General features: G+C 44.9%; 2 protein-coding genes across 2 annotated transcripts; both read left to right on the forward strand.

Moving 5' to 3' along the window:
- Positions 1-10,388: 10,388 nt before the first annotated feature.
- LOC144953515 (interferon-induced very large GTPase 1-like) lies at positions 10,389-13,654 on the forward strand. The gene is made up of 3 exons (XM_078884058.1): positions 10,389-10,757; positions 10,848-12,929; positions 13,648-13,654. The coding sequence occupies exons 1-3, from the start codon at positions 10,435-10,437 to the stop codon at positions 13,652-13,654; spliced, it is 2,412 nt and encodes an 803-aa protein (XP_078740184.1). The 5' UTR covers positions 10,389-10,434.
- A 9,506-nt stretch (positions 13,655-23,160) lies between these two features.
- LOC144953527 (uncharacterized) lies at positions 23,161-45,218 on the forward strand. The gene is made up of 2 exons (XM_078884066.1): positions 23,161-23,266; positions 44,655-45,218. The coding sequence occupies exons 1-2, from the start codon at positions 23,179-23,181 to the stop codon at positions 45,026-45,028; spliced, it is 462 nt and encodes a 153-aa protein (XP_078740192.1). The 5' UTR covers positions 23,161-23,178; the 3' UTR covers positions 45,029-45,218.
- The last annotated feature ends 26,871 nt before the right edge of the window (positions 45,219-72,089 follow it).

Here is a 72,089-nt window from a genome sequence, read left to right on the forward strand (position 1 = left end):
ACCACAAAGCGAGGGAAACCTGTATGTGTTGCACTTCAGGCTGCGCCCTTTCCAATGAATGTGCAGTATTATACAGATAATTTCATCGCACGACAGTGGCATGAAAAGGGCTGTATAAGACGATCTCGCCACTAGGGTGCTCTCATTAACAATTTTTTTCTACCACGTAACTTATTGCAAACACTACAGGCGCAGTCCTAGGCTCTGCAAGCGGCCCAAAACCAAACGAAAAAACGTAAAATAATCATTCTCGTGACACGTCGTGTGCCTCAGCAGGAACTAAACTCTTTTGCCAGTCACGAGAGAAAGTCCTGGAGTCTGCCAGTGCAGAACTGACTAATATGATTGTGTGCTGTTTGTATGTAATTTCTAGCTCATGTGATTAATTACCTAGTATACATTACGGCCCAACATTCTCCTCCCACCTTTGCACACGTGGTGCATCCATCGCGTTAGCCTGAGATCATCCCTGGTTCTGGCTCCGCAGACATCCTGGTACTTGATGTCATAACCTCTATCAAACTCCTCCCTTTGGAGGTCATCCCACGATATGTGTGAGCACAGACACACTTAATTGCCCCTAGGTGTTGTGTGTGTCTGTAGCCATGTTGATTGTGAAATGGCTTTCCTACCTCGTTAGGTCGACTCCTCCACAAAATTAATTCCTGCTGCAGCATGCAATGACAGTTACTGGGAAGACAAAGGCGGTTGGCAGGCTCCGGTTATACCCCTGGAATAAATGCAATTTTTTGTCGTGGAGAATATACGTTATTCGTATTATGTATGTTTTCTGAATGATCCTTTGGTTCAAGACTTCAATACAAAACTTCCATACGTCATTATCAAGTTTATATGCTTAACCCAGATCTCATGGCACTTATGTATTGATAAGTGGATGTTAATAGAACATGTAACTAGTCGTATTAACAACTCCCTGACTATGTGCTGTATTGTCACTTAACAATATCTCCTATCACCAAAGGTAACTTTTAAATACCATGTTTAAGAATGTTCATATGCATGGTTGGCATTTGAACGTTTCAACTTTCCAGGCACCAGGGTTTGTTAATTCAGAAAGCGAAATGGCAAGGGGCATACTTGTCTCTCTGCCATGGATTTGCCCTTGGGTGAGCAGCGATTTTATGGTGTTTTGCCATGGGTCTACCCTTGCGTATATTCTCTCTCAGAAATTTCCCTGGGTCAATCCTTGCCCATGCAAGAGTTATTCCTCTATGGCCTGTCATGAACGTCTTCCTCCTTCACAACACGAGTTCGCTTAATTTCCGGGAAGCAAAATGTACTATGTCTTCCAGGCTCTCCTCAGCTCTGGTTGTTCTCATCATTCCCATTTGATCGATGTCTCATTAATTCTGTTTACCCACTTCTCATTCTAATACGGTTGTGGCTTTGCCATCTGGTTTTCCCGACTTCTGGCATGCAGTGAATGCATATGTGTCTGTCAGGAACTGCGACATTCAAAATAGACAAGACATTACAAAAATATATAATAGTCATACAGTCGATCTAGGGCTGAACGATTTGGGGAAAATATCCTATTGCGATTTTTCTGACATGTTGCGATTTGATTTGATTTGCGATTAAATTGTTTAAGTCAAGCTTCAGTTCAATATTCACTGTGTTAATAAATTTAAAACATGTGATGGAGCAATACCAAATGATACCATCAAAATATGAACTGCCCTATATAGTGTAATGCGAGCAAGGACAGGGTGGGTGCTGCCTCCGCGCCACTCACACGGGCCGGAGTATTGGGGAGACAGAGCCTGGTCGACAGAGCGAGTGGGAGGAGCCACTGCTCACCTCGGCTCCAATGGGAGTCGGGGTGAGTAGGGGCGGAGACGGGGGCAGTACGGGAAGGAGGAGTCAGGGTCACGTGAGAAGTAGGATATAGGGCAAGAGTTGGAAGAAAGTGGAATAGGGGAGAGCCACGCTGGGTGGTGGCGGAGGAGTGGCGCCATTTGCCACGTGGTCGGAGTCACGGCACCGTCGGCCGGCGGCGTACATGAGGTAGCAGTAGCTAGCGGAGTGTGGGGAGCTAGCGGGGTGTGAGGAGTTAGAGGTGTGCGTAGGGCACACAGAGCAGCGGTGTGGCTGCGGAGTGTGCGGGGCACACGGAGCAGCGGTGTGGCTGCGGAGTGTGCGGGGCACACGGAGCAGCGGTGTGGCTGCGGAGTGTGCGGGGCACACGACGCATGCGCGGGGTGCACGACAGAAGAGACGCGGGTCCGGCTGAGGACGCCGCGGGTGCGAGACAAGAACCCAATAAAGGACAAACGGAGACCTACATCGCCTGCAGAGTCCTGTATTACAATAGTATAATGCAAGGGTGAAAACTTAAAAGATATGAATTCATTCCAACATGTATTTATTAAAATGTTTTAATTCAAATAGAACAAGCAAACATAGAACAATTGCTAATTTTAATAAATCAAGTTATAATAATAAATAATAAAACACTTTCAATAAGAAAGTAGGATGACTTTTCAAATCACCAAAAATCGCAATGTTTGCGATTTGCTAATTGCATTGTTTCAAATTGCGATTTCGATTTGAAATCGATTTATCATTCAGCCATAAGTAGACCCTTTCACATCACAGGGGTTAGCCCCCCCCCCCCCCGTCATCTGGAAAAAACGCGTAAAATGTTTTGGTCCCCTTGGCGAGCGAAGCAAGCACCTCCAGCCGGGGGGTTCGAGGGAGGGGCTGTGAGATATCACGCGAGAGGCTGCCGTAAACAAGCTTGGCATCCTCCAAACCAACGCGCAAACTAACTTTTCACAAAATTTTACTTAAACAAAAATTGTGTATATTTATGGTATTAAACAATAAATACAATGATAGTATGCGTATATTTGATGCATTTGTGCGTTACTAAACTCTTTGTATGTCTTACACCATTGAACCTCATTGGCTAGTCAAAATATGATAATTGTTTTTTTACCCTTCTATCTGGCAACAAAACTGACACCTTTTTACAAGGAGTAATGTTTGCATAGACCACAATACCTGCAGTCATAATGCAAACAAAAACACAACTCTGATAATGTGCACTGTCCTTGAAGTTGATTGGTCCACACCCGAGACAGCTTTCCTTAGAGCCTAGTCTCACATGGGTTGGACCAGATGATGCCAAAAGGCGCACACTATGACTGCAGGTATTATGGTCTATGCAAACATGACTCCTTGTAAAAAGGTGTCAGTTTTGTTGCCAGATAGAAGGGTAAAAAAACAATTATCATATTTTGACTAGCCAATGAGGTTCAATGGTGTAAATGCTTACCCCGACACGCAGTGAACTATTGATCAGCATCTTCCATATCACGAGGATTGTTTTCAAGCAAGGAATGGTCCTTGTGAGCTTCCACATCAAGTCCTTAATCCAGGCTGTGCTATAGTCCGATGAGAAGTCCACACATCCTGATTGATCTATAGGGATCACTGACTCGACGTTCCAGGAGTTTGTAGGTCGTTCACATGAGTAATATTAGCCCATAGCTTCCCAGGTCATCGGTTGGTTTGTCGGGTTTGAGTATTGCAATGACCAACACCTCCCACCATGCTTTTGGGATTCATCCGGTTTTAATGGTTTTGCTCAGATTAACTTCTATTTAGATGCTGTATCAATGTGTATGTTGTTGTAATAACCTTTAAATGAAAGTCTATGTGCGTCAGTAAACTTATGAATAGTTCACAATTATCTGAAATTGTGGTTACTTTGTAGTGTACTTTAAAAATAATTAATCACGTGTTTGGTTTGTTTATATTTTCAAGCTGGACGCAATGCAACTCCACCGCACCCTCGCACTTGTCTGTCTATAAAGAGGGTCAGGAAGAGAGTTCCAGCCTCCTTTGTGCTCTGAGCAAGCGAGAGGTGAGTCCATGAGATGGTCAACTCTGGCACTTGCATTGTGAAGATTAAGGTTGCTGTTGGCATCACGACTGGAATGTCTCTGTCATGTAAATGGCATGTTTAATTATGCATTTTTAGTAAACAAATAATTGAAATCATATTCTTTGGGTCTTTCTGTAAAGTCACGTAGAATGGTCCAAAGACCATTACAAAGAATAACAAAAAATTACGACGTTTCGATCGCAACACAAGCGGTCGTCACCAGGAAAAGGGGGTTAGCTTTAAAGACAACTGTTTATAAAGGTTTGAAATGGGCATAGCCCAAATGTCAGCAGCCAATGTTAATGTAAGTGGTGGGCAGCGACTGTGGCGGTGGTGGTTTTTCCACCAATCATTGGTGCTGTCCATTATATATTCATGATTTGATATTTACAGTATTTTCGTTGTAAAGCATTTTATGCATATAATAATTGTTATTTACAGCTTCAAAGTTGATTACGCATTCGAAAAAAAACACTTAATACAGAATTAGGGAGACTGCAGTCAATATATATAATTATTCATATGATACTGTATTTATGATGAACTTAAAAGCAGACGTACACATTTTTTCATTCAAAGAAGCGTATACCATTCTGTGCCAGCACGCGGATAGCAAATTACAGAAACAATGGTGACACTTTTGGTGCTGCCATTAACCAACCTAAACATCACCTCACCACCTGCATGAGGCAGGGACTAAAGGCCCGTGCTCTCAAGTCCAATAACACAAGTGGTGGCACATGAATAATAACCGTCATGGTTGGTCATGTGATGGTAATCAATGTATACAAGTCCCCGAAAAAGCAATGGCCATCACCACTTCAGCAGCCACTACAATGAATAATGTACTGTACACTACATTATCACATAGGGATAATGTAATGTACAATATCACATTGGGATAATGTAATGTGATGTCCAACACATTATCCCTATGCGATCGATTGACCACAGTGTAATTGTAGCTTTGAGAAGTGCCTAAGACCACGAAAGTCACGAAAGTTCTAAAATTAAGATTGAACCACTTCTACGGGGAAGTTTTAAGCTTATCCTTTTTTCTTTCTGGCTATTTGTTCTCTCTGCCTGGGTCCTCTCTTTGGAATTTTACCCCTTTTTCTTTCTGGCTATTTGTTCTCTCTGCCTGTGTCCTCTCTTTGGAATTTTCACACTTAAAATTTTAACTTAGCAAATTTTGAAACACGTAATCAACCAGGCTATGCGTTAATTGTGTGTTAACCGACTCTCTGTGTTGTATTACATCACATTTCGATATTTTACTAGGTTATTTAATTTTCGTGTGCCTGTCTCCTAATTTTCCTTTTTTCTTTCTGGCTATTTGTTCTCTCTGCCTGTGTCCTCTCTTTGGAATTTTCACACTTAAAATTCTAACTTAGCAAATTTTGAAACACGTAATCAACCAGGCTATGCGTTAATTGTGTGTTAACCGACTCTCTGTGTTGTATTACATCACATTTCGATATATTACTAGGTTATTTAATTTTCGTGTGCCTGTCTCCTAATTTTCAAGTTTACGTGCTACAGTAGTACGTTGGAGTACACTCATTGATATGCTAATTCTCTCCGCCCTCTCCCTCTCTCCGTCCCCGCCCCCTCCTCTCTATATTTAAGGGACCGTCACAGAAACGACCCCTCTCTTTGTGCCGATTTGTGTCCTCTCTCTGTGTGCCGTTGTGATGTCTGTCTGCTTGTATGTCTGTCTATAGTTTTCTAGTTAGATATTTTGTTGCTATTTCTTTTATGCCTGATGATGATTGCTTGTGTTGCGATCGAAACGTCGTAATATGTTATTTTAATTTATTATTTTATTTTTAGACGTGACTTAACCGAAAAAAACCAAAGAATAATTCCTGCAGTCACGAAAGCTCCTAAATTAAGATTGAGAAGTGCCTAAGACCACCTTACTCTCGTGCAAGGCGACACAGTGTGTGCGTGTGTGGCCTTAGCTCACTCTGGCACAAAGAGCGTTGGCTTTCAGATCAAGATGTCATCACGGTCAAAGCTCTTGATACCACCACACCTTAGTACCACCACTTTTAACCTCTACCAGATCCAATAATTGCACAGTAGACACACGATCTCTAATACCAGACCTCATAGTATCCCCCCATCTGTCAACTCCAAGCGCCGCACCACTTTTTTCTATACATTACGTTGGCCCCATCTCAGTACACCCCTTACTACTACCTCTAGGGGCCGGTGTAACATTGGATAAAGACCGACTTTCATCAACATTTGGATTGGTTAATGACATTTAGTCAAAAACGTTTTCAATTAGAAAGTAGTTTTTTGAGGAAAATAGTTTTGGGCCAAGTGGCATGAGAACCACGTGTGGAGCTTGAGCACAGGAGCTGGGCAGGATTGATCTATTATCTATGGTGCCATGGTTTAAGTGATGCTTGTTATAGCACGGTAAGTTAAACACTTCCCATTAGTCTCTTTAAAAAATTGGGCCCGTTAATGGAATTAATTCCGTACTGTTATATTCCAAATTACAACAAGCAACGGCTTAATCAATTGCTTAAATTTAATTTGTATTATTAAAAACGTAGATAAGCATGGTAGGTATAAGGAAATACTTTATTTAATATTCAATTTCTTTACTTAACATTTCTCACAGATGTTTGACATTTAAATAGGTGATGAACTTTGGTTATTCGTCTGAATATGTGTTATGCTATGATTAAAACAACATGCAATATTCAACTGAATTATACATTGATTTGTATTATTGTTAAATGTTGTATTACTAATTAAGGACGATGTCTATGTGTGTATTCAAGGCTATGTCTGAAGAGGAGGAACACGACATAAAAGCTGAGGATGAGCTTGCCAAAGTACTTAGAGACTTAGGAATTAATTCAACTTATTGGATTCCAAAACTACGAAATATTTTGGATATCACCAATGTACAAGCATTGCAATATTTTGGCCCTGAGGAATTTGACATCATAGAACCACATTGCCGGCATTCATGGGAGAAAAAGGCATTGCGTAAGTTAGTGGAAATGTCGGGCAATGAAGTTGTTTTAAAACAATCACAACAATGTGAGCCAATTGGAAATAAACAGAAGCAAGATGCACCAACAAAGCAGCATCTGGAACAAATCCATCAGAAAAGATTAATTCACAGTGGTGAGGCCAACATAGAGACTGAGACAGAGCAGCAAATGGAATTGAAAGGAGCAAAAGAAACCCCATTGTGGGATGGCAGCCATTCCAATGATATGGCAAACACTTCTCTAAAGCAGTTAAATTTAGCAGACATTTCAACTTTACGTGGGATTATTTCACGTCTAAGTCTTTTACAAAATGCATCTAAAGGACTTGCTTTGGAGGGGGTGTATCGAACTGGTCAAATAAAGGATAGGCTAAAGAAAAGAGGCAAACTCTTAAACATCCCAATGTCGTTTGATCTTGCTGGGCCATTACATCAGCCGATGATAAAGAAACAAGAGTTTTCATCATCTGAAGAGGAAAACATATTTGAGACAGCAGTGGAAATAATGGGATTCAATACCATAACGACAGAAGAAGGTTTCCTACAGGCCTTGAATGAAGAAATCAACTCACGGCATAGCAAGGCATTACACAATGAAAAAAAGCAACAAGAAAATCTCACGGATACCTGCATTCATAGCGCCAAATACCTGTACCTACCACTTGCCTCAGGAAGTCTTGACTTTAATCAACTCAAGCTCTCTGATGAGGCGTTGGAGGAATTACAAAGCGTTGAAAACACTTTAAAAACCGCCAATGATTCTTTTAAAACGCATGTGCTAAGAAACAGGTTAAGCAGTTTTCTTGAAAACTTTGGTTCTCATGCCCATACGGGCCCTGTCCACTTTGGTGGGATATTTAAGTGGAAAGCATCAGCAGAGGGAATCAGCTCAGATGAGGAAAAGGAAGACAGAAATATGCTATCGGAAGCAGTGGAAATGTATTCCACTTCTGCCTACAACAGCAGTGGTAGTGCAGGTGGTGTGAGCATGATGGCATCCGAATTTACAACGGAATTTTCTGAAAAATACAATGCTACACTTCTTAGTAAGGTGACATTTTCTGTAAGTACAATAGGTGGATCACCTGGCCTTTGTTCTCTTCAACAATGGAAAACCGACATTGTATCCAACACCAAGACGTGGTCTGTCATTGATCTAGGCCCATCGTTGGTTCCAGTGTGGGACATTGTCAAGTTTAACCACAAGGATGATTTTCAAAATACCTTGATAGCTAGCAGGCTCAAGGAGGCATACACACTTTTGACAAACCAAAATCCAGATTTTTGTCTAAAAGATTTATTGGTCTCTGCTAACGCTAAAGCCATGTCAGTGATGCAAGATATTAAACATTGGCAAGAATCCGACATGGAAAATAATTTAAAAACGATACTTGATTTGAAACAAACGTTATATGATGAAACAAAAAGCAATTTAACTTGGATGAACACCTGTTTATCTCACCCAGCCCTCCAATCATTGTTGTCAAAGCTTGTTACAGCACCTGCCAAAACGGTGAAAATCACAAAGCTTATGCGGTCTATTATGGAGCCAAACAGCTGTGACGTTGACAGTTTCCCACAATTCGCCTCCATTATGCAGTGGCTGAATGAGTCTGAAGGAGTCCCTACTCAATTATCTGACTTTAAAGATCTCGTGAACATCTTATCAAAAGCAGAAGAACATTTGAAAGTTGACTTTTCACCAACTTATTCAGAAATACATGAAAAAAGAAACAAAGAAATCACACATGCATTTAATTCATTCTGTAAATCACTGAAAAGATCAAAACTCATCGAACAAGAGCTACTCGTCATTTCAGTTGCTTCTGCTGTTGGCTACTGTGTAAAGGAAAAACGATTTCAGCATCCCCTGGATTACGACAACATTGATCATCTTCAACGTGCACTAGAGTCAGCTTACGGAGAGTACTCAAGACTGATGCTACAAGACAAATCCAGAGCTCAGGCATACTTATTACGGACAGGTTTGTCTAATGCAAGGACTCTTGCCGAAAAGCGAAAACAGTTCGATTTCATGAGATCCCAGGTCGAAGAAACAATGTGTGCTGACGTTTCCCATGTGATTAAATGCAGTGAAATAGGGCCAACTGACTGGAATAAACTTGATATGATGCTGGAATCCATTATTGCTGGAACTTTCAAAGAACAAACATGTAGTTCAAAGAAAGAATGTAGGATGCAAAATGCAGGAATATTTTCCCAGGGGGGATGGAAAGAGGACACATATTCAAGGCAAGAAGAATTACAAAATAAACCATCTATTCAACCACGAATAAATGATGATGATGATGAAAAGTTCATGAATCTGCTTGAAAGACTCTCACTGATAAAATACTACCCCAAAGAATTACACACCAGTGATGTATGTGTTATCAACGGGTCTCCAATTCAAACTAACCCTGATAGATGTACAGAACAAGAACTTGCTCTTTCTTATCTGCAAAAACTGATGATGATTGACTATCGAGCAAGATGTGTTAGTTTTCAGTGTGAAAATCAAAACCAAGGCAAATTAAACAACATATCTCAGTCCACGAATACAAATAAAAGCCCTAATAGTGATAGCTTCTTTTCTGATGATAATGATGATGACGTAATAAATAACAGCGATGGGCCTAGGACAAACACTGAAACCTACATTCACCCTATGGACTTACAAATGGCAATTTTCCATTGTGGAGACAATTTTGTAAGGCAGTACATTTACACCAAACTTTCATTCATCCAGTTCGCACTTCCGCTTTTAGTTCCAAATCCTTGTCGTTCAGAAATAGAATTCCCTATATGGTCATTCAGACAGATTAAAAAGAGCTGGAAATACCGTGATGCATCTACCAAAAAATGGCAATCTAAAAACTGTGCAATCATTGATGCCAACACACCGCTTGTGTCCTTCGTAAGATTTGGTGAATCACCTGCATCGAAATCTCAAATAATGAACTCTCTGCTCGGCAATCAAACGCATCGAGTTTTTTTTAATAGGCACTGCCGAGGCAGCAGCAGGAATGGTCAACTAATGAAAGGAGTTGCAGAGATCGCCTGGTATCTTCCAGGTGCGAAGGACAATGATGTATTTAATGACTGCATAGCATTCACTAATCTCCATGGAGATGCAAGAGAACACAAAACACAGGCGAAATTTTTACATGAGATTTCGTCTATAAATGTAATTTTACTGTCAGATGGTGATCGCAATGAAGAAGGCAAACGTATCTTAGACGAATGTTTGAGATCTCCAAAGCCGCTAATTTGCCTCTGTGCTGACAAAAAGAGAGTTTCCAGCAGAGTATCTGGAACAAACGCGAAAATTGCTGTCGAGAATCGAAATGAGGCTGAGTTAATCGATGAAGTGACATCAATAATCAAATTTTTTTTAAACAATTCAAAAATAAAAATAAACATCGAAGCTTGCTCAGCTATTGCAAGACAGCATGGCTTCATTGTTGATGAAGATGATAAACAATGTGAAGAGGGAAAGGATATGGCGAAAGTTTTGCTGTGTCTTATAAGTGACAAGCCGCTGTGTTCCATAAAGGAGACATTTTTGCCTCTTCAAGGGAAATTGTGGCAGTCGTGGTGCAAGAAAGACAAAGAATTGAAACGCATGACGGTAAGGGGGGGGCAAAGTGTTGAGGAATACAAAAGTAATATTTTAGGAGAAAAAACACGCATTAGGAAAGCACAGCTTGAAAGAGCATTTCCTCTTAACGAATTTATGAGATCATTGATTGAAATTTTGAACCAAAATGCATGCACAGTAAAAACATACTTTCTGCATTGGCTACGCATATACTTAGATAATATGTTTGCAGATCGCTTATCACAACTTCATCTCACTTATCATCAGGCCTGGACGGAAATAAAAGCGTTGAAAAAACAAGGTTCTAACACGAGTACCATTGCTACAAAACAATCAGAGTTGGATAAAATATCAGAAGAACTTGAAGCCTCTTCCTTTGGAATCGATCACGTTTTTAGGGAAGTTGGTCAGATCTACGAAGCTTCACAGACAACGCCATCAGTTGACAAACTCCCAGCTACTTTGCCCAAGATTGCAGCAGAAATGATGATCTCTGGATTTCCTCTTGAACTCATGGATGGTGATGCTGCACATGTCCCACTCATTTGGATTAGCTCAATCTTAGACAGAATCATTGATGAAATTGGGGACGTGAAGCTGTTTGTTATCTCAATACTGGGAATACAGAGCAGTGGGAAGTCCACGCTACTCAATGCCATGTTTGGTCTCCAGTTTCCTGTTGGCAGTGGGAGATGCACCCGAGGGGCCTACATGCAGTTAGTGAAGGTGGAGGCAGAGTTCATTAAACAACTGGGATATGAGTTCGTGCTGATAGTCGACACAGAAGGACTGCGTTCTGTAGAGCTGTCAAATGCAACACATAGTCATGACAATCAGCTGGCAACGTTTGTGATTGGGCTGGGAAACATGACCGTGATCAACATTTTTGGAGAGAACCCTTCTGAAATGCAAGACATTCTACAAATTGCTGTGCAGGCGTTTCTGAGAATGAGGCAGGTGAAGTTATCACCGAGCTGTGTGTTTGTCCATCAAAACGTAGGAGAAGTGACTGCTCACGATAAGAACATGGAGGGAAGGAGACGCTTTCAGGAGAAACTCGATAAGATGACCCGCATGGCTGCAGACCAGGAGCAGTGTGCTGTTGCATCATTTGACGCGGTAATCAGGTTTGACATGAACTCTCAGATCCGTTACTTTGCTCATCTTTGGGAGGGAGACCCTCCGATGGCTCCGCCAAATCCAAGCTACTGCCAAAATATTAAAGACCTTAAAGAAATGTTACTTAGAAATGCCAAAAAGGAAAAAACAGTCAATGTCTTGAAGATATCAGAATTCAAATCACGCATTAAAAATCTATGGACGGCTTTGCTCGCAGAAAACTTCGTTTTTAGCTTTAAGAACACAATAGAGATCGCAGCTTATACCAAACTGGAAGAAATGTATGGAAAATGGACTTGGGAACTCAGGAGTCATGTTCTTCAGCAGGAAAACAAACTCTATAACAGCATTGATAACAATACAGATACAATGACACGATTACAGATTGAACGAAGAATTTTGTCAAACTATCAGGATATTAAAAAGAAAATGGAAGAACATTTCAATAGCGCAGATGATGCAGAATTGTTGGTTCAATGGAAAGTTAAATTCGAAAAAGGATTTGAAACAGTGAAAGAAGAGCTAGTATTTGATGCTTACAAAAACTACTCTGCCCTGATGGCTCAAAAACACAAAAAACGAAATCTTGATCTGCAGAGATCAAGTTATGAAGATCAACTTATTAGAAAGAGCAAGGATTTGGCTTCAATATTGAGAGGAAATACAGTAAATGACGAAGAATTGAAGAATGATTTTGATAAAATCTGGAAGGAGTGGATTAAAGTGATAAAAGACGGTATGACCAGCCCTGCAACGCTTGATGTAAAAAAAGAAATTAAAAACCTTCTTTACGACGTTTACGAGAATCAAACTCAACACCTAGAAACAGTGATATTGAACTATCACATAGGGACAGAACTTAACGTTAATCAAAACGAACACATTATGATGAACGCGACATGGCTTGGAGCTCGGAGTCACCATTTCAAAGATGAGGATACTGAGTTAATAAAAAAAAAAATTACTGACATAAAATACAAAGTCAGGAGCTGCATTACCACCCAGGAGAAACATAAAACGAATTTCAACCCATCCTACATACGTGAAATTTTAGAGGTAATGAATTCAGACATACAGGAATTTTCAAAAACCAATCGAAGATTTTGGCTCACAGATAAGTTCAAAATTGATTTATCTGTCCACATATTAGCAGAGGTTACGGGGCGATTTCAAGAAATGCATGAGAATTTCCAGAGGGAAAACGACCCATTAGTATACTTCAGCAGGAAGAAAGAAGAATACTTCAACAGCTTCAAAATCCGCTGCCAAGGCGCAACGTCCACAACTATTTTCGTGGATTTTTTGTGTAACAAACTGAAAGCATCCATTGAACAGGCAGTTTATGATAAAGTTTGCATTGACATTGCAGGCAGGATGAAGTCCACATTTCCGGCATTCAATGGAAATCGATCAAAATTAGAAAACTACATTCTCATAGATTTAGCGAAAAAGAAAGATTTTAAAGCATTTGATGAATATATTCACCATCCAAAAGAACACTTTCAAAAATACATTACGGAATGTGTAGAAAAATATTGCAAGGGAAAAGATAATGAAATAATTCACGAGATGTTAAAGTCAAGTCTTGGGGATACCACAGCTGCAATTACTCGTGCAATCAATAAGGGAACGGAAGTTGTACAAAAAAACGAGTATGATGCATCTTCATGGCTGGATACATTTTGCACACAGCTTGATGACGTCATCAAGTTCCCAAGACACACTTTGGACCAAGGCGACTGCAGCGACATAACGGATATTGTATTTCTTAAAGAAGAATTAACAAAAGGACTAAAAACCGTGGTTGAAGGATTAAAAGATACATTTTCTTCAGCATGCTTAAATGATTTACAAAACGTTCAGAACCAACCTCACGAAATACTATTTCGGCAGCTATGTGGGTGCTGGGTGCAGTGCCCGATGTGTAAAGCCATCTGCACAAACACGATGTCCAATCATGACGGAGACCACAGTGTTCCCATTCACCGCCCACAGGCAGTGAGTGGAGTAAAGTGGCATAAAACTGATCACTTTGTCACCGACATTTGCACGAGTTTAGTTGCCAGCAACTGCAGCTTAGTGCTTCCAGACAGAAATATACCATATAAGGATTATCGTACAGCCGGACCAGAATATGTTTGTTGGAGCATAACACCAGACTTAACCACACAGCCATATTGGAAATGGTTTGTCTGCAAGTTCAAGTCAGACTTAGAAAAGCGCTATAACCTAAAATTTGTGGCGCTGGGAAAAATCCCATCAGGTTGGGAATGTATTAAAGAGCATGATGTTATTGAGGATTTAGAGAAACTGTAGGTTACGTAGGTATAAAAAAATCATAGATCACGACGTTTTGATCGCAACGCAAGCAATCGTCATCAGGCGGAGGAAAGATCTATTATTTTTTCTACCTACGTGACTTTACCGAAAGAACCAAAGAGTATGGATTCCTGCAGTCACGAAAGCTTCAAATCAATAATAAACTGTAGGTTGATCAATAAAACTACAAATTAGCATCCCATGTTACAGATTAAATTATGAATACGTGGCTCTGTTTCAAAGTCTGCAGATTTTAGTTTTTTATGGTATTAATAATAACAACGAACACAATTTATCATGAAACAGCAACATCTCTAAAATGGCATGGCATTTAACGATCGTTACATGCATGCATATGTACATACATTTAACTTGAGACATTGTGGATGTTACAGTAAACTGATTATCTGCAATAGACGTGAATATTTTCACGCAAAATAAATATATGCATCTTTTTAAGTAATCCATAAAGAAATATCTACTGTACAATCATTTCCAATGTGTTTATTCCTCTATACCCTTGTTTTGTTTAAACGTGCATTTTGTTTGTGATGCACTTCAAATGTAAATACTAAATTAAGAATAGAAATGTCAATGAAAGTGGTAAATTACACATCAACTAACTACGTGCTTAATATTACATTGTGTTTCTACTCACCAGCCTTGCTCTTTCTTCATGTTGGTGTCGGACCCCTATTTCATGAGGCAGAGCCTTCTCTCCAGGGTACTCTCTTCGAGAGCTTTAATCAGCTGCCCATCCCCTCTAATGAATGCCCAAGACTGGTATTTTGCCTCTCACGATTGTTCCTTTCAGACTTTTATGTTCATCCAAAATTGCTTCAGCATGAGCATAATAATATATTTCCATGGGATAGCATATTTGAAGTCAAATGCAAAGCTGAAAGTTCCAATATTATCAATTATTCCGTTCTCAGCATGGATATCTGCCAAATATAACATTTAAGTAAATGTTGAAACATCTTTACCACTAACTTCATCTTTTTTGCTTATTTCCTTTTGCAGCAGCAATTCTATCTAGCTGAATTCCATTTTTCCATTAAAATAGTGATATCACCATAACGCACAATTCATTAGTTTTCTCTCCAAATATACGTTCAGACCCACCAATAACACATATCTGATTAAATACAACACAATTTCAGCAATCCTCAGGGTACTGTAAATCCATAATGTGAACAAATGCTTCCAATGACTGGAAAGGCACCACCTGGGACACAAAAATTAGCTGGGTTTACAAGGCTCATACAATTTACTAAATTGAACAACGTTGTACTGATCAACACCATTCACCCCCACAAACCATCAAGAAGATCAACGTTGCACTCATGTTGTGGTACATTTCACTACTGGACTGACGATATACGAATGTCAACCCATTTTCAGTCAACTAAGAAGAGTGGATATTTCTCTGGGCAGACATTGGAAGTGACGGTGGCTTAATAATGATGATGGTCAAAATCAAACTGAGAAAGAATTTCAGGGAAAAGAGCACGAAGGAGAAATATGACTTGGACAAATTCCAGAGCCGACAGATGAAGGCAGAATATTAAGCAATGATTTGAATAAGGTTTGCACCATGACTAATGTTAGCGCTACATTAAGTTACGGATGATCCCATGTAATATTTCAATAAAGGGCCAAAATATGTTATTAACAAGGTTCGGGAGTTAAAACAGGCCTGGGTGACTAAGGGGTCATGTGCCGAAGTGATTAGTCATGGAATTTGAAATCCAAGAGACCTGATGGAGAAGACGAAAGAATGATAAATCATACACTAAACAGCCCTGTCAAAACTGCCAATGTAAACAAATACAAAATAAGGTAAAAATCTGTGCAATTAATTCAACTATTTTTTTCTTGACAGAAATAGAAGAAAGCTCTTGAGACTGTTAGGAAACTCATCAAATAGAACCAGTCAAGTAAATCAGCAACATAATAAATATTTAGCAACTTTTTTGCAAAGAGTAACGCACATTTACGCGATCTAACCCAAAACAACTCTATTATGGAAGATATTGGTCGCAAAGGCATACGTGTTAAACTGAGTAACACAAACAGGCAGCCAATATGACTCCCTACAATATCAATGTTGCTGAAATGATGTGCTACCAAAATGTCGTGTCGCTGATGGGATGTGAAACAACATTTGTTGAATGTTCATGTTGAGGTTCAGATATTGGAGAGATGTTTATTGTGACCCTATTGATTTTAAAACTTTTATTCGATTAATGATGTTATGATACAAAGTAGACAATTGACAGTAAGGTTGGCAGCATGCTGTGAAATATCTGTCTAAGACCAGAGGAACTTATTAATCACATTTTCTAGGGCACAGTCGAAGTTAAGAGAGGTTGGCCAATGATCAACAACGTGCCTAAGACGTAAATATCAAATGCATACATGTAGATCACAAGAGACTGATGAAGGTTGAATCGGTTGATACTTCACTGGCACACCTACAACATCACAATTTAAATAAACAAAATTCACATTCTTAGCCTTCAACCCTTATGAACTCTATATCTCTGACCTCTGTTTGTGTTGTGAAAAAGTGCCGTTATCGCAAATAATCTTTTTATATAAAAATGTGTATTCATGGCAGTGCTATTGCTTTTTTAAGCTGAACATTCAGTAACTGATGATGACATTAACAACATTTTCATAAGTGGACATATAATCGCACAGGTTGGTAAATGTGAGGAAAAAAATAACAGTTTTGCATACAATCAATACAATTTCTTCGTTTGATGCATCTAAGTCAATATGCTGTATGACTTGAAGGGGGACTTGTTCATTAGAATGTTTTTAGGTGATATCCAGATAAACGTATTAGCAAATATTGTCCACGCTGCCTACTCATCTTCCTTTCCTCAAGATCCATTGTCAGTTATTGCAAAGTCTACATTATTTTTAACACCACAATTCGCATAGCAAGAAGATGGTTTAACTAATGAAAAAAACTGCATATTAAGTGGAACATATCATACAAATCAATGGACAAAAGCAAACAACTTTAAAATGTAAATGCTGAGTGGAAGCCGAATCAACAAAACGACAAATGCAGAGGTCCTATAAATACCAACGAATAGGCTGAGATCAATAAGTAGAACAACACATTCATTATCTGGGCATTGTTTGGAATACAGGTGGCAGGAATTCCTCACTTTGAAGGGATATGGAAGGCGATGAAGAAAACGACATGGATGGATTCATAAAAAGCAACGAATAAAAGTGGAATCATTGCTGACGAATGCTTCAGAAGGGTGGACGAGAGGAAAGATCAAGTTCTATAACTGCCAACCGCTTCCAAAGACAAAATAAATTATTGACTTTTCATATAATTATTTTACACGAAGCTTCATATTTTACATTAACAACTTCATGTTATTTGCATCCATTGCCAACTTGGTCATTGTAAATAAGGTGCGTGAGCAATTAGGAGTCGTTCTGGAATTTGAGTTGTTATTTTCAATCGCATGCAACTTCATATATACATAAAGATTATACTATCTGAATACAATACAGGAATATATTGCACATCTTTAAGTCATATTTGCGAAGTGGAGTGTTGGCATAGTGCTTTGCTATCTGCCATATGATATTTGTTATCTGTGTATCTTATATTTTTGGGGAATAAGAATCTGATTTCAATAATATGGTTGGTATTCCAACAACCAATGAACTAAGGATTGTTTGGATGTCGCATTTTTTTTTGTTAAGCTAATCAGGATTGTGTAATGTTTATAATGCTGAAGGGGTCACAGTTAATTCTATTAATTAATACTTGTTTGTATGTTCCGGAGTATGATATAGTGGCTGTGCAGCTAGATAGAAAACATATCAGTTTAAGATAATGTTTTCAAATTCATACATGTTTTATTGAGGTCATAACTCTTGGTGTTAATCAATAAAGTTATATGAATCAAAAGATTCACTTATTTTGTGCTTTAATGAAAGCAGCATTTCAAAGTGGTGAACAAGACAAACACGAAATACAATACACACCAAGGGAAAATGGGAAGAAAAAAATTATACGATCAAAATAGTGACCATACGGCAATGAATGTGAGGGACGTTGGGTTCTTTTTTGCAAAAAAGGTCCCAAAGAGAGTTGTATTCTCCTTGCATTGTTCTTCGAGTTCAATTGCCTTGCTTTTAAATAATCCACACGGTCAGGTTTAAGAATCCGCATTACGTGTAAGTCTAAATCAAGGATTGTGTATTTATTATAACAATTCTTCAAGGAGCAAAAAAAAATGCAGAGAGTAGATTTTACTTCTCCCTCCACCAGCCACTATGGCCCACTGGTGGTTGTTGTTAAGAAGCCCGATGGTTCACTGAGGTTTTGCGTAGTTCTCAGCCACTTAAATCAGGTGAGTCGGGATGATACTTATCCCTTACCGAGTATTAACGACTCATTGGAGGCATAAGCAGCATCAATTTGTATTCGTTCATTCATTTCTCTACACTTATATGCACAACAATACACTAGTAAACACTACTAGACTATACACTACACTATACACTACATTACTATACACTACTAGACACGTATTCTAGCTGGACATTCCCGCCAGCGTATCCGGGGATACCCCCGGGGTCTTCGCCATGTGGGACGTGCCCGGTGGAGTACCAGAGCGAGTCTATCGGAGGGCATCCTAACCAGGTGCCCGAACCACCTCAACTGGCTCCTCTCAATACAGAGGAGCAGCAACTTGACTCTGAAGCTCTCCCCGATTAGCAAGCTCCTCACCCGATCACGGAGAGTGAACCAGGCAACCCTGCGGAGAAACCTATTACCCAAGGATGATGTTCCAGATCCATCCCTGAGTCTGAGCCAGTTCCGCAACAGTCACAAAACAGTTTTGTTTCAGAGTCTCCTTCAACGTGTGAGCAATGCGCATTCCTGATGGACTGGACTAATAAGACTGCGCAATATCAAATGTTCTTACTTACTTCTTACTTACTTACTCATGACCATAGGTGAGGGTGTGAATGTAGACGACCTGTAAACCACGAGCTTTGTTCGAGAACTCAGCTCCCATTTCACTACCACAAAATGGTACAGTGCCCGCAACACTGCGGGCGCCGCACCAATCCGCCGGCCGCTATCACGCTCCCACTCGCCATCACTCGTGAAAGAGCCCCCGAGGTACTTAAACTTCTCCACTAAGGGCAGCTGTTCCCCCCTCACCTGGAGAGGCCAACGCACTGTCTCCCGGGAGTGAACCATGACCCAGATTTTGGAGGTACTGATCCTCATCCAGCTGCTTTACACTCGACATACAACCATTCAAGTGCATGCTAGAGATCACAGACTGACGGGGCAAAGAGGACAACGTCATCCGCAAAAAGAAGCGATGCCACCTCCATGCCCCTGTGATGGATACTCTCCCTTCTCTGCGCTTGCGAAACGTGGACCCCCCGAATGGAACATCATCACCGGTTGGAAACATTTAGGCTGGCCTGCCTACGATCCATCCTGGCTTTAACCAGGCTGGATTGTGTGAGGAGCTCACAAATCTTTGAAAGATGTGGGCAAAGTCCCATTGGTGAGCTCCTCCGGCAGGAAAGGCTGCGTTGGCTGGGCCATGTAGCCCGCATGCCCAGCCACCGCATGCCTAAACAGCTTTTGTTCGGCCGGATCGAGGGGGCTAAACGGGTGCGGCACGGGCTAGTGAAGAGATGGAGTGATGTGGTACAGGAGGATGTGGAGCCGAGTGGACTTGCCAATGACTGGTACCAGTGGTGTAAAGATCGGCCTCTGTGGAGGAGCCTCGTGAAAGACGCTGCTACTGGGCAGTTGGAGACAGTAGCCCTCCAACAACAACGGAGCGCGGATGAGCGATGCTCACAACAACGAGCGGAGCACCGGGTGACTAAAGCACAGCAAGTTGGCACAGTAGAGGGCACAGGTGGTACATCAGCCAGTCATCTCAGTCAGTCGACCCGTGGCACCTGGGTCTGCCCCGTGACCTCCTGCTGGTGGGCGTTCGACACTTCATGTGGCCTCAAGATGTACATGGCCTGGCACAAGCATCATGGTGATGTCACCGCCACTTAGTGGCGAATGGCGGTTGTTGTTGTTGTTGCACACGTGTGTATGTGTGTGTACGTATGTGCGTATGTGTGTGTGTATGTTTGGGGAGCGGTATTGCAACGGTTAGCGCGCTGCGTTACCAACCTGGCGACCCCATTTCGACTCTAAATCGATACATTTTTTAAACATTTATTTCATTTTATTCATGTTAATTAATATTATGTTGCATTTACTATACGTATTTATTACAGCATCACAAATAAATGTACATTATTTCTTCTTAATTATTAGATAACAATGTTCATTTTTTTTGTTAAATTACTAAAACATTTAATACCCCTGTCTGTACGTGTATTTAAATTGCATGTTGTGTTCCAGCTTATGAGCAGTTCGACTTACGAACGGGCCTCATGAATGGAACCCGTTAACAAGTCAAAGGCCTCCCGTACCTGTGTAAAATAGTGCGTAATTTCTAGCATCATAGTAAAAATGTAGGCTTTGTTCTTTCTTCAAAATTACATTGGTGAGCCGTAAATATAACTCTCAGATAACCGGCACATTTGATTACCCAGCACCCTCCATTCCCCATGGATGACGGATAACGTAACTTCTCTGGTATTTCTACAATTCTGAGTATTTATTTAAAAAAAAAAACTGTTCAGGGCCACGTTGTCAGCAGCAGGGGGCAGCGCAGCAGCATCCACAGACTTACGAACACCCTCACTCACGTACAAGCTAACGAACTATTCGATGTACGAAAGCATGAGGGACGAATCATGTTCGCAAGTCGAGGAGGGTGCGTGTATTGTTGCGCCGCGCTAATGCTGCCACGTTCCTGCTCCCCCCCCCCCCCCCGAGTGGTCAAGTATGGTCAAACAACCCCCACGACCCCCTCACGGCATGGGGAGGCCCTCATCCAGCAGTGACTTGAACGTTTAACACCTGGTAGGAGGCTTTCGCGAAGCAATATCATCCATAATGCAGGATTTTTTTGGGTTAGATTGTGTAAATAAATATATGTGTCATTAAACCCGCAATCATCCGACACAGCCAATTAGTAAGGTTTGTAACGTAAACAGAACGTGCCAATTCATTACTAGTGTAGAGGTGTAGTGGGTGACATCACGTCACGCGCGCCCTCGGAGAGAGTGGCGTCGCGGGACGTGACGTCAGGCGGACCGTGGAGGACGATGACGTCATGACCCCAGGGGGGTATTTAAAGGGCGACCCGGGATGGAACCTGGGTTCGTCGGGGGTAGAAGAAGGACTCGGGGAGTCGATCCTCACACGAGACTATGGGAGGCTACTCCGCCCGACCGGCCGAGGTTGGGGGTGGTCCCGGGCCGGGGCAGGGTGGAGATGCGAGTTAGCCGGGCTGTAGGGATCCCAGTACCCTGTCCCCTGGGGAGTTATTGGCTAGGTGGGTGCTGGTTCGGCGTAAGCCTATCCACCTGGCGTAAGCCCTGAACAACTTGGCGTAAGCCCTTAAATAAACGTGGCGTGAGCCCCTAACAGCAACCTGCCTCGGAGATATACATTGCACCTCAACAGTAGTACAGCACGCTGGTGTGTTGGAGACCAAACCCACAATGTTGTGGGGTTTTGAAATCCACAATGTTGTGTTTACATGACAAACCTTACTATCATGAGTGACATGAGGAGTCGACGTTTGACGACCGTCGGTTGGAGGAGGACGACGATTGATCAGGATCGGTGGAGATTCAAAGCGATTGGAGGAGAGATTCAAACATAGAAGGCGGGAAGCGAGGGTCGTCTGTAGGGGGCGGCGGTTGACGACTGTTGGTTGGAGGAAGACGTTGATTGGTCGAAGGGAGCGGGGCGAGCGAAGCTTCCAGAGGGAGAGGAGGGGGGGAGGGCGGCTTGGAAAATATGAAAGGAGACAGCACAAGGAGGGGAGGGGGACGGTTTGTAGAGAAGACGAAGTTGAAGCATCAAGAACCAAGCCCCGGGCTAGGACGCCGCATCGACGTCGCGGACGTCGTGGGCGGTGCTGGAGACTCGCTTGCCGTGGACGCCATTCTCCTTCCTGGCTACAGGCCCCTCTCAGCCCCCCCCCCCCCCCTTTGTCTTCCCAATGCAAATTTGAATGATCACCTCTCAGCCCCTCCAAGATTTATGTTGCACCCCCAACTACGACCAGGCCTATCCCAAACCCCACTTTAGCAATCGATGTTGCTTTGCTTCATAAAAACTACACCGTGGACAATAACTCAATAATTTATTTCAAATTATTGTTATGCTATGTACATTTTTATAATCGCTCTAAAGCACCTTGATAAAGGCGCTATTGAAATATCATTAAGATAAGATAGTGCTGTGTCCGCAGTGATGGCTCTGAATAAAGTACCAATGTGTGTCAGCGACACTGCCTAGGTATAGATTGTGTTCAAGTTAAGAAAATTGAGAAAGAATACTCACAATCATCCAATCAATGTGCGTGCTCAGTGAGAATAACACTTTCCTGCGCGGAAGACTCCACCCACCAAGTGGACAGCATCCAATCAACATCAATCAAACTGCACCACTCACTGTGTGTACAGATATTGCAACTACTGTACTGTAGGGGTGATTGCGTGGGTTTTGGATTTAACGGAACAGCATATTTGTTCCTGTTAAGCACCGTGCGTGACTTGTACAAACAATATTTCCAAGAATCCATAACAGAGGTTTTTGTGGGTTAGATTGCGCAAATATAAACGTGCCGTTAAACCCGCCCGCAACTGACACAGCCGATTAGTGAGGTTTGTCACGGAAACCGAACATGCCATGTTCGTTACTAGTTCAGCACACCGGTTGTGTGTTGGAGAGTCAACCCACAACATTTACAATTGCAGTAGCCATGACGTTTTTTCAGTAATTACAAGCATCGCCGCTCTCTTTGCCCCGCCCCTCTCAGCGGCTGGCTCCACCCCCTTTCATCACCGGCCACGCCCCTGGCAATCAATTGTCCCGCCCTCTTTCCCTCTAGCTCCGCCCTCCTCCTCCACTCCTCCTCCTCTCAATAACTCGCTCCGCCCTCTTTCCCTCTAGCTCCGCCCTCCTCTCCGCCACCTCCCCCTCTGTGTGTACCCTGTGGGGTGATGGGAGCTCAGTGAGTGAGTAGAGAGAGAGGAGAGTGAGAGGCGATGGGGGACCGAGCCCGGATCGCGACGGCTTCTGCCCGGCTGATGCTGCTGCTGGTCGCTCTACCGCCACTCGCACCGGCGGAACAAGGTAACAACAACACAAACAACCAATAAACAACAAACAAACAAACAACAGCCAACAACGACAACCACAGCGATGACAATTCCAAATCCACGACACGCATTCTCCACACTAGGATCCCCACGCCTACCAATAGTGCAGGACACGAACGTGGAGCTCCAGGGTCCAAGCGACTACAGAGAGAGAGAATTATTTGGGTCTTTTGGTAAAGTCACGTAGAGAGGTTCAAAACAAAACCTTTACGCAAAAAACTTCGACTTTTCTATTGCAATGCAAGTTGTCATCTCATTTTTTCTCCACCTGATGACGAGCGATCGAAACGTCATAGTTTTTGAGTAAATGTTTTTTTTACCTCTGCGTGACTTTACCGAAAGAACCAAGAATATGAATTCCTGCAGTCATGATAGTTTGAAGTCAAAATTCAACTAGTGAAAAAAAGAGAGAGTCGAGAATCTCAAAAGGAGAAGTTGACAAAGACAACGATCAACCACCCAACGCCGAACGCCCCTCGGTCGCAAGCGGCAGAGGCGTTCCACTCATCCCCTGCGTTGCCACCGCTCACGGCAGGGGATGGTGAGGGGGGGGGTGGTGGCCGCTGTCGTCTGGACAGATGCGGCCCAGAATCCCCTCCACGCCACCGCTGGGACCCCTTAGGGGTGTTGAGCGGTTGGGAGAGACCGGGAGGTGTCAAGAGGTCTTGGTGGGGATTGCGTCATGGCTGTCAATCGTTTAGGAATTCAGAGCCCATTGGTCACCCTACAAAGTCCTGTCACAAGGGAGAAACACACTACACTATACATTACATTATACACTACACTACTATAGACTACACTACTATTCACTACCATACACAACACTACTATACACTATTATACACTACTATACACTACACGACTATACACTACACGACTATACACTACACTACTGTACACTACACTACTATACACTACATTATACACTACCATACACTACACTACTATTCAATACACTGCACACTAAACTGCTATACACTACACAACTTTCCACTGCACTGTACAATGCGCTACTATACACTATACTATTCACTACACTATACACTACACTATTCACTACACTACTATACACAACTCTACTATACACTACACTCTACACAACACTCTACACTACACTACTATGCACTACACTACTATACACTACACTATATACTACACTGTACACTACACTACCCCATACCTGTCAACCCCTTATCGGTGCTGGCTACCTCATTAGAGAACAACTCAGACCCCATTGGGCACCGCATGCCCCTGATAAATCTCAACGTATGGACCTCAATTTCTCTGTACAAGAATATGGGTTAAACATTATGTGTTGACAGGTACAGTGTAGTGTATAGTGTAGTACATCGTGTAGTGTGTAGTGTAGTGCATATTAGTGTCGTGTGTAGTGTAGTGTGTAGTAGTGTAGTGTATGGTGTATTGTAGCGGAGTGTATAATGTAGTACATAGTGTAGTGTGTAGTAGTGTAGTGAATAGTGTTGTGTATTAGTGTAGTGTACAGTGTAGTAAATAGTGTAAAATGTAGTAGTGTAGTGAATAGTCTAGTGTATAGTAATGTAATGTATAGTGTAGTGTGTAGCAGTGTAGTATAAAGTAGTTTATAGTGTATAGTACTGTGGTGTATAGTAGTGCATAGTGTAGTGTTTAGCATAGTATATAGTGTATTGTGTAGTATACTCTTTAGTAGTGTATAGCAGTGCAGTGTATACGGTAGTATATAGAGTAGTATATAGTGCAGTGTATAGTATACTGTATAGTAGTATAGGGTAGTGCAGTGTATAGGGTAGTATATGGAGTAGTATATAGTGTAGTGTATTCTGTGGTGTATAGTGTAGTGTATTCTGTAGTGTATACGTATACCTGTCAACCACGTATCAGTCCGTACCTTATTACAGACACGAACAAATATTAACGCAGGGCTATCGGCCACTTTTAATGCCTTCTCGGGCCCAGTTTCTATTTTGTCAACTTTTGCTTTTAATCTTAACCGGGGTGTTAAGACCCCCCAAAAGCGTGCTGCTATGTTGAAGCTATTTTGTAATTTCAGAACGAACTTGCTGGCGATCACGCGTGCGTCGATGAAATCAGCTTCACTCACCCACCCAGTCACTTACTCACCATCCCACTCACCAACTCAGTCACCAACTCACACACCGACCCACTAACCCACTCAGTCATTAATTCAGCCACCGACTCACCTACTCACTCGCCCGCTAACCCACTCACTCGCCAACTTAACAACTAACCCACTAATCAAATCACCCACTCATTAACCCACTCACCCACTAATTCACTCACCCTCCCACCCATCCAAGCCCCCACTCAGTCACTCACTCATTTTCCCACTGACCCACAGACTAACTCACCCACTCAGTCACTTACTCACCCACTAACCCACTCACCCACACTGTCACCAATCCAGTTACCCACTCACTCGCTCACTAACCCACTCGGCCCCTCACTCACGAAACCACAAACCCACTCACCCAATCGGTCACCTACTCACTCACTAACCCAGCAAATATCCCACTCACCCACTCAGTTTCTCACTCACTCACCCACTAACCCACTTAGTCTCAAATCACTCACTCATTCACCCATCCACTAACCTACTCAGCCACTGAGTAACTTATTCACCAACCCACTAAAGCACTCAGTCACCCAGTGAGTCACCCACTCACTGACCCACTCACCCACTCAGTTACTCACTCACTCGTCCAATAACCCAATCACAACTCAGTTACTTATTCACTCTATGACAATCAACCATGCAGTCACCTACTCACTCACTTACCCACCACTAGCAGAAAAACCAACTCAGTTACTCCCTCAGTCACCCACTAACCCACTCAGTCACCCACAAATGGGTACATTCATACAGACACAGATATATACATACAGACACACAGACACCCATACATGCATACACACAGACACAAATAGACACACATACACATACACACACAGACATACAGACAAACACACAAACACAGATAAAAACAACACAAAGATCCTCCGTATAGCCTGTAACAGACGGTTGGGGCAAGTGCTGTTAGGGAGCACCTATGAAGGCCGGCACGGCACACGAGGGGGTGGGTGGCCATCACCACGCCCGAACGCCTTTGTCTCCCTAGTGGCGATGATTACACACCACACCAGGTACACATTTGAGGCTGAGTTGACCTAAGGGAGGCCCAGGATCGGTTCAGATAATCGTCACCGGTGTTGGCCGTGAGCAGGAATCGAACTCGGGTCGCCAAGTTCGTAGCGCACACATTTACTCACTCACGCACCCACCAACTCATTCACCCACTCACTCACCCATTCACTCACCGACTCACTCAAACACTCACTCACCCACCAACTCACTCACCCACGCACTCACTCACGCACCCACACACACAGACAAAGATCCCCCGTGTAGCTTCTAACAGACTTTTGGGGCCAGTGGCTGTCAGTAGTAGCGAGTAGCAGCAGCAGCGCCTATGAAGGCCGCCACTGTGACACACACAGAGGGGTGAGTGCCAGCACCACGCCCGGCCGCTTTTCTCTCCCTAGTGATGTTTACAAACCGCACCAGGTACTCATTGCAGTAAGTGAGTGGGTTAGGGGGTGGGTGGGTAAGTGGGATAGTGGGTGGGTGGGTGAGTGGATTAGTGGGTTGGTGGGTGAGGAAGTGAGTGGGTTAATGGGTGGGTGGGTGAGTAAGTGAGTGGGTTAATGGGTGGGTGGGTGAGTGCGTAGGTGAATGGGTGGGTGAGTGAGTTGGGGCGAGAGAGTGGGTGACTGGGTGGGTGGGTGAGTTGATGATTGAGTGAGAGACTAAGTGGGTGAGTGGGATGGTGAGCAAGTGACTGGGTGGGTGAGTCGGTGGGTGAGTGGGTAACTGAGTGGGTGAGTGGTTGGCTGAGTGACTAAATCAGTTAGTGAGTGGGTGGGTTACCGAGTAGGTGAATGGGTAAGTTGTGGGTGGGTGATTGAGTGGGTGAGTCAGTGGCTGACTGAGTGAGTGACCAGTGGCGTCACGACCACCTCTGTCTTCGCACGCCATTGGCTTCACATCGCTTGATATTTATAGAAATTCTTAAACCAACTCCGAAATCGCCCTCTCTTATCTCCAGCCACGCACACCACATCTTTCCATGTGTACGTGGCTGGAACCGCTGATTAAATGACCGATACATACACGGTCGCTTTTGTTCCCATAGTTAAATAATTTATTTGTTTTGTTATTCTTATAAAGTTTTACACTCCTCAGTTCGACAGGGGAGCTTGGTGTTTGTGGTGTGTGCGTAGTGTGTAGTGTTGTGTGGTGTGTAGTGTGTGTGTAGTGTGGTGTGTAGTATGGTGTGATGTGTGTGGTGCGTGTAGTGTGTGTGGTCTGTAGTGTGGTGTGTAGTGTGTGTGGTGTTTGTGGTGTGTAGTGTGTGTAGTGTGTGTGGAGTGGTGTGTGCTATAGTGTGGTGTGTGTGGTGTGTTTGGTGTAGTGTGGGGTGTCTGGTGTGTGTAGTGTGTGGTGTGTAGTGTGGTGTGTTGCGTGTGTGGTGTTTAGACTTTTGTGCAGCCTATGGGCTTCTAATAACCAACACGCTGTTCCGGCATCGGCTCATAAACCCGAGTTCGATTCCAGCTCACGGAAACCAACACCAGTGACAGCGATTATGTGAACCGGTACCTTGGTCTCCTTCCTCGATCGACTCAACCTCAAATGAGTTACCTGGTGTAGCGGTGTAGTTTTGTAAACATCGCCAGTGGAGGGAGACAAAGGCGGCCGGGCGTGGTGGTGCTGGCCTCCCACGCCCTCTGTGTGTGCCACAGTGACGGCCATTGTTGAGCTGCTATCGCCTGTGGTGGCTACGTCGCTTCTTAACAAAGAACTCCACAGCTCAGTTGGGCATTTGACCTGGTAAAATAAACGTACATTTAAATTGACTTAAAACTTTCGAGTCTGCGGGAATTCATATTCGTTGGTTCTTTCGGTAAATTCACGTAAATAGAAAAATAATAATAAAAATAAAAGTGAATAAAAATAATAAAAATACATTTAAAAGAATAACAAACATAAATGTAGAATGTAGCCTATATTCATGTTTTTTTAATTATTTCTATTTAATTTTTATTATTTTCATTTTGAGTCACTTTTTTATTATTATTTTTCTATCTACGTACCTTTACCGAAATAACCAAAGAATACAACTAATCGTAGTTTAGTTTTAGTGTGGGTCTCGATGCGTCTGAGTCGCTGTGGGGTTCGCAGCGGTTAGCATAGCGAAAACCACTGCACCATCACTTACCCCCCACACACGCACAGTGCGCTAACCGCTGCGCCACGGCTCCCCACACACACTCACACACCATACACACCCCACACTTACACACATACCACACACGCACAGTGCGCTAACCGCTGCGCCACCGCTCCCCTCAAACACACTCACACCCCACACTCACTCACACATCACACACACACTCACACAACACACACACATACAGTGCGCTAACCGCTGTGCCACCAGTCCCCGCAAACACAAACACACTCGCACCACACACCACCACTCACACACCATACACACATACCACACACACACCACCACACACACACGCACACACAGCCGTTACGTGCCACAAAGTGACTAAAAAAAATACAGACCCATAAAAGACCCACAGAGACTTATGGAGAACCATGAAGACCCACAGACACCCACAGATACCCAGATAAACCCACAGACACCCATAGAAACCCACAGACACACATGCTCCTAGAGTCCTACATAGACCCACTGAGACCCACAGAGAAACGGAGACCCAAATAGATCCACAGACACCAATAGACACATACTCATGGAGATATACATAGACCCATAGCGACCCACAGAGACCCATAGAGACCCACACAGACCCACAGATACCCACATAGACCCACAGACACCCATACTCACAGAGACTCATACCGACCCACGATAACCCATACTCATAGACCCACACTCATAGACCCATACTCGTAGACCCATACTCGTAGACACATACTCGTAGACACATACTCGTAGACACATACTCGTAGACCCATACTTATAGACCCATACTCATAGACACATACTCATAGACCCCATACTCATAGACACATACTCATAGACCCACACTCATCGACCCACACTCATGGACCCACACTCATAGCCCCACACTCATAGACCCATACTCATAGACCCACACTCATAGACCCACACTCATAGACCCATACTCATAGACACATACTCATAGACCCATACTCATAGACCCATACTCATAGACCCATACTCATAGACCCCATGCTCATAGACCCCATACTCATAGACACATACTCATAGACCCCATACTCATAGACCCCATACTCATAGACCCCATACTCATAGACCAATACTCATAGTCCCATACTCATAGACCCATACTCATAGACCCATACTCATAGACCCATACTCATAGACCCATACTAAAATTAAAACGTGTTGTTCTCACCAGGTAAGGCCCCACTGAGCCGCTCTTTTTGCAGAAGCCACCTGGAACATCACAACTTGATAGCAGCTCCACCACGTGGCTGATGTCATCATCACGTGGCTGATGTCATCATCACGTGGACACTCACAGCAGCAGCCAGACACTCTAAACGCGTGTTTCTGCAGACTCATAGCGACCCACAGAGACCCATTGAAACCCATAGAGACCCACAGAGGCCCACAGAGACGCATAGAGACTCATAGAGACACCGAGACCCATACTCATAGAGACCCATACTAAAACTAAGCTATGCTTATAAACGTGTGATGTTGATTCTAAATGTGGAAGGGAAACAAAAACGCGACTACGGAGAGAGGAAGCGGCATACAGACTCCAAATATGGAGCGGGCACCAGGGTCGGAGATCGAACCCATGAACTCCTGCATAATAGGCGAGGTAGTTAACATCTCCTAGCACATCTGGGCGATAGGGTCCAGGATCCAATCTAGAACCTCGTGCTCACCAGGCGAGGTCGTCAACATTTCCTAACACACCTGGGCGTTAGGGTCCGGGATCGATCCCACGTACCTCGTGCACAGCTGGCGAGGTAGTCAACATATCCTAGCCACTGTGGCGTTAGAATTGGGATCGACCAATCGACCTCCTGCACACCAAGTGAGGGAGTTAACATCTCCTAGCCACGGTGGTGTTAGAATTGGAATCGACCACTCCAACCTCCTGCATACCAGGCGAGGTAGTTAACATCTCCTAGCCACGGTGGCGTTAGGGTCAGGGATCGAATCCAAGACCTCCTACACATCAGGCGAGGTAGTTAACATCTCCCAGCGCACCTGGGCGACTCGAGGTTTTAGGCGGGGAAACTAATCTGACCAGACGATCTCCACATGGCGGTGTCGGATTTCTTATCGGCGTCTGACCCCCATTGCGTCGGCTGAAATTAGTTTTTTTCATTCCCAACGAAAACGAAGGAAGGAGGGAAGGAGTGAGAGGGTTTGGGGGCTGTCGAGCGTTCATATTCTATGGTTCTTTCGGTAAAGTCACGTAGATAGAAAAAAAAATAATAAAATAATACAAAATGAAGTGAATTAAAAATATCACGGCGCTTCGATCGCAACGATATAGCGTCGTGATGTTTTAATTCACATTACTTTATTATTTTATTGCAATTTTTTTCCATCCACATGATTTTACCGACAGAACCGTAGAACGTGAATTACCTCAGTCACGAAAGTTTTAAGTCAAAACTTGTTGAGGGATGTCGGGGAGGAGGCCGCTGCCCGTTCTGGGCCAAGTTCAAAAAGAGGCAAAAAAGCAGAACTGGGTGCTCACGAGTTGGGGTCAGAGTCTCGTGAGCGCCACGCGAATGGAGAGCCGTGGCGAAAACCCCCCCGTAGGAATCACACGGAAGATGTTGACTACCTCGCCTGGTACGCAGGGAGTTGTGATGTTGACTACCTCGCCTAGTATGCGGGAGGTCGTAATTTTGACTCCCTCGCCTGGTACGCGGGAGGTTGTTATGTTGACTCCATCACCTGGTACGCGGGAGGTCGTAATGTTGACTACCTCGCCTGGTACACAGGGAGTTGTGATGTTGACTACCTCGCCTGGTACGCGGGAGGCTCGTGCGCTTGATCCTGGACGCTAATGCCCACAGTGGCTAAGAGATGTTGACTACCTCGCTTGGTGTACTGGGCGTCGTGGGTTCAATCCCAGACCCAGACGATGCCTGCTGCTGCTGTCTATCTTGGAGTCTGCGTCTCTCTCCCCGTGGTGGTCACCACGTGGATTTGTCTCCGGCTCTTCCTCCGGTTTTTCCACCCCACATTTAGAATCAACACCGCCACGGCTTTATAAACATAGCTTCGTTTAAGTGTGGGTCTCTATTAGTATGGCTTGTTCAGTGGGTCAGTACGAGTCTCTGTGTCTCTATGAGTATCTGTGAGTGTCTGTGAGTCTCTATGGGTATCTATGAGTCTCTGTGATTCTCTATGGGTCTATATGGCTCACTATGAGTCTGTAGAACAACGCGTTTAGAGTGTATGGCTGCTGCTTTCAATGTCCACATGATGACGATGATGGTATCAGCCACATGGTTGAGCTGCTATCAAGTTGTGATAGGCCACGCCGCTTCTGAACAAAGAGCTACACAGTTTAGTGAGGTCACTAATTCTAGATTTGAAGCTTTCGTGACTGCAATGATTCATATTCTTAGGTTTTTTCGGTAAAGTCACGTAGGTAAAACATTAAAATTAATGAAAGTAAAACAAAATAAAAATCACGACGTTTCGGAGGCAACACAAGTCTCCGTCATCAGGTGGGACCGTCACAGCCGAATTAGCTGCATCAAGTGAAGCAATGATTCAAGATGTAATCCCTTATAAGCAAGTTGAAGGGAGGTGGAGAGGGGGGGTTGGAGAGCTTGTCAGACTGTGGTAGCCAATGAATGGAAACGTATCGGGAGGGAGGAGGAGCGGTGATCAAAGACTGCACGTAGTGCTCAACACAATGAATGGACACGTGTCGGGAGGGAGGAGGAGCGGTGATCAAAGACTGCACGTAGTGTTCAACACAATGAATGGAGACGTGTCGGGACGGAGGGTGAGCGGTGATCAAAGACTGCACGTAGTGCTCAACACAATGAATGGAGACGTGTCGGGACGGAGGGTGAGCGTGATGTCTTTGATCACCGCTCACCCTCCGTCCCGACACGTCTCCATTCATTGTGTTGAGCACTACGTGCAGTCTTTGATCACCGCTCACCCTCCGTCCCGACACGTCTCCATTCATTGTGTTGAACACTACGTGCAGTCTTTGATCACCGCTCCTCCTCCCTCCCGACATGTGTCCATTCATTGTGTTGAGCACTACGTGCAGTCTTTGATCACCGCTCCTCCTCCCTCCAGATACGTTTCCATTCATTGGCTACCACAGTCTGACAAGCTCTCCAAACCCCCCCCTCTCCACCTCCCTTCAACTTGCTTATAAGGGATTACATCTTGAATCATTGCTTCACTTGATGCAGCTAATTCGGCTGTGACGGTCCCACCTGATGACGGAGACTTGTGTTGCCTCCGAAACGTCGTGATTTTTATTTTTATTTTGTTTTATTTTACTTTCATTAATTTTAATGTTTTACCTATGTGACTTTACCGATAAAACCTAAGAATAGTGAGGTCACGTCTATCGGTTGACTGCTGTGTCAGGCTAGTTGAGTTTAGTAGAGGTCTCTATGAGTATGGATTTACGTGTGTCTATATGATTCTATATTAGCATGGGTCTCTATGGGTATCTATAGATATCTGTGGGTGTCTATGGGGTCTCTATGAGTATGGGTGTCTATTGGTCTCTATGGGTCTATAAGAGTATGGGTGTAAATTGTGTAAAATTTGTGTAATAGTGCATTCTACAAAGTAGTGTATAGAGTAGTGTATAGTGTATAGTAGTGCAGTGAATAGGGTAGTGTATAGTGTAATGTATAGTGGTGTAGTGACTAGTGTAGTGTATAGTGTGGTGTACAGTGTAGTGTATACTGAAGTGCAAAGAAGTGTAGGTGTATAATATTGTTGTGGTTTAACTCACATGAGGTGAGATTATCTGTAAGGGCTCTTGCCAGTTTATTAACTACTACACTCACGTAGAATATCACCGGATCACAGGCGAGGTAGACACTTCTACACTTGGTCCTTCCCATGGACCATCCCGGTACCCGCTTAACTCCTCGGCCTATCCTGACCTAAACTTCTCACGAATCCCACTCTTTCCCGAATGAGGGTCTCGGTGCCGAGCGGTGTGTCTTCCGTTTCAGCGTGTCTTTCGTTCCCTCGGCTCCTCACAACGACCCCGCCCCTCACCCCGAGGTCCCCCCTAAGTACCTTGCCCCTCTGGATACATGACGTCAAGCTATGACGTTATCCCACTCTTTCCTGCCGATTCCTCAATTCCTCCCACTACTCCTCTACATCACCCCTCCCCCCCCATAAAAAAACACAGCCGTCCTGGCTGATAACACAACTTTTAGGCCCGGCAGACAATCTGTAACGTCAGCACCCACGCAATTGGTAATTATGACGAAGAAGAGAAGGAGTATGGGGGTTCCAACTCGGAGGTGATGTCTGACACAGGGAACAACATGACAGAAAGGACAGCGGGTGGCGGGAAGGCCCCCTCCCCGAGTTGGCTGGCGGCACGATGTCCGCGATTGCTGGCTGCCGACCGGACAGCCCCCGGCGGTCAGGGAAACCGAGCGGCCATTGAGCACGTGTACACTGCAGGTCCGCTCCCACAGGCGTCCGGTATGGGGCCTGGCGAGGCATCCGCTGGTGCAGGTCCCATTGTCGCGGGCCCCATGAGCTGGACGGCGGGACCTAGTCGGAGAGGGCGTATAGATAGGTGGATTATTCCACATAGCGTCCAGGACCGGGTGGCCCGGTTCGTCGGATGCATCACAAACCGGCCGCTCCGTGAGTGGGGATGGGGATAGACTAAACGAACGAGGCAGCACATACTTCTTTAACCTATAGGGAAGGACTATCCAATGACGGCGACCGAATCAAATGCATACATACTGTGTCCGGTAGGCCTCGATGATGTCAACAGGCCCTTGCCAAGAGCGGTGAAACGTAGGTGATGTTCCAACGGGCTCTTGCGGGCAATGGAGCCACGCCCTGTCCCCTGTGACTCATGGGACCCCCGAAGCCTAATGTCTTGGTAGGCGTTCGTTAGCCACTTGGCGGCTGGCCGAATTGGTGATGGCCGCCTGGCGAGCATCGTGCAGTCTGTTGAGTGTGCCTTTTGTTAATGCCGGCACGGCAGATTTCTTAAGAGGCGGCTGCAGACCCAATTGCACCTGCATCGGGGGCTCCGGTTCCCTCCCGTACATCAGATAAAAGGGTGAGAACCTCGTTGAAGAATGAGGGGCCAGCCTATACGCGGCGAGGATGCCCGGAATCAGCAAGTCCAAGTCCGACTGAGTCTCGTTGACATGGTGGTACAGCATGGACGTGAGAGTGCGGGAGACGGTTTTGGGTTTGGACTCCTCGTCCAATGGCAATTGCCAAAAGCCCGAAAGGAAATAAATGGTAAAAAAAAAACGCACGCCTGAGAGGACATCAAGCGAATCATCCATCCGAGGCAGGGGATAAGCATCTGCAACCTAAATTTTGTTTAACTTACAGAAATCAACGTAGAAACGGTGACTCCCATCCCGTTTTTTTACCAGAACGATATTGGCTCCCCACGGGCTATTTGAAGGAAAGAAAATGTCTGCTGCCAACATGTCATCGATGGCTGAGCGGACATGTTCCTTCTCCCTGGGCTAAAGTGAAGGGAATTTAACCGAATGGAGGCTGCATTCCCGTCTCTATGTGATGTTCTAGCAGGGGCGTGCGGCCAATGTCGAATTTTCTGTGACTAAACACGTCAGAGAATTTGATGTGTGTGAAGCCAGCGCCGCTCGTCTGGGGACAAAATATCGTTTTCGTGACAGAGCGCATCCACCCAGGCCATGTCAGACTTTACCTCGGGCAGCACAACCACCGCCACTTCCCCCTCAGGCGTGGCCTTGACCGGTGGGAGGGCCGGGGACGCCTGTGCCACAACGGTGCCCGCCGGGACTGTTACCTGCGAGGGCCCCGCATTGAAAATTTGTTGGAATGGCTCTTGATTTGCTGCCACAACCATAAGGGCACCCACAAGGGAGCGTCTTAGAGACCAAGACAGGACCCTCCAATTGAATGTTCCCAACCGGAATGGATGCACAATATGGCCCACTATACCCAGACTGCCCCCATTTGCGGCAACGCACGCCCCCTGCACAGGTCTCAGTGGACCAACGCTGCGTGGTAGCAACTCAAAAATGCATTCTGATATAATGGTGGCCGACGCCCCCATGTCCACCAAAATGCGAACCTCCACCCTTTGCATGTAACGTGCGACTGTGGAGGAAGCCGCTGCGGCCGCCACAACACAATGAGCGAGTGCAGCCCATTGATGGACACGTGTGGGCCACCCGGATACCGATGGCGAGCGACTACAACGTGAGACAGAACTTTGAGAGGTGATCTGGTGAATATGAGCCTCATCCCCACTGCGTGCATTAGGTGGAGGGAGCAGCTGGTAGGGTGATGCGTCGCGACTTTCCTGCGGCCCCGAGGACAACGCTGATGTAGAGGCGGAGGACGACGAGGATCCGCTGAAGGCCCCCGGAGAGTTGTGGCAGCCCACAGCAATGTGACCCGCCTGACCGCAGCGGAAACAAATGGTGGCCGCCTTCCGCTGCAAAAGCGATGATCTCGGGCACCACTGCTGGTTCGGGCATCAGCCTTTGGCACCTCTCCCCCGTTGGTCGCGGGCAGTGAAGGCGACAAAGTGGTCGTGGTCCTCGTCTCGCGTCGTGACAGCCATCGCTGTACTCGGGGCCACTGCACACGCCACAACCCCGGGTGGCTGGCACAGGCTGAGGTGCGCCTGAATACCTTGTGCCACTTTGAGGGACGAGACTATCTGCCTCGTCTGCCACCGACAGGGCCACCCCGAGCGCACGTGCGAGGAATATCAGGCGTTCGAGGGCCAACAAATCTTTAGCCACCACATCCATGCTGATGTAAGCGGCCCGGGCCAGCGCCAGCAAGGCGCTGCAGAACGCGAGAGGCTTTTCGACGTCCTCCCGCTGCCGCGACAGTAATTTTTGGCGTGCGCTAGAAGGCGGCTCGAAGATGGCCGCCATCTGTGCGTACACCATAGGACGCGTTGCCCTGTCTGTCGGCATGATGGAATTAAATGCTGCAAAAGAGTTGTCATCCAGGGCCGTCGGGAGGGCTTTAAGTGCTTCCTCCATGGGCCACCCTACAGAGATGTAGGCCGCATCAAAGCGGTCACAAAAGGACGCCCAGTCACCCGCGGCAGCATTGAAAGGACGCACGGGCGGCACATGTTGAAAAAATGACGAGTTGGAAGCAAGAGCCGGCGATTGCGCTTCAGAATTAACGCATAGCGGCGTCGCTGGAGCCGGAGCGATGGTGCCAGGTTGCTCAGTCGTATGTACAATGTCGTCCGCTTCCCACGTCACATGCAAAATAGTGTCCGTTTGCGGTGGCGCACCGGAGGGCAAGATAGCGCCCGAGTCCCGCGTCGATGGAAGAATTGTCGCGAAACTGTGATGTGGCGGGAAGGAAAATGGCAGCGGGATGCGCGCTATCTCGCAGCAGAAGCGCAATGATTGCGCACGACTGGGCACCCACCTCCATCATCACAGTGGCGAGCTGAGCGGTCGTCTACAGCAGCTGTCCGAACTGGGATGTGAGTAAATTCCAGCTCTCCCACGATGGTGATGAAACGGCCGTGGTCGCGGCCGCCACCTCCACTCCGGTCGATGGGCCAACTTCCCCAGGGCGCATCTCCGGGCCCCGGGGACGTTGTGGGCGCCTCCTCGGAGCTCTTCTCGTCCTCCAATCTCTCTACTGGATGGTACTTGCGCTTTGCCACCGACTTGGACGTGATGTTGCAGGTTCATGATCACTTCTGGCTTCAGTTGTTGTGGTGTAACTCACATGGAGACGAGATTCTCTGTAAGGGGTATTGCCAGTTTATTAACTACTATACTCACGTACAGGATCACCGGATCACACCAGAGGTAGGTTCTTCTACACTTGGTCCTTCCCGTGGACCGTCCCGGTACCCGCTTAACTCCCCGGCCTATCCTGACCTAAACTCTACACTAATCCCACTCCGTCCCCGGACGAGGGTCTCGGTGTCGAGCGGCGTGTCTTCCGTTCCGGCGTGTTTTCCAATCCCTCGTGTCCTCCGTTCCCTCGGCTCCTCACAACGACCCCGCCCCTCACCCCGGGGTCCCCCCTAAGTACCTTGCCCCTATGGATACATGACGCCAAGCTATGACGTCATCCCACTCTTTCCTGCCGATTCCTCACTTCCTCCCACTACTCCTCTATACTATAGAATACAGTGGAGTATTTAGTGTAGTGTATAGTACAGTATATAGTAGTGTAGTGTATAGTGTAGTATATAGTAGTGCAGTGTATAGTGTAGTGTATTGTAGTGTAGTGTATTGTAGAATACATTGTAGTGTATAGTGTAGTGTATAGTGTAGTGTAAAGTAATGTAGTGTATAGTGTGATGTGTAGTGTGTAGTGTAGTGTATGGTAGCTTAGTGCATAGTAATGTTGTATTTAGTAGTGCACATATTAGTGTATAGTGGAAGGTATTGTATAGTATATGGTGTACTGTAGTGCCTCAATAGAGCCCAATGTGTCCGCTTACCGACAATTCCCCTGTAAACGATGGGCTGTTGAAGGTACGTGAAATTTGAATTAATGCATCGATTTACCACGTTTCATTTAAAGCAATGTGTACGTTATGTTTTTATTATCTTCACGTGTTAAAATCCATTGTATAAATGTTACAAAGTACGTTTGCTCTGGGTCAAAAATAGGGGTGACACTTTCAATGACATTGGAATGAATTAAGCCAAACCACTCAACGGCCAGTTTAGTGTGAACCAATCACAGTCGTTAAGAGGAGGGGGATCTACTTACACTCGACTCGATCATCCAATCAAATGTCGAACTACCATTCAAAGCAAATAATAATAGAGTTATAATATCGATTGCCCGCGTGTTAGCGATTTATTTAATTTGCGCATTAACTGCGGAGCGCCTCAGATTTTCACGTGAGTTCATGTCTTCTTGAGCCCGAATTAATAATATAATGAACCAGTTATGTTCATTGTTATTCTTGGAGATGATTTATGTACAAGTCAAATCAGAGTCCTTAAACTAAACAAATACTTTGCTCCAGTTAATCTGAAATATACATGCTTACAACCTCTACAGTACACTAGTTGCAATACCTTTACACAAGGTGGGGCAGAGTTTGATTGACGTTGATTGGCGATGGCTCTTGTATCATCCACTTAATGTGCTGAGTTCGATTGATTGATTGGCTGTGGCTCTGCTACAATCCATGTCGGGGTGGAATTTGATTGATATCTGATTGGTTGTGGCTCTGCTATCCACTAAGTGGGTGGAGTTTAATTGAGGTCTGTGTGTTGCCGAGTGAGATTATGTGTCACTGCGTCAGACTATGAGTTTCTGCGTGAGTTTTTGGGTATATGTATGAGTATATGTGTCTCTATGTGAGTCTATAGTTCGTTGCGTGAGTCTAGGGGCCTCTGTGTGAGCCGATAGGTCTCTGTGTGAGTCGATTATTCGCAATGTAAGTCTATGGATATCTGTGTGAGTAAATGGGTCTCAATGTTAGTCTATGTGTCTCTTTGTAAATATATGGATTTATAATGGTCTTTGTGTTAGTCTGTGGGTCTATTTGCGAGTCTAAGGGTCACTGTGTGAGTCTATGGCTCGTTTTGTGATTCTATCGGTCTATGTGTGAGTCTATGGCGCTCTCTGTGAGTCTATGGGTATCTGTATGTCTTTGGGTCTATGTGTGAGTCTATGGTTTTACTTATTATTCTATGCATATCTGCATGAGTCTATGGTTCTATTCGTTACCATAAGGGTTCTCTGATTGTTTCTAAGGTGCTGTGTGTGGTAAATCAATCAGTCTCTGTGTGAGTCTATGTGACTCTATGTGATTCTAGTGGTATGTGTATTCATGTATGGGTCTCAGTGTGAGTCTATGGGTCTCTTTGCGAGTATATGGTTCTTTGTGTGAGTTGATGGGTCTGTGTGAGTCTATGGGTTTCTTTGTTAGTGTATGTGACTATGTGAGTCTATGGGTCTCTGCATGAGTCTATGGGTCTCTACGTGAGTTTTTGGGTCTTGGTGTGCATCTACACGTCTCTGTGATAGTCTATTGATCCCTGCGTGAGTCGATGAGACTCTGTTCGAGTCTATTTGTCTGTGTGAGATTTGTGGGTATTTTGTGACTCTATGGGTGTCTGTGTGAGTCTATGGTTTATGTTTGATTCTATGGGTCTCTGCATGCGACTATGGGTCTCTTTGTTAGTCTATTGGACTCTGTGTGAGTCTGTTTCTATTTTTTGCATAAACGGTATCTGAGTGATTCTAAGTTTCTATTTGTTGTATTTTGATGGGCCTATGTGTGAGTCTATGTGACTCTATCTGAGTCTAGGTGTCTCTGTATTTATTTGCGGGTCTCTGTGTGAGTCTATAGTCCTCTGTGTGAGTCTATTTGTCTTTTGTGATTCTATGGGTCTATGTGTGAGTATATGGGTCTGTGTGTGCGTCTATGGATCTCGGTGTAAGTCTATGGATCCCTGCGTGAGTCGAAGGGTCTCTGTGTAAGCCTATGGGTCTCTGTGCGAGTCTATGGGTCTCTGTGCGAGTCTATGGGTCTATTTGTAAGTTTATGGGTGTCTGTATGATTCTTTTATTTGCTGTGTGAGGAATCTGTGTTAGTCTTTGGGTATCTGTGTGAGCCTATGGTTTTTTTCGTGATTCTATGGGTCTATGTGTGAATCTATGGGTCTCGTTGTGAGTCTATTTGTCTTTATGTGTGTCTATAGTTCTCTGTGCGAGTCTATGGATGCCTGCGTGAGTCGATGGGTCTCTGTGTGAGTTTATGGGTCTATGTGTGAGTCTACGGGTTTCTGTGTGAGTATATCGGTCTCTGTGTGAGTCTACGGGTCTCTGTGTGAGTTTATTGGTCTCTGTGTGAGTCAATGGCTCTCAATGTGAGTCTGGGTCTCTGTGTAAGTCTATTTACCTTCATGTGAATCTATAGGTCTCTGTTTGAGTCCACAGCTTTCTCTGGGAGTCTATGTGTGTTTGTGTGAGTTTTTGGGTCTCTGTGCGAGTCAATCGGTTTCTTTGTCAGTCTACGTGACTCTGTGTGAGTCTATGGTTCTATTTTTTTACCTAAGGGGTCTCTGATTGATTCTAAGGTTCTATGTGTGGAACATTGATGGAACTCTGTGTCAGTCTATGGATTTTTTTCTGATTCTATGGGCTTATGTGTAAGTCTATGCTTCTCTGTGTAAGTCTATTTGTCTATATGTGTGTCTATAGGCCCAGCCACCGCATGCCTAAACAGCTTTTGTTCGGCCGGATCGAGGGGGCTAAACGGGCGCGGCACGGGCTAGAGAAGAGATGGAGTGATGTGGTACAGGAGGACGTGGAGCTGAGTGGACTTGCCGATGACTGGTACCAGCGGTGTCAAGATCGGCCTCAGTGGAGGAGGCTCGTGAAGGACGCTACTGGGCAGTTGGAGGCAGTCGCCCTCCAACAACAACGGAGGGCGGAGGAGCGACGCTCACAACAACGAGCGGAGCGCCGGGTGGCTAAAGCACAGCAAGTTGGCACAGTAGGGGGCACAGGTGGTGCATCAGCCAGTCATCTCGGTCATCTCGGTCAGTCGACCCGTGGCACCTGGGTCTGCCCCGTGACCTCCTGCCAGCGGGCGTTCGACACTTCACGTGGCCTCAAGGTGCACATGGCCTGGCACAAGCGTCGTGGTGACGTCACCGCCACTTAGTGGCGAATGGCGGTTGTTGTTGTGTGAGTCTATGGCGCTCTCTTTGAGTCTATGGTATTCTGTTTCAGTCTTTGTGACTCTGTGTCTATGGGTTTCTTTGTGATTGTATGGGTCTCTACATGAGTCTGTGGGTCTTTTTGTTAGATTATGGGACTCTGTGTGAGTCTATGTGTATCTGTATGAGTCTATTATTCGCTGTTTAAAATAAATCTGTGGGGTTTTGTGAGTCTTTGGGTCTCTACGTGAGCTATTGTACGAGTCGATTGGTCTCTCTTCTTAAGTCGGCAGTGTGGAGAGCGGTCGTGTAACAGGTCAGGTAGCACTACACTGCACTGTGAACCCAGCGACACAGGTTTAATTCCTGCTCATGGCTAACACCAGTGACGATTATCTGAAACGGTTCTGGGGCTCCAATAGGTACGACTCAGCCTCAAATGAGTACCTGGTGCAGTGTGTAAAGATTGCCACTGGGGAGACAAAGGCGTCTGGGTGTGGTGTTGGCCACCCACTTCCTCGTGTGCAGTGCCGGCCTTTATAGGTGCTTGCTAACAGCATTTGCCCCAACAGTCTGTTAAGGCTATACAAAGGGTCTTTGTCTTTGCTTATGTCGATGGGTTTTTTTGTGCAAGGTTATGGGTCTCTGTGTACGTCTATTTGTTTATGTGTGAGTCTATGGTTCTCTATTTAAGTCTATGACTCACTCTGTGAGTCTATGGGTCTCTGTGTGAGTATATGGGGTTTTGTGTGCATTCATGGGACTCTGTGTGAGTCTAATTGTCTCTGTGTGGTGAGTCGATGGGTCTCTGTGTGAGTCTGCGTTTCTGTCTGAGTCCACGGGTCTTTGTGTGAGTTTACGGGTCTTTGTGTACGTCTTTGGGTATCTGTATGAGTCTATGGGTCTCTGGGTCTCTGTGCGAGTCTGTGGTTCTCTGTTTTAGCCTGAGTGTCTCCATGAGTCGAATGGTATCTGTGTATTCAGTCGATGGGTCTCTCTTTGGGTATACGTGTTTATTTGTGGGTCTACAGGTCTTGGTGTTCGCATATGGGTCTCTATGTCCGTCTATGTGTATATGTGTTAGTCTATCGGTCTCAGTTTGAGTTTTTACGTATCTGTGTGAATCTGTGGGTCTCTGTTTGAGTACACCGGTCTCTGTGTAAATCTATGGTTCGTTGTGGAAGTCTATCAGTCTCTGTGTGAGTCTATGGATTTCTGCGTGAGTCTATTAGTCATTGTGTGGGGAATCTATGGGTCTTTGTGTGAGTCTATAGGTCTCTATGTGAGTGTGTTTATGTGTGAGTCAGTTGGTTACTTCGTGAATCTATGGGCCTCTCTGTGAATCTGTGGGTCTCTCCGTGTGAGGCATCTATGGTTCTCTGTGCAATTCGATGGTTCTCTACGAACGGAATATCTGCCCATAGATGATGTGATGATGATAATGATGTGATGATGATAATTATTAAATTCACACAGTTTATTACCTGACAAATGTTATATTTATTTCTGTAAATCTCTACAACATTCAGAACTCAGTCTCAACAGTTCTTCATTTTGTAGTTGTTAATTATTTAAATTCCGCCAAATGTCAACGTTTTGATCAGCAACCCTTAAGTTTAATCAACATTTTGAGTTCGATTTATTTGGTTGTTAACGCTTTGCAAGGGCGCACTCGCACGCAAACCCGGACACTTCATCAACATGTTACAGCTAATTTACCCTTTTCAACGCATTTTAAACCACAAATTTCACTTCATTTTCTTCAGCAATGAAGAGCTTAAAGCACTCGTTAAAATGTAACGGCCAATGTTTACTGGTTTTTAATATCGTAAATTTACGTCATTACCTTCAACAATAAAGTGCTTTAACTCGTCAAAACTTAACAGCTAAATTATTATTGTTCTTACTTCAATTATTACACGATCACTTCTTTAAGTTCAAGAATCTACAGCTTTAACTCGATACAAAGTAAAAACTAAGTAGGTATCTTTGTATCACAAGTTAATTATTATTTTTCGATAAATAAGGGTTAATAAACTCGTTAAAATGTATCAGCTACACTTCTCTAATATATTTTGATCACGAATTAATTTATTCATTTTCAACAATGAAGATCTTGAACTCGCCAAACAAGAAAGCTAAACTTATTTTATTTAAAAATCACAAATTTACTTCATTTTCCTCAACAACGATGTGCTTCAACTCGTCAACACGTATCAGCTAAATGTTTATTTTATTTCCATTACAAATTCGTTACATTTTTAGCTACACTTAAGTGCGTAAACTCGTCAAAACCTAACAGGTCAATTATTATTCAACAAATTAGTGGTAATAAACTTCTTTAAAAACTTGGCAGCTGAATCGTTTTAATTTTATTTTAAATGACAAATTGAGTTCATATTTTTCATCAATGAAGAGCTTCAACTCATCAGAATATAGCAGCTAAATGTTTATTTAAATTACAAATTAATTTAACTTTCTTCAACAACAAAGTGGTAATAAACTTTGTCAAAAGTGACGGCTAAATCGTTTAAATTTTATTTTAAATCACAGATTAATGTCATCAACTTAAAAAATGAAAAGCTTTAACTCGTCCAAATGTAACAGCAAAATTACTATTCTTATTTTAATCACTAATTAATTTCCTTATATTGAACACTAAAGAGCTTAAACTTCGTAAAAAACCTACCTGCTAAATATTTTATCATATTTAATTGCAAATTGATTTCACGATCTTAATCAATGAAGTATTTCAACTCGTCAACATATAACAGCTAAGTATTTTTTCAATTTGCAAGTTAGTTTGCATTATCTCAACAATGAAGAGCGTAAAACCACTAAGCGTTTGTGGCTATTGAGATGTTAACTACTTCGCCTGGTGTACAGGAGGTTGTGGGTTGGACCCTGACCCCTGACATTTTCATCCCAATGCTGACACCATTCCTGATAACCACCACAAACCACAACACATACCCCAATATGTTTGTATGTTTAACTTATTTCGTACCAACCCTGCGAATATCACCACCACACAAACAGAATATGTACGCATTTGTAACATCTTCTGTACCAAACCCTGCTAATATCACCACGAAAATGTCACTGATACGAATGCATGTTGAACTTCTATAGTACTAACTGTGCTAACATAACCATCACCACCACACATACCCCTATATATGTGTTAAACTTCTTTCGTACCAACCCTGATTATAACTCAACCACCACCACACATGCCCAGTATGTGTTTATGTTGATATTCTTATCGTACCAACCCTGAGTATACCACCAGCACCACCGCCATCACACTGCTATGCCCACCACGACCACACTGCTATGACCACTACCAGCACCACACCTCGGCTCTACCTAACCAACCCCTCTGTACCCTCCGATGCCGTTGCAGAGTGCCGCTTGAGCGCCGATCCGGCCGTGGTCACGGCTGCCGTGGGCTCCTCTGCCCTCCTCTTCTTCCAAATCACCGCCCATGGTCCCCAGGGTCCCAGCCAGGACTCCGGGCATGGCGCCTGCGAGGTGGCGAGAGCCGCGTGGTTCAAGACGCGGGACAACGAGCGCTTGGCCTCCTACGACGCCTCCACCACTGTTTGGCTCCTCTCGGACTCCGCCAAAGTTCGATACGGGGCCAGGGTGGAGCTGAGCCCGGGATTCATCGTCGGGAGCGGTGGCGGGGTCTCGGTGTGGCTCCGACTGCTGGAGCTGAGGATGGAGGACGCTGGGATTTTAAGTGATTCGGGGTGGAACGGGAGGAGTTTGTCTTGAGAAAGAGAGAGAAACGTTGCGCCCAAAGATAACGATGGCAACGCCACACACTGACTGTGCTAAATCGTAAGCCCCACGGCATTCACCGTATCTCCAATGCACTCCGCACCACCACACCGACGCCAATTGATCGTTGAGCTGCTACTGATGATGGCGATGACAATGAGCTAAGGGTAACAAAGATAACACCCCCACTGTGCGATGATTGTACTGTACGCCTTACGGCATCTGCTATCTCAGACATGCTCACCGTGTCTCCAACGCGTTCCGTACCACGGCACTCATTCTGCTAACTCGACATTGATGATGCTCATCCCCCGTTGCTACTGACGATGTCGATGACAAAAGTTAAGGCCACCGAAGGTAATGCCACCACAACTGATTGTGTGAAGATCTAAAAACTTACTGCAATCCACTGTCAGATCTCAGACCCACCCACCGTATATCCAATGCACTCTGTACCACCATAGAAACTTAACACTGCTGATGCTCATCGGATGTCGCTACTGGTGATGCCGCTAACAATATGCTAAGGGTACCAAAAATAACAACGCCATCACCACACGTTGACTGTGGAAAGGTCGTAAGCCTCACGGCATCCACTACCGGGTATCTATGGGTGTCTGTATGGATTTTTATGAGTATGGGTCTCTGTGAGTCTGTATGGGTCTCTATGAGTATGGGTCTCTGTGGGTCTGCATGGGTCTCTATGAGTATGGGTCTCTGTGGGACGGTATGGGTATCTATGAATATGGGTCTCTATGAATCTGTATGGGTCTCTGTGAGTATGGGTCTGTGTGGGTCTCTATGAGTAATGGTCTCTGTGGGTCTGTATGGGTCTCTATAATTATGGGTCTCTGTGGATATCTGTGGTTCTCTGTGGATCTCTGTATGTCTCTGAGTATGGATCTCTGCGGGTCTGTATGGGTCTTTATGAGTAAGGGTCTCTGGGTCTCTATGTGTCTTTATGGGTATCTATGTGTCTCTGGGTCTCCATGAGTCTGTATGGGTCTCTGTGAGTATGGGTCTCTGTGGATCTGAATGTGTCTCTATGAGTATGGGTCTCTTTGGGTCTGTATGAGTCTCTATCAATGTAGGTCTCTGTGGGTCTGCATGAAAATGTATCTCTATGGGTTTGTGTAGAAACACGCGTATGGAGTATGTGTCTGCTGCTATGAGCGTCCACGTGATGATGATGATGAGATCAGCCACTTGATTGAGCTGCTATCATGCTGTGATGGCCAGGTCGCTTCTGTGGGATTCCATGGGTGTCTGTGGGTCTATGTGGATCTCTATTGGTCTCTGTGGGTCTTTGTGAGTCTATGGGTCTCTGTGATTGTCTCTGAGTCTCTATGGATCTCTATTGGTTCTATATGATTGTCTACGAATATGGGTCTGTTGTTCACTATGATTATGGGTCTCTGTTGATGTCTATGGGTCTCTGATTATATATCTCTGTGGGTCTCTGTGTGTCTTCATGATTTGGGGTCTCTATGGGTTTCTGTGCGTCTCTACGAGTATGGGTATCCATGTGTCTTTATGAGTATGGATCTCTGTGGGTCTCAGTCTATTAGTATGGGTTTCTCTGGGTCTCTATGAGTGTCTATGGGTCTGTATGAGAATGGGTCTTTCTGGATCTGCAGGGCTCTCTATGAGTGTTTCTTTGTTGGTCTGTATGGGTCCTTATGAGTATGGCTGACTATGGTACTCTATGGGGCTGCATGATTAAGTGTTTCTGTGGGTCTCTGTGTGTTCTTATTAGTATGAATTTCTGTGGGTCTCTATGAGTAAGGGTCTATGTGGGTCTCTGATGGTGTCTCTGAGTGGTTCTGTGGGGCTCTATGAGTCTCTATAAGTATGAGTCTGTATTGTTCTCTATGAGTCACTGAGGGAATGGATTTATGTGGGTCTATATGGGTTTTCATGATTATGGATATCTGTGGGTCTCAGTGATAGTCGATGAGTGTGGGTTTCTGTGGATCTCTATGAGTATGGGTCTGGACTCTGTTGGTCTGTATGGGTCTAAATGGATATTCATGGGTCTCTATGGATCTCTGTGGGTCCGTATAGGTCTCTATGAGTTTGGGTCTTTGAGTGTATGGGTCTTTATGAGTAAGGGTCTCTGGGTCTCTGAGTATGGATCTCTGTGGCTCTCTATGGGTCTCTGTGCGTCTCTATTAGTCTCAATGGGTCTCTGTGTGTATATATGGGTCTCTATGGGTATCTATGTGTCTCTATGGGTCTCCATGAGTATGGATTTGTGTGGGTCTCTGGGTTTCTGAGTATGGATCTCTATGGATCTCTATGGATCTCAATGGGTCTCTGTGGGTCTCAATGGGTCTCTGTGGGTATCTATGGTTATGGGTCTCTATGGGTCTGTATGAGTCTCTATGAGTATTAGTCTCTGTGGATCTCTGATAATGGGTCTGTGTGGGTCTGTGTGGGTCTGTATGGGTCTCTGTGCGTGTGGGCATCTATGGGGCTCTATGCATCTCAATTGGTGTATGTCTGTCTCTAAGTGTCTCTATGGATATTTATGAGTATGGAGTCTGTGAGTCAGCATAATTCTCTTTGAGTATGGGTCTCTATGGGGATATCTATGGGTCCCAATGGGTCTCTGTGTGTCTAAATGGTTATCAATGGTCTCTGTGTGTCTCTGTGGGTCTCTATGGGTTTCTAAGAGTATGGTTTCTGTGGTTCTATATTGGTCTTCATGAGTATTGGTCTCTTTGAGTCTATTTGGGTCTCTGTGGGTATCTGTGGGTCTCTGTCAGTATGCTATCTGTGTGTGCTGTGGGTCTCTGTGGGTTTCTATGAGTATTGGTCTCTGGGTCTCATTGAGTCTTTATGCATCTGTAAAGACACGAGTTTAGAGTGTGCCTGCTGCTATAGAGTTCAATGCCATTACGATGGTGATAGCATTGGTGATAGCCAGGTCTGCTCATTAGCTTAGTTAAGTTTAGGATGTCTCCTTAACACGTAGGTTATAACCTGGTTAGTGATTAACTAGTAACTAATTCAATAACTCGAATCGTGTGTAAATGTTATAGTGGTTTAACTCTCCAACGAAAACCTTGTTTAGTAATTAACTTGTAACGCAAATATGTAAATGTTGTAGTGGTTTAACTCTCCAAAACACACATGGTTAGTTCTTAACTAGTAACACATTTTTTACTCAAATATGTAGATGTTGTAGTGGGTTAACTCTCCAAAACACACCTAGTTAGTGTTTAACTAGTAACTAATTTTGAAACTCAAATATGTAAATGTTGTAGTGGGTTTAACCCTCCAAAACACACCACGTTAGTGCTTAACTAGTAACTAATTTTGAAACTCAAATATGAAAATGTTGTAGTGGTTTAACTCTCCAAAACACACCACGTTAGTGATTAACTAGTAACTAATTTTGTAACTCAAATATGTAAATGTTGTAGTGGGTTTAACCCTCCAAAACACACCACGTTAGTGATTAACTAGTAACAAATTTTGAAACTCAAATATGAAAATGTTGTAGTGGGTTTAACTCACCAACACATACCTGGTTAGTACTTAACTCGGAACTAATTTAACTCGTAACGTAGTTAGCTGTTAACGTGACACAAGCGCCGTACTGATATTAGTGTATAGTAGTGTATAGTAATTTAGTGTACAGTAGTGCATAGTGTAGTGTATATTAGAGTATAGTGTAGTGTATAGCAGTGTAGTATATAGTGCAGTATAGTGTAGTGTATATAATTGTATGTATAGTATGGTGTATAGTAGTGTGGTGTATAGTGTAGTTTTAGCGTAGTATATATAAATACTACGCAGTATTGGATAGTGTAGTGTATGGTATTGTAGAGTTAAGTGTAGTTGTAGTAGTGTAGTGTGTAGTAGTGCATTGTATGGTGTGGTATATAGTATAGTGTGTAACAGTCTTATGTATTGTGTAGTGTATAGTCGGTGATGGTATTGAGTGGATGATGGGAGGGAGTCGGTGATGGAGTGAGTGAGTGAGTGATGGGAGTGAGTTGGTGATGGGAGTGATTGAGTGATGGGAGTGAGTGGGTTATGGAGTGAGTGAGTGATGGGAGAGAGTGGGTTATGGAGTGAGTGAGTGATGGGAGAGAGTGGGTGATGGAGTGAGTGAGTGATGGAAGTGAGTGGGTGATGGGAGGGAGTGAGTGATGGGAGTGAGTGGGTGATGGGAGTGAGTGAGTGATGGGAGGGAGTGAGTGATGGGAGTGAGTGGGTGATGGGAGTGAGTGAGTGATGGGAGTGAGTGGGGGATTGGAGTGATTTATTGATGGGAGAGAGTGGGTGATGGGAGTGAGTGAGTGATGGGAGTGAGTGGGTGATTGGAGTGATTTAGTGATGGGAGAGAGTGAGTGATGGGAGTGAGTGGGTGATGGGAGTAAGTGTTTGATGAAAGTGAGTGGGTGATGGGAGTGAGTGGGTGATGTGAGTGAGTGGATGATGGGAGTGAGTGAGTGATGGGAGTGAATGGGTGATGGGAGTGAGTGGGTGATGGGAGTGAGTGATGGGAATGAATGGGTGATGGGAGTGAGTGGGTGATGGGAGTGAGTGGGTGATGAGAGTGAGTGGGTGATGGGAGAGAGTGAGTGATGGGAGTGAGTGGGTGATGGGAGTAAGTGTTTGATGAAAGTGAGTGGGTGATGGGAGTGAGTGGGTGATGTGAGTGAGTGGATGATGGAGTCAGTGGATGATGGGAGTGAGTGAGTGATGGGAGTGAATGGGTGATGGGAGTGAATGGGTGATGGGAGTGAGTGGGTGATGGGAGTGAGTGATGGGAATGAATGGGTGATGGGAGTGAGTGGGTGATGGGAGTGAGTGGGTGATGAGAGTGAGTGGGTGATGTGAGTGAGTGGGTGATGTGAGTGAGTGGGTGATGTGAGTGAGTGGGTGATGGGAGTGAGTGGGTGATGGGAGTGAGTGGGTGATGGGAGTGAGTGGGTGATGGGAGTGAGTGAGTGGGTGATGGGAGTGGATGGGTGATGGCAGTGAGTGATGGGAGTTAGAGATGGGAGTGAGTCGGTGATGGGAGTGAGTGGGTGATGGGAGTGAGTGGGTGATGGGAGTGAGTGAATGATGGGAGTGAGTGGGTGATTGGAGTGAATTGGTGATGGGAGTAAGTGGGTGATGGGAGTGAGTGGGTGATGGGAGTGAGTGGGTGATGTGAGTGGGTGACGTGAGTGAGTGAGTGAGTGAGTGATGGGAGTGAGTGGCCTTCACAGGTGCTGCTACTCGCTAACAGCACTTGCCCCAATGGTCTGTTGAGGCTGCACGAGGCGGGAGGGATCTTTGTCTTTGTGTGAGTGGAACGTGCAAAAGTGGTGAACAGTGATCGTCAAATGAACGTTTGGTGTTGTTTTACTGTAATAATAGTAACAATAAAGTACGGAACCCGAGTTTAAAGGTTGTCGACATTGTCAATGGCTTATCCATATTCTTGGTACTTTCGGTAAAGTCACGTAGATAGAAAAGAAAAATTATAAAAAAATTAATGAAATAAAATTACAATTAAATTAAAATAAATTTAAAATAATAAAAGCAAATAACGACGTTTCGATTGCAACACAAGCGGTCTTCATGAGGCGGAAAGAAAAGAGACTTAAAAAAAGAATTAAGTCAAAATTTAACGTCTTATCCGTGATGTCTGCAGTTCCGATCAACCTCTGTAGCTCTCCACCTCTCGAGGTGGGTAATTTAGATTGCCATCTGGATTATACATCAAACAAGATCAAACTTAAGAAAACAACAATCTTAGTGACTAGGTGGGCGTTTCAAAGGCGGTCGCGACTCAAGTGGATTTACTGTGAGGGGTGAACTCATTAATGGATTCGGATCTTTATTGACAGGATAAAAATATAATAATTGCTTTTCCCCTTTCTGGCAATGAAACATTTGATACCGGCAAGAGAGGACCCATGATGTCGCTGCTCAACCCGAGTTATAAATGCCCTGACAGTGGCTTTGTCCTTGTGCTGTTCGCCTTTTGGCGTCGTCCTCGGATCTAACGCTGTTTTGAGACGAGGCTCTAAAGAAAGCTGCCTCCGGTGTAGACAAATCAGCTTCAAAGAAAACGCAATATGAATCTGATTTAAAGCTTTCGTGACCGCAGGAATTCATAATGCTTGGGTCTTTCGGTAAAGTCACGTAGATAGATTTAAAAAATAATAAAATAAACAGAAAACAATGCCGTTTCAATCGTCATCAGCGAAACGTCGTAGTTTTTTTTTATTATGCATCATACCAGAGCATGTACTTTTTTATTGCATGTTCACCACACGTACCGCGTGTGGTTAGTGCAGTGACACGGTTCCTTGCAAAAGGTTTCTGTTTGGTGTTTAAACATCTTAACACCTCCTGTTGTATCGCCAGAAAATGGTTCAAACCAATTCTTATTTAATTATTGGATTATAAACACTGACAATGATCAGTGTTTACAACACCAACGTCAGGTGCAGCCCTGCTACGTGCCTCCGAATGCTGGAGTCCCGCGAAAGGAGATGCTCGGACAAGGTAGAGGGCCCCCTCCATGACGGATGCCTCAGAGAACGCAATTGCTCTCGCGGGGAGAGGAGGCACAGCAGCATGCGGACCAAGGACAGGAACAGATGAGAGGGAGCTCGTTGCTGCGTAGTGTTAATATTCACGATACAACTTTTGTTGGGGTTATATTGCATAACAAGTAAACCCGTAAAAACAAAGTTTTTCACTATAAATCCTTTATATGCGTGGCGGCTAGAGTCCTCTCGTCCTCTGGCTTCAGATGGCTGCCACCTATGGGTCAGATGATTGTCTGCCAGTATTAAGCAATTGGTAATTAAATATTTAATTTGTTTTCCCTAAACAGTGTAAAATTTTGGAAAAACTTTTTCACGAACATTAATTGTCATGCACAACGAGTATGTGTGGAAAATGTCAGCTCGATTGGATCACGGGAAGTGGGTTAAAAAACGAGCGAAAGATTTGCAGGGTCCTAAGCAAGCAAGCAAACTTAATATAAAGGATTTAAAAATATATTCGCCTGTGGAGGACGCGGGGATCGATCCCGCGACCTTTGGCATGGGAAGCGAGGGCGCTACCAACTGCGCTACTCCGCCACGGCCTGTGGAGGGGTTACGCTCTGGGCTCCTACACTGTGACGTTCAGCCAAAGCCATGAATGAGTTATATTTGAATAAATGTAAAATCATTTTTTTTTGCCTAAAAAGTGTAACATTTTTGAAGTTTTTTTTTTTTCACGAACATTAATTGTCTCGCACAACGAGTCTGTGTGGAAAATGTCAGCTCGATTGGATCACAGGAAGTGGGTTAAAAAACGACCGAAAGATTTGCACGGTCGTAAGCAAGCAAGCAAGCACGCAAGCAAGCACGCAAGCAAGCAAGCGAACTTAATATAAAGGATTTTAAAATGTCTAAACCCGCCACCAAACCGACACAGCCAATTTCTAATGGGTTTGTCACGTAATCAGAACGTGACCGATTCGTTACTAGCACAGGAATAGTGTATAGTGTCGTGTATAGTGTAGTGTATAGTAGTGTAGTCTATAGTAGTGTATAGTAGTGTAGTGTATGTAGTGTATCGTAGTAAAGTGTGTAGTTTTGTAATGTATATTGTAGTGTATAGTAGTGTAGTGTATAGTATTGTATAGTAGTGCAGTGTAGTGTATATAGTGTAGTGTATAGTAGTGTAGTCTATAGTAGTGTAGTCTATAGTAGTGTATAGTAGTGTAGTGTATGTAGTGTATCGTAGTAAAGTGTGTAGTTTTGTAATGTATATTGTAGTGTATAGTAGTGTAGTGTATAGTATTGTATAGTAGTGCAGTGTAGTGTATATAGTGTAGTGTATAGTAGTGTAGTCTATAGTAGTGTAGTCTATAGTAGTGTATAGTAGTGTAGTGTATGTAGTGTATCGTAGTAAAGTGTGTAGTTTTGTAATGTATATTGTAGTGTATAGTAGTTTATAGTAGTGTAGTGTATAGTAGTGTCGTGTATAGTAGTGTCGTGTATAGTAGTGTCGTGTATAGTAGTGTTGTATATAGTGTAGTGTACAGTAGTGTAGTGTATAGTGTAGTGTATATAGTAGTGTATAGTAGTGTAGTGTATCGTAGTAAAGTGTATAGTTTTGTAATGTATATTGTAGTGTATAATAGTGTAGTGTATAGTGTAGTATACGAGTACAGCACACTGTTGTGTTGGAGAGCAAAGCCACATTTACAATCTTGAGTACCTCAGATATGTAAATGTTTTAACGACACGTTTATATATTTACGCGATCTAATCCCCTCCCCAAAAAACCTGTTTCATGGATTATATCGCAAAATATACGTGTGTAGTGTTGGTATTTACATGATCCAATGGGGTATAAATAACCAAGGGATCCCAGGTTATCGTTAAAAGATGCTGGTCACTGTCGAAATGAAAGAGAGGGTGGGCCTTGAGAGTGAGGGAACGCCCAGCGGGGGGGGGGGGGTGACGTCACCGGAAGAGGAGGGGCGATCGGGGGAGGGGGCACTTTCTGGTGGAGATTTGGAGTGGAGTGGTGGCACGTGGTGACGTTGATGAGCTCGTGTCGCATTGTACCCCACGGGGTGGATTTGGGGGTGGGTGGTGGAGAGGAGTAATGAATTATCAGTTGATTGTGAATGGTGTATTAGAATGATGGACGCTCGATCGGAACGACGTGGATTTTAAGTGATTGTGTCCTCATTGATAATGATGTTGATTAAGTAGTGTTGATAATGCATGTTAATTTAGATGTATCTGGATTATATTGACTTAACATAATAATATCCTTGTGAATGATGAGTGAATTTACTTCTTACATACATTATAAGATCACTCTTTTAATACACTGCTGTTATAAGATGATTATCTCATTGATTATAATCAGTAGTGTGGTGCATTACAAGTCAGAGCATTATCCCTAAGTGTATTATCATATCGGGTAAATGATAAGTTAATGCATTTATTTCCTTAATGGATTATAATATCACTCTTTAGTACGCTGTATTATAAGATAACCATAATGTGGTGGATTTACAAAACAGACCATTATCACTAAGTGTATTATCATATCGGGTTAATGATAAGGGAAGCGTCACTTAAATGGATTAAAGTCGATTAAAGATTGAATATATTAAAGTAGTTTGCTAACAGAAATATTCTAAGATAGATGATGATGACTAATTAGACTTGATTGTGCAAGTGAAATCAGATATATGTACATTACAAGTCAATGCATTGTAACTAAGTGTAGTATCATATCGGGCAAATGATAAGTGAATGCAACTTTACACGAATTATGAGTCGATTAATCATTGGAGGCGTTGCAATACATTGTAAACATAAATATTCTTAGATGATGATTATGTAGATGAATTAGTGTTGATTATGCAAGTTAAATCAGAAGCATCTGCATAGGAACATCTCTTGAATGGACATCAATCATCGCTTTTTTTCTCACGTTTAATTTCTGGGAGACGTGAAGCGTCGCTGCAAAGTTTAAACTCTTTATTTTTCTTTAATGCAGGTTTCTTTGGGGTTAGATTGCGCAAATATATAAATGTGTCGTTAAACCCGCCACCACCCGACACAGCTAACTATATCATAGTGTATAGTGTAGTGTATAGTAGTGTAGTGTATAATGTTGGATATAGTAGTGTATAGTTTAGCGCAGGGGTCCTCAAACTACAGCCCGCGGGCCACATGCGGCCCACAGAGGGCATTTATCCGGCCCATGGTCACTAATTGGGCTGCGCTTGTGAGCACTAATTGGGCTGCGCTGGTGAGCACTAATTGGGCTGCGCTGGTGAGCACTCACTGGGCTGCGGTGGTGGGCACTGATTGGGCTGCGGTGGCGAGCACTGATTTGGCTGCGCTGGTGAGCACTGATTGAGCTGCGGCGGTGGGCAATGATTGAGCTGCGGCGGTGGGCACTCATTGGGCTGCGCTGGTGAATGGTTCAAAGGGCCAAATGACTGGACTTGCCCCCCAGGCCTAAGGCTGCCAGCCCTCCCCTGGCTGCGCTTGACTGGCTCTCCCTCCCTCAGCTCCCTCACTTGCCCCTCGGCTCCACTCCCAGTGATATTCCTGTGTGTTGAGTAAATGATAGAGGGGTAATAACAGAGTGATCTCTGATCTCTGGAGGGGCTGCCTGCTGTTTTCCCGTGTTGGTCAGTGACAGACAGCCAAGGAGTAGGAAACCCAATTTAAATGACAGTAAGTGCATTTATATTCTGATTGCTATTCAATTATATGAGGTTATATGTTGTATGTTGTGTAAGCCCCGGTTCATACTGTTGCCATCTCTGAGCAGTGCGAGTTCAGCCATATGTTTGTATGGCTGAACTTGCATTAGATTCGGAAGAAAAAAGGCACATGTGCCTTCTTTTTTCCTGCAGTGGAATCGGATCGCATGGGTCTTCTCCCCCATGCGATCCGATTCCTATGCGAGTTCGCAGATCGCACTGCGATCTGTGAACAAAACTGCAGGTGTAATTAACTTTTTAATGGCACCCGCACCAGTGTGAGCCTGGGGTAAAAGCGGAGTTCCCCCAATCAGACTGCATTGATGGGCAGTGCAGTCTGTATTATGTCTGTGTGGGAAAAGTTATTGCTGGTATATTGTTTTTGTAGCGCTGTATATATATTGGTATTTTACTAATAGCAATTTTGACTCCCTAGGAAACAATGATGTCAAGAAAGAGAAAAATTTACTCGGAGTGTAGGATATTCAAAAAACAGTGGACTTATGATTACTTTTTCATGCAGTACAAGGAAAGAGCTGTGTGTCTGATATGGCAGAATATAGTGTCTGTGTTCAAAGAATACAATTTACGTCGACACTATGAAACTCAACATAAAGATAAATATGATTGTTTGGTCGGAGAAGTGAGAAAAGATAAAATATTAAAACTGAAAAATACATTAACAACTCAGCAAAATACTTTTGTGAAGCAGAAGCAGCTAAATATTTCATCACTGCGAGCAAGTTTTCAAGTTGCCAAGCTAATAATGTGCACTGGCAGACCATTCGTTGAGGGAGAATTTGTTAAAGAATGCCTTCTTTCTGTTGCCAAAGAGATGTGTCCAGAGAAGGCCGATTTATTTAGTACAGTGAGTCTTTCAGGACCTACAATTACACGGAGGATTGAAGAAATGGGAGACAATTTCCATCAGCATTTGCAAAACTCCACAAAAAACTTTCCTATTTTTCCTTGGCACTCGACGAAAGCAATGATGTTCGTGATTCTGCACAACTTCTAATTTTTATTCGTGGGACGAATGACTATTTCGAAGTCACAGAAGAGCTTGCTGCACTGCAAAGCATCAAAGGAACAACTACAGGAGAGGATATCTATGAAAAGGTTTGCCAAACTGTGAATGGTTTGGAGCTGAACTGGGCTAAACTAGCCAGTGTGACAACTGATGGTGCTCCTAGCATGGTGGTGTCTAAGAAAGGAGTAATTGCTCGCATTAACCAAGAGATGGACAAACATAACCATTCTCATCCAATAGCCATACACTGCCTCATCCACCAACAAGCGCTGTGTAGTAAATCACTGAAGTGGGACTCTGTTAACTTCATTAGAGCTCATGCACTAAACCACAGACAATTTTAGGAATTTCTGTCTGAGCTAAATGTTGACTATGAAGATGTTCTGTACCACACAGAAGTCCGTTGGCTGAGTCGAGGGAGAGTTTTGAAACGTTTATATGACTTACTTCCACAGATGACAGCTTTTCTGTTTTCAAAAAACAAAGAAGTACCAGAGCTCAATGATGCAGAATGGAAATGGCACCTTGCCTTTCTGACAGATGTAACAAAGCTACTCAACGGTTTCAATGTGCAACTTCAAGGAAAGGGGAAGCTCATCTGTGATATGCAATCACATGTCAAAGCATTTGAAGTAAAATTAGGCCTCATCAAACAAGTGAAGGAGGAAAACTTCTGCCATCTCCCCACAACTCAAAATCTGTTAGCGGAAAAATCATTGGTTGCATTCCCAAACAAAACATGTGTGGATTCACTGGAAAAATTGCAAAAGGAGTTCCAATTTAGATTTAAAGAGCTTCATCTCCATGAACAGGACATACAGCTTTTCCGTAACCCATTTTCTATTGACATTGAAAATGTGGATACAATTTACCAAATGGAACTGGCTGAACTGCAGAATTGTGACTCTCTGAAAGACGCATTCAAGTCAAGCAGCCTTCATAATTTCTATGCATTTCTCCCCTCTGAGACATATCCTCATCTCAGGAACCATGCACTCAAAATGCCAACCATCTTTGGCAGCGCTTATGTCTGTGAACAAACTTTTTCCAGAATGAAACATTTGAAATCTCCAACCAGATCTAGACTAACGGATGCACACTTGCATCACTTGTTACGACTAGCAGTGACAAATATGGAACCGGTCATTGACCATCTCATTAGCCAAAAGCAGGCCCATAGTTCCCATTGAAATACTGGCAAGTTTGTTGATTTAACTTTACTTGTTCTTCATTTTAAATATTGTATTTGTTCCCGTTTTGTTTCTTCACTTCAAAATAAGATATATGCAGTGTGCATAGGAATTTGTTCATAGTTTTTTTAAACTATAGCCCGGCCCTCCAACGGTCTGAGGGACAGTGAACTGGCCCCCTGTTTAAAAAGTTTGAGGACCCCTGGTATAGTGTATAGTGTTGTATATAGTAGTGTATAGTGTTGTGTATAGTGTAGTACATCACACCGGTGTGTTGGAGAGCAAAGCCACAACATTTAAAATCTGAGCACGACATTGCACCAGTAATTACAATCAGCTTCATCAGTTGACAGACAGATTTGTGGAGACATCCTCCTGTTTCATTCCTTAAATAGAATGGCAAGTGTGATGACATCGATGTATGCTCTTCTTGCTCGAAATGGGGGGGGGGGGGGGGTGGGTTGTGGCTTTGCTGCAAAAAAAACCCGGTGTGCTCCACTACACTATACACTACACTACGATACATTACACTACTATACACTACATTATACACTGCACTATACACTACACTAAATACTCCACTATACACTACGCTATACACTAATATACACTACACTATACACTACGCTATTATACACTACACTATACACAACATTATATACTACACTACACTATACACTAGTGCTGTACTAGTGTAGTAACTTCGAGGAGACGAGGTCGGAGTTGAGGCACACTCTTTTTATTAACTCAGTGACAGGCACAATAGTTGAAGGCAGAGGTGGGACAAAGTCATTGTTATGCAAGTCCAAGTCGAGTCGCAAGTCATCAAATTCATGACTCGAGTCTGACTCGAGTCCAAGTCACATGACTCGAGTCCACATCTCATAGGTGGGACAAAGTCATTGTTATGCAAGTCCAAGTCGAGTCGCAAGTCATCAAATTCATGACTCGAGTCTGACTCGAGTCCAAGTCACATGACTCGAGTCCACACCTCTGGTTGAAGGGGTTACGGCCCCTTCACCCGTACTATGGGGAACCCACCCTAGTACTAAGCCCTCTGTCCTGTTCCCCAGTCCTCCTCTAATGGGCTACGGGAGGCTGACTGATCTGGCCCTGGTAAGCACAGATCTCGGCACCAGCTAAGCCGGCCTTGCCCTGACAAGGGCAGAGGTCCGGGAGCTCTTGGGCCGCGCCGCTGGCTTACCCAGCTCGGCCCTGACAAGGGCAGCGAGACAGGGGAGTCCCAGGGCCTAATCTCCGAGTCTTCGATCTTCACTGGTCAGCTTCGTGTCGAACTGGCCCCGAGCTCTCTGGCTCCCCGCCTTTTATAGAGATCCCCTCAGAGGGGCGGGGTCGTGGGGGATAACGGATGCGGACGTCGGTGTGACCACCCGTGTGTGTGAGTGCAGACACCCCTGTGTTTCTCGTCCGCCGTTTCTCCCGTAATAACCCCTACATCACCCCCCCCCTGTACAGCTCGCAGCCGTCCCGGCTGCAACAATCCCTCAACCCATAAAGAATAAAGATTAACCACAGTCAACACGCGTGTGCCTCGTAACCGTAACAACAACAAGAACAAGTGTAACAACAACAACCGACGGTCCCCTATAAGTACCCACTTCCCCAAAATGCAACATATATACAGAACGTGGTTCCCCATCCCCATGCACACAAAAGGAAAAAAACCAGGTGAGTGAGCCCACCAGCAGCGGAACACGCGCGGAAAGCAATTTACAATAACCGGCGCGTCTTGGCGCGTGTCCGTGCAGCGGGTCCGTCACAAAGGCCCGACCCGGTAGGGTCGGCGGCAGGTGGTGAATGTACAGGTGCGTGGCGCACCGGCATCCTGGACGAGCCAGCGTCGACCTCCTCGGAGGAGGCTGGCGGCAGAGAGGGCATCAGTCCTCGGGCCCCTGAAGATGGAACAGTTAGCAGCGGATCAGAGGCAGACGGCGACCCCGCCCTCCAGGAGTCAGTGGACCCCCCACATGTTCGGCCATAGTCATGAGAGGAAGCATGTGGAGCAAAGAACGGCTTCAACCGTGAAGGGTGAACAAACCACCGACGTTTCCCCCATTTAATGCAAACACATTGAGGCCGCATAACCTGCACAATTTCCACGGGGCCCCTCCACGGTCTCAACAACTTAGACGAGGTGGCCAATGGCACCTGGGGGCAGTGCAGCCACGCTCTGTCGCCCGGGTGCCATTCGTGCGTGTGTGACCGGCCCGATCGCAACTTTTCATTTTGCTTCTGGCGCGAGGCAGAGTTTTGCATGGCCGCCTCCCATGCCTCAGCCAACCGGAGGACGTTAAACTTAACATGGTCCGCCAACTTAGATTTAGCGTGCGGCGCGGTACACGTCAGCTGAGTCGCGACAGGCAGGTCAACTTCGCGGCCATACATAAAAAAAAAAACGGCGAGAATCCTGTCGCTGCGTGAGGAGCTATTCTGTATGCTGCTAGGACTCCCGGGATCTGAAGGTCCCAGTCGGTTTGGGACTCAGATACCTGGTGGGATAGCATGGACGTAAGAGTCCTATCTAGGCGTTCTACCATCCCATCCGTTTGTGGGTGGTAAGGCGAAGTACGAATTTTCTTTGTACCCAGAAGCTCACACACCTCGTGTAAAAGGGCACTAGTGAAATTCTTCCCCTGATCGGTTAACAACCGTTCCGGAGCGCCCTTGTCAAGGACATAGCCGTGAACAAAAGCCTCCGCAACGGCTGCTGCTGATTGGTTGGCGAGGGGCCAAGCCATAGGCCATCGCGTGAAATATTCCACGCCAACCAGCAGGTACTTATTACCCCTCGGCGTGGAGGGAAACGGCCCCAAAATATCGAGGGCGACAAGCTCATTAACCCGGGTGACCGAAATAGACTGGAGCGGTGGGCAGGCTCCCCTCGCCGGCGGCTTCCTTTGAGCACACTGGGTACAAGACTGCAAGAGATCGTCCACATCCCTTGCCATGCCCGGCCAAAAGAAATTAAGCTGGAGCATGGCAAGGGTCTTGAGGGTGCCCAGGTGCAGGAGCCGCTCGTGAGGGGCCCATACAGCCCTACCCCTCAACGCAGAAGGCACCACCAGCCTGTGGTGGCGGATCGTACCGTCCCAATGCATGAGGAGGCCCTGCCACAACCCCCATGAGTCAACGCCTGACTTTCCCTGAGCGGATCCTTCCGCGCGACGCCGTAGCGCCAGGAGGGAAGCATCCTCCATTTGGAGGCGCCCCCACTCCGCACATGACAAGCCCAATAGGGAATCCTTCCCTCCCACAGCAATAGGGTCAACGTCCGAAGGAGCCTCAACGGCGGCCGCTAGGACCGGATCGTGGCCGTCGTTTGCCGATTTGCAATGCCCCGAGCCCAAGAAACAGGTGCAATCAGAAGCGACCGGCAGGCGTGACAGGGCATCGGCATTGGTGTGGCGAATCCCCTTGCGATAAGTTGTTTCGAAATCGAAATCCTGAATGATCTCCAGCCATCGGGACAACTGCCCCGATGGCTGGTGAATACGCAGGGCATACTGCAACGCAGCATGATCTGTACGGACGGTGAAATGCCGGCCGTACAGATATACTGTTGGATAAAGAAAACAATAGCCAACAGTTCACGGCGGGTGATGCAGTATCGCTGCTCGGCCGGAGACAATATTCTACTACCAAAAGCCACAACGCGCTCCACGCCACCCACAATTTGTGACAGCATGCCTCCAATCCCGGTGTTGCTCGCATCCGTGTCGAGCACGAAGGGTAGAGAAAAATCGGGGTAGCTTAACGGCGGGGCCCCCACCAGGGCGTCCTGAAGAGAGTTAAAAGCGGCCTCCTCCTCCGGCCCCCAATGAAATTTGACCCCCTTGGCCGTTAAGGCATGTAATGGCTTAGCGATGGAAGCGAACTCCACGACAAACCGGCGGTAATATGAAGCAAATCCGATGAAGCTTCTAACCTCCCCCACCGAGGTGGGAGTTGGCCAGGAGCTGACACATCGCGTTTTGGCGGGATCGGTTGAGATGCCTGACCGGCCGACGATGTGACCCAAATATCTTACAGATTCGCGCAGCAAATGGCACTTTTGTGGCTTGAATTTCAAATTAGCTGTGCGCATTTTGAGAAAGACGGCCCGAAGCCTATCAAGATGTTCCTCGAACGTCCTACTGAATACGATAACGTCGTCGAGGTAAATCAAACACACCTCCCATTGCAAGCCAGCGAGAACCAATTCCAGCAGGCACTGGAACGTCGTGGGAGCGGAGTGGAGCCCCATGGGGAACCGATTGAATTGGAAGAGGCCGTGCAGCGTTCTGAATGCTGTTTTGGGCTTAGATTCGTCGTCCAAGGGAAGTTGCCAAAATCCTGAGAGCAAATCCAAAGTGGAGAAGAATCGCGATCCCGCGAGGGCATCCAGCGATTCGTCCATTCGAGGAAGCGGGTAAGCATCGGCCACCGAGATCTTATTTAACCGCCGGAAATCAACGCAGAACCTTAGGGACCCGTCGTGCTTTTTAACCAACACTATGGGTGCACCCCAAGGGCTGGTCGAGGGAGAAATGATGTCAGAAGTCAACATGTCATCTACAGCCGATTTGACATGATCCTTTTCGGCGGGACTTAACCGAAAAGGATTTTGTCGGATTGGAGCATTGTCACCGGTGTCAATATGGTGGCGCAGCAAATTGGTACATCCGATATCGTATTTGTGTTTACTAAAGACGTCGGAAAATTCTCGCAAAAGGGTGCGCAATTTAGCACATTGTGAGTCGGACAGGTCAGGTGACTCAGCACACAGCGCCTCCAGCCAACCCTCGTCAATGTCTGAGGGCAGCCGCGACTGAGAATTGGTGGCCACCTGGCCAATGATCAGCGTTTCCGCAGGTATCGGAACTGCATGTGCGAACACGGTAACCTGCGAAAGCACCGCCGTCCGTGTCCCGACATTGAGGACCGCGATAAACGGGTCCACATCCCCTTTAACAATAGTCTGGGCCGTCACCAAATCTGGCCCATTCACCCCGGCCCTAGACGGCCCCAGCATAATGCCCTGGTCTGAGACCCCTTTAGCGAATGGTCGACACAACCGCAGGGGCACCAGCATCTGTGCCCCCGGGGGTACGCGCACCATTCGCGCAACGAGCGCCTGTACCGTTGCACAGGCAGTATGCAAGGCAGGGGTGGAAGGCAGGAATGTTATACGTCGGCCCGATGGAAGCTCGATGCATCGCTGGTCAATCAAAATTTTGATGGGCAATTTGGCCAAAAAGTCTATCCCCACCAGGCACGGAATTGCCAGCGAGGAGGAGACGAACACCGGGCCAGATAGTTTAATGTCCCCGATAGAAATTTGCGCTCGAATTTGGCCGATAATACCTAACGAGCCTCCGTTCGCAGCGTAAAACGGTATGTCGACAGGGAGCAACGGGCGACTCTGAACGGGCAGGATATTATAAATCAAATCCGAAATGATAGTCGCCAAAGCTCCCGTATCGACCAGTACCCGTACCTCCACCCCGTCAATGTGCCCCGTGACAACGGACGACCCCGCCGATGCAGCTACAACCCGGTGAGCCAACTCGGACCATTGGCCCGGTTGGAGCGCCCTCCCCGACAAGCCGCGACCCGACGCACCAGCACCCAAACCCCGAGAATCGTGTGTCGGACCATGTGAGATGGAAGTGGGTGTGCGTGCAGGCCGAACATGTGGGGTGCCACGACTTGCCCGAGGATGTTGCGAAGGCTTGTGAAGAGGGCCGTCCGCAGCCCCAGGTCTCGCTCCGTGCTGTCGAGGAGCCCGGCATCCCGACGCCACGTGGCCCAGGAGGCCACAATTGTAGCACACGACGAGCGCTCCAGAAGACTTGGGCTGCTCTCGGTGGCTCGGTATGTCCCGAGCCGGTCGCTCGCCAGATCGCCATCCCGCAGAACGGTCCTCAGCGAAGGCCCCCTCAGATTCGGAGGTGGTCGCCGCCACGGTGTGTCCCGCAGCTGCCTTGTTAGCCTTCCTCCGCTGGGAAATCAGATTGGCATGAATGTGCCTTGCAGCCCGCAATGACAACATGTCCGCATCATCCTGTGCTAGGATGACGAAGTCCAAGTCGTCGGCCAGCATCAAAATTTTCTCGGCCACCATCGCATCGATCCCCTCTTCGTCCATACGAGGGAAGGCCTCCTTCGCCAATAACAGCAGGGCCGTGCGATACGCAAGTGGTGACTCCTTGTCGCCCCTCTGCCGCTCGTAGAAAAGCTGGCGACAATTGGAAGGCGGCCCATAAACCGTGGCCAGCAGCTGCAGCGCCGACTGAAGCGTGGAGCGTGCCGACTTGGGTGCAGCGGTGAGGGTGCCCAGGGCGTCGCCATCCAGCATCGCCTGGAGAGCACACAGCGCCTCATTGTCCGTCCACCCAGCCATTTCTTGGTGGGCGAGGAACCGGCGCTGGAACCCACCCCAATCGCCGCCGCTTGCTACGAACACCTGCAGGGCCAGCAGGCGTTGTTGAAATGTCGGCTCCGTCCCCGATCCTCTCGCAGCACTCGTACCGTGTCCATGGACAGTATGAGCAATGGCGGACCCTAATGGAGGTCGCGCCGTCAGTGACGCGCTGGTTCCAGCTTGGTCGGTGCTGGCGTCCGCTGGTGGTGACGTGGCAACCCCTGATAGGCAGCCACTGCGACCCACCCCCGCCGATGACGTGGCGCTCGCTGGTTGGGCCCCGCCACCCGCGTGACGAGCTGGGGCCCCTCCCTCGGCCCCTACTGTCCCCGTGGCGGGAATTTCAAGCCTCCTGCCCATCGCAAAGGCGGGAGTTTCTGACGGGCGTTGTCCATCTTCCCGCCGCGTCGCTCCTCCTGGCCCCAGGCGAGTTATCTGCTCCAGCATGGCGGCCGCTGCATATAGGAGCTCCGCCAGTCGCGAGTGGGCTAACGCCAACTCGTCAGCCGACGTCCCGAGCCTCTCCAACGTTCCCGCAGGTGTTGGAGCTGGCAGCGGTTGTGCAGGTACGTCGGCGGCGACGTCTTGCACCGCCTCTCCCTCGTCGTCATCCTCTCCTGGGTCTTGGGCACGAGTCGTCCGTCTCGTATCCATGGTTGGACCACTTCTGACGCCAGATGTAGTAACTTCGAGGAGATGAGGTCGGAGTTGAGGCACACTCTTTTTTTTAACTCAGTGACAGGCACAATAGTTGAAGGGGTAACGGCCCCTTCACCCGTACTATGGGGAACCCACCCTAGTACTAAGCCCTCTGTCCTGTTCCCCAGTCCTCCTCTAATGGGCTACGGGAGGCTGACTGATCTGGCCCTGGTAAGCACAGATCTCGGCACCAGCTAAGCCGGCCTTGCCCTGACAAGGGCAGAGGTCCGGGAGCTCTTGGGCCGCGCCGCTGGCTTACCCAGCTCGGCCCTGACAAGGGCAGCGAGACAGGGGAGTCCCAGGGCCTAATCTCCGAGTCTTCGATCTTCACTGGTCAGCTTCGTGTCGAACTGGCCCCGAGCTCTCTGGCTCCCCGCCTTTTATAGAGATCCCCTCAGAGGGGCGGGGTCGTGGGGGATAATGGATGCGGACGTCGGTGTGACCACCCGTGTGTGTGAGTGCAGACACCCCTGTGTTTCTCGTCCGCCGTTTCTCCCGTAATAACCCCTACACTAGTAACGAATTGGCCACGTTCTGTGACAAACCCGTGACTAATTGGCTGTGTCGCGTGGTGGCGACTTTAACGACACATTTATACATTTACGCGATCTAACCCCACCAAAAAAACCTGCATTATTGATATTGATCGCGAAGGCCTCCTACCAGGTGTTAAACTATTTATTTATTTTTATTTTCCATCTGTGTTAGGTCACCCCACTGAGCTGCTCTGTAGCTAATTTTGCAGAAGCTGCCTGACCACCACAAACGACAACCACTCAACCACGCGGCTGATACCATCACCACCACCACCGTCTGGAAAGTTACAGCAGCAGCCACGAATTCTAGACACGTGTTTATACAGACTCACAGAGACCCACAGTAGGAGACCCATACTCATAGAGACCCACATTGACATATGCTAATAGAGACCCATACAGACTCACAGAGACCCACAGTAGTAGACCCATACAGACCCACATTGACCCATGCTCATACAGACTCATAGAGACCCATACAGACGCACAGAGATCCATATTCATAGAGAACCACATTGACCCATATTCATAGAGACCCACATTGACCCATTCTCATAGAGACCCATACAGACCCATATAGACCCATATTGATATAAACCCACATTGACCCATATTCATAGAGACCCTTCGAGCCCCGTTCTCATCAAAGAGCCGCAGAAGCTCACCGCGCGATGCAGGGACCGTGTTCCGTTCAACGGGTGAGCCAAAAGCCGTGCTGCAGCATGTGTACGTGTATGTGCGTGTGTGTGTACGTGTGTGTACGTGTGTGTGTGTGTGCACTACACTATACACACTCAACTACACTACAGTATACACTACTATACACACTACAGGAAACGCACTAGACTAATATACACACTACACATTACTATACACACTAATATACACAATACACTACACATTCCTATACGCACTACACATTACTATACACTACAATACACACTACACCACACACTGCACTACACTATGCACTACACTATACATACTAAACTACAGTACAGGTAGTCCCCGATATACGATGGTCTGACTTACGATATTTCGATCTTACGATGGCGATCGCGATACGACAAAATTGCCATCAACAGCCTAACATCATTCAAGTATGCAGAAGACGGACAGAATCTTGGTGAGTACAGTACAATATGATACGTTACGATACGTTAAATGCATGTATGATAAGTAGCTTTGGCGATTTCATTTTAAGGTTACCACGATACGATACGTTCAATGCATGTTAAACGTTTTTACAGCAGATAGGATTGTTTCCTGAAAAAACTTTCCATGAAATTGCAGTTCATATAGGTAGGCTAAGAATTTACCTTATTTTTTTTACTTTACATTTTACTGCGCAATACAGTATTGTAATTAATAAATACATACAGTATATATTTTATACAGTACGGTACTGTAAATTGCTCTTTTGATAAATTATCACCATTCTTTAAGACTCCTGGGTAGGCTAGGCCATCTTCGACTTACGATATTTTCGACTTACGATGGGGTCGTCGTAACGCATCTCCATCGTAAGTAGAGGACTACCTGTATATACTACTATACACACTACAGGAAACACACTACACTACTATACACACTACACATTACTATACACACTGTACATTACTATACACAATACTATATACACTACACATTACTATACACACAACACATTACTATACACAATACACTACACACTACTATACACACTTTACTACACCGCACATTACACTACACTACAAACTACACTACATACTACACTACACTCACGCAGCCCGTGGCCCGGCAGCCCCGCGCAGTCCGTGGCCTCTCAGCCTCGCTCAGAGACGCAGAGAGGGGTGGGGGGGCGAGATTGGGAGGGAGGGGAGGTGGGGAGGTGAACCTCAGGGGGCCATACTTCCCCAATCTGACCACCAACCCACCACTACCCCACCCCACCCACTCTCTCTCTCTTTCTCATTTATACTTCATCATTCCTGCCTCATTCTTCACTCATTCCTCACTCATTGTTCACTAATTTCTCACTCATTCTACAATCGTTCCTCACTCATTCCTCACTCACTCCTCCATCGTTCCTCACTCATTCCTCACTCATTCCTATCTCGTTGCTCACAGAGCGAGCGATGCCAGGAGGCTGCATTGAGCCAGGAGAGAGAGAGACAGAATGCGTTGTTGACAGGTACTTTATTTAACCGTGCAAGGGTTTATTGAGATTTTCTCGTGTGAGTCACGTCCTTTATTTAACCATGTGTGAGAGTCTGTCGTGAACCATGAGCTAGTAAGGTTAACACCACCTTTATTTAACCATGTGAATGTAGTGGATAGTGTTGTGTATAGTGAATAGTAGTGTAATGAAGAGTGTAGTGTAGTGTATAGTGTAGTGTCTCGGAGTGTAGTATGTAGTAGTGTAGTCAGTTTAACACGTAGGCTTTCTCGACCAATGGTATTCATAATAAAGGTTTTTGGGTTAGATCTGGTTATTTATAAATGTGTCCTAACCCTCCACCACCCGACACAGCCAATCAGTAAAAAATGTGTCACGTTAACAAAAGACAAATTGTTCACTAATTTAGCCCACCGGTGTGTTGAAGAGTGAATCCACAACATTTACAATTTTTGAGTAATGTTTAGTTTTGTAGTGGTTAGTGTAGTATATACTAGTGTAGTATATAGTGTAGTGTATACGAGTGTACTGTATAGCAGTGTAGTTGATGGTGTAGTGTATCATAGTGTAGTTTATAGTGTATTGTAGTGAGTAGTGTAGAGTATAGTGTAGTGTATCGTGAAGTAAATAGTCTAAGAGGAAGGTGCTGATGATGATTATGATCCTGATTATAATGGTAATGTTGATGGTGCTAATGATGATGCTGATCATGATGTTTCTGATGATCATGAAACTAATGATGATCGTGATGATGACTATGATGATACTGATGGTGATGCTGATTATCAGTATTACACACTCTTCCGATTTAAATGGTTCTGAAGTGTTTGCGTGAGTGAGTCAGTGAGTGGTGTTTCTATGATCTCCCCATGTCTTACAGAGTGAGTGAGAGGATACTGAGTTGCCGCTGTGGTGATTGTTACATTGGGGAAACGAAACGTCATGTCTCTGATCGTGTCCGCGAGCACAAGTCAGATTTGAAACACGGCAAAATCGAGTCTTCCGCCGTTGCCGATCATTGTTACAACGCTGTGGGCTCTCATAATATTGTTTTTTCCGAGACCAAGGTGCTTTGCAAACCCTCTGGCTACCATCAAATGTTTGTACACGAAGCTATCCAGATATACAAACACAGACATAATTTCAACCGTGATGATGGGTACAAACTGAGTAATCATTGGAAAAATGTTATTAACCATGCAAAAAAGATTTAACTACACATTTTTGCACCATCTTATTTGACAGGTACTATTCTACTTTACCGAGTGTTGACAACCCCAGCGTTTAACAGTACTATCCTTTTTGTATTTGGATTGTCAACCAACACTGGGTAAAACAACATGTGCATTGTCTTTCTCTTCTAGCATTTGCACCTGTTGTTCTATTTTAGCATGTACACCTGTTGTTCTCTTTTAGCCCCGCCCCGCCCCCCCCCCCCCCCAATACGTTCCATTCATTGGCTACCACATTCAGATAAGCCCCTTCCCCCTTAACTTGTATTTAAGAACTTGTATCTTGGAATTTTTGCCTCACTTGATTCAGTAAATCTAGCTGTGACAGTACCACCTGATGACGGAGACTTGTGTTGCCTCCGAAACGTTGTGATTTATTATTTTATTTCTATTATTACTTTTATTCATTTGAATTAAATTTTTTTACCTACGTGACTTTACCGAAAAAACCTAAGAGTATCCTTGCAGTCACGAAAGCTTCGAATCTAGAATGAGTGAGAGGAGTTTGTATGATCTCCTCCTGTTCTACAAAGTGAGTGAGTGGAGTTTATATGATCTCCCCCATGTTCTACAGAGTGAGTGAGTGAAGTTGAGCAATCATTAACCAATCTAGATTTGAAGTTTTCATGAATGCAAGGATCCATATTCTTTGGTTTTTTCGGTAAAGTCACGTAGGTGAAAACTAAATAAAATAAAAATAAAACAACTAAATTAAATCACGACGTTTCGGAAGCAACACAAGCATCCGTCATCAGGTGTGACTGCTCCAGCAAAATCCCCTGCCCAAACCACCCGCGACGCCACATGGCCTGCCGCATGCTCCCCCCACGACCCCTTGGCTCCTCCCCCCCTAGTACCCTATATAAACACGTGTCTCTAAATAGCTCTCTTCATACGCTACAGTAATTTTGCTGGAGCAGTCACACCTGATGACGGACGCTTGTGTTGCTTCCGAAACGTCGTGATTTAACCCCACTTTACCCCGGAGTTTATTATTTAAAGGTTTTATGGCCTCCTCCCTCGAGTTGCTTTTAATGCAGTAAGGCAGCTGGGTGTGAGGGGTGGGGTGTGCCTCACCCTTTCTTGTCCCATGCTCGCCTTGATCAATTATTAAAATAAAAAATATTGGCAGAATTATTCTTAATATTAATTTTGGAAAACGGCCTATATATACAACACTACTATATACTACTATACACTACACTTCTGAACACTCCACGACATTACACACTACACTATTATACACTATACTACTATACACTGCACTAATATAAAACTACTATACACTACATTAAACTACACTACTATACACTCAACTTTAGTATACACTGCACTAAACACTACACTAATATACGCTACACTACGCACTAAATTTATATAATAAACAACGATACACTACACTAAAATACACTTCACGCTACACATACCACGATACACTAAACTACTATACACTATACTAGAATACACTATACACTACACTATACTATGCAATACACTACTATATTCTACAAAATAGGTCCCATCGTGAAATAATAATATAATAGTTAAATATTATTATTTCATTGTATATTGCTGAGTAATTCATACTGATTGCCATCCCACAACGCTGTATCATAAATATATATAAGTTGCCACATCACATCAAGTGGATGCATTTCTGAACGGTGTTTTTCGTATTTTGAAACGTCGTATAGTGAGTACTTTATAACATTAGTCTAGTGAGAATGCGTTCCCAGCCTTCGTAACGTAACATTTAACACTATAAACACTTCATAACGTACCATTGCATATTGAAAATAAAGACAATTAACAGTAATAATTCGATATGCAAAGTCGTTGTTCTTACATTGAAACAACGTATAGTGAGTAACTTATAACATTAGTCCTGTAAGGATACGTTCCCAGCCTTAGTAATTTACCATTTTACACTACAATCACTCCATAACTTACCATTAATATTGTCTAACAAAGACAATTAACAGTAAGAACTCATTAGGCAAAGTCGTTGTTCTTGTATTGAAATGTATATTGAGTAACTTATAACATTAGTCCTGTGAGGATGCGTTCCGAACCTGTGTAGCTTACCATTTCATACTATAACCACTTCATAACTTATCATTGCATATTGTAAATAAAAACAATTAACAACAATAACTCGATATGTAATGTCGTAGTTACATCTTATAACGTTAGTCTTGTGAGGATGCGTTTCTGACATTCGTAACTTATCATTTAACAATATGAACAATTCATAACACACCATTAATATACAAACAAAAAAATTACACTGATACCTCGATATATGAAGTAGTTGTTACTGTGTTGAAAAGTCTTAAAATTATTAACTTATAACATTAGTCCTATGAGGATGCATTCCCTCCCTTCGTAACTTATCCTGTCACACTGTTAACACTTCATAACTTACCATTCATCTTGTTAACCAAAATAATGTACATCAATTATTCTATATAGGGAGTAGTTATTTGTATATTGAGAAGTCGTATAGTGAGTAACTTATAACGTTAGTCTTATGAGGATGCGTTCCCAACCTAATTAACGAAACAGTTTACACTACAAACTCTGAATGACTTACCATCACATATTGTAAACTAAGACAAGTAAAAGTAATAACTCGATATACGAAGTAGTTTGTATATTGAAACATCACGTAGTAAGTAATGTATAACATTAGTCCAGTGAGGATGCGTTCCCAGCATTCGTACCTTACCATTTCACACTATAACCACTTCATAACTTACCATGCATATTGTCTAACAAAGACAATTAACAGTAATAACTCAATATGCAAAGTAGTTCGTATATTGAAACGTTTTATAGTGAGTAACTTATAACATTAGTCCTATGAGGATGTGTTCCCAGCCTTTTAAGGTGTAGTGTGTGTTTGTATTGTTGTGTGTGTTTTAAATGTTGTTTACAATGTTAAATTGATATGCAAATAACGTACACATTGACGCAAATAAATATCCTCCAGTAAAAAAGAGTTACCATATTTGCTGTGTACCGTACATACCACTCCAGTCTCGAAGACCCTGCATCAAGGGTGATGCATATGTACAGCTACACCTCTATTTACGAACGAGTTAGGTTCCAGATGTCTGTTCGTAAGTTGATTTATTTGTAAGTCCAACTTTCCTCTTGTCGATTCCAAACGTGTTGTTCGGCATGTACACTAAACACGGCGAATTGCTTTAAATGTTGCATAATCTTCTGTAGACGCAGATGCCACTGGTTCTTCAAGTTCTGCAGATGTAGATGCCACTGGTTTTTCATGTTCTGCCGATGAAGATGCCACTGGTTCATCATGTTCTGCAGATGTAGATGCCATTTGTTTTTTCATGTTCTACAGATGTAGATGCCATTGGTTCTTCATGTTTTGTAGATGTAGATGCCACTGGTTTTTCAGGTTCTGCAGATGTAGATGCTACTGGTTTATCATGTTCTGCAGATCTAAATGCCACTGGATCTTCATGTTCTGCAGATGTAGATGCCATTTGTTTTTTCATGTCCTACAGATGT

This window comes from Lampetra fluviatilis, chromosome 77 (genome assembly GCF_964198595.1).
Source record: "Lampetra fluviatilis chromosome 77, kcLamFluv1.1, whole genome shotgun sequence".
NCBI classification, from domain to species: Eukaryota; Metazoa; Chordata; class Hyperoartia; order Petromyzontiformes; family Petromyzontidae; genus Lampetra; species Lampetra fluviatilis.

What these genes read in the sequence shown, in the direction of transcription:
- LOC144953515 (XM_078884058.1), top strand. Translation starts at nt 10,435, where the DNA reads ATGGCGAAAGTTTTGCTGTGTCTTATAAGTGACAAGCCGCTGTGTTCC. An exon ending in CGCATATACTTAGATAATAT is followed by an intron (nt 10,758 to 10,847) that starts GTTTGCAGATCG and finishes TTCTAACACGAG; the next exon opens with TACCATTGCTACAAAACAAT.
- LOC144953527 (XM_078884066.1), top strand. Translation starts at nt 23,179, where the DNA reads ATGGGGGACCGAGCCCGGATCGCGACGGCTTCTGCCCGGCTGATGCTG. An exon ending in ACTCGCACCGGCGGAACAAG is followed by an intron (nt 23,267 to 44,654) that starts GTAACAACAACA and finishes ATGCCGTTGCAG; the next exon opens with AGTGCCGCTTGAGCGCCGAT.